Source organism: Somniosus microcephalus, chromosome 11 (assembly GCF_052327205.1).
Source record: "Somniosus microcephalus isolate GS21.2 chromosome 11, FLI_Smic_1.0, whole genome shotgun sequence".
Lineage (NCBI taxonomy): Eukaryota > Metazoa > Chordata > Chondrichthyes > Squaliformes > Somniosidae > Somniosus > Somniosus microcephalus.
In genome coordinates this window covers 57,276,860-57,348,948 of record NC_140997.1, presented here as the reverse complement: position 1 = coordinate 57,348,948, position 72,089 = coordinate 57,276,860, and the positions used below count along the sequence as shown (strand labels likewise).

General features: G+C 44.3%; 1 protein-coding gene across 1 annotated transcript; it reads left to right on the top strand.

The window, feature by feature from the left end:
- The first annotated feature begins 21,266 nt into the window (after nucleotides 1-21,266).
- On the top strand, nucleotides 21,267-57,246 carry ercc4 (excision repair cross-complementation group 4). The gene is made up of 11 exons (XM_086000759.1): nucleotides 21,267-21,530; nucleotides 31,220-31,400; nucleotides 32,331-32,526; nucleotides 34,880-35,087; nucleotides 37,021-37,201; nucleotides 41,462-41,593; nucleotides 43,945-44,055; nucleotides 45,585-46,191; nucleotides 52,253-52,345; nucleotides 53,144-53,256; nucleotides 54,942-57,246. The coding sequence occupies exons 1-11, from the start codon at nucleotides 21,357-21,359 to the stop codon at nucleotides 55,673-55,675; spliced, it is 2,730 nt and encodes a 909-aa protein (XP_085856885.1). The 5' UTR covers nucleotides 21,267-21,356; the 3' UTR covers nucleotides 55,676-57,246.
- Nucleotides 57,247-72,089: the final 14,843 nt, after the last annotated feature.

Sequence of the window (72,089 nt, the reverse complement as noted above, 5' to 3'; positions counted from 1 at the left end):
AGTCAAGGTGGTACACAAGGGCAAAGAACACCAAGGAATGGACATATATGTACTACCTGAGGGAGGTCCACCACTTCTGGGACGGGAGTGGATCAGGAAAATAAATATGGACTGGCACTCCCTAAATGCAATAACGGTAGATTCCGGAAAAAAAGATGTCAAACCTGAACGATTGTCCAGAATATTGGATGAAGCTAAAGAGGTGTTCCAACAGGGACTGGGAACACTGAGAGGAATTAAGGCAAAAATCAAGATTGCAGAACATGCAAACCCAAAATTTTTCAAAGCCAGACCAGTACCTTATGCGATACGACCTGCTGTGGAAGCTGAGCTGGAAGGGCTTGAACGTTCAGGAGTACTGTCTAAGGTGGACTGGAGTGAGTGGGCCACGCCCATTGTTCCCGTCATGAAGCGTTCATCGAGTAACAAGCCAGGGGAACCGGGGAAGGTCCGCATCTGTGGAGACTTCAAGATCACAGTTAATCTGGTGCTTCACACGGTGCAATATCCGCTTCCGCGGATTGAGGATATCTTTGCTTCATTGTCTGGCGGGAAACACTTCACCAAGATAGACCTGGCGCAAGCGTACTTACAGATGGAAGTTGAGGAAGAGTCGCGCCAGTATCTCACAATCAACACGCACAGAAGTCACAGAAATCACAGAAACCACACAGTGCAGATAGAGGCCATTTCGGCCCATCGAGCCTGCACCGACACATATCCCACCCGATCTCCGTAACCCCTACACCAACACATATCCCACCCTATCCCCGTAACCCCACGTATTTAATCCCCCTAACACTAAGGGTCAATTTATCATAGCCAATCAACCTAACCCGCACATCTTTGGACTGTGGGAGGAAACCGGAGCACCCGGAGTAAACCCACGCAAACACGGGGAGAATGTGCAAACTCCACACAGACATTCGCCCGAGGCTGGATTCGAACCCGGGTCCCTGGCGCTGTGAGGCAACAGTGCTAACCACTATGCCACCGTGCTGCCCAGAGGCTTGTATCGATATAATAGACTGGTTTTTGGAGTGGCTTCGGCTCCAGCAATTTGGCAGAGGGCCATGGAGCAGGTATTACAGGGAATTCCAAGCACTCAATGTTACTTGGACGATATCCTGATTACAGGAGATGACGATGAGGAACACCTTGCAAATTTGAAACTGGTGCTCACCAGGTTGAAGGAATATGGCCTTCGAGTTAATCACCAGAAATGTGAGTTCTTTCAGAAACGGATCTCGTACTGTGGTCATGTCATTGACCAGGAGGGGCTGCACAAGTCACCTGACAAGATCGAAGCTGTTGTGAAGGCTCCCGCTCCGGAAAATGTATCCCAGTTGAGGTCGTTCCTAGGGTTGATTAACTATTACCATAAGTTTCTGCCAAATCTATCCACGGTGCTGCGCCCGCTGAATGCTCTTTTGCAGAAAGAAGTACCATGGAAGTGGAGCGAGGACTGTAAGAAGGCCTTTCGCAAAAGCAAGGCATTGATCACCTCAGAGGAAGTGTTGGCTCACTTCAACCCAACGCTACCTATTCGTTTAGCTTGTGATGCTTCTCCTTATGGTATTGGAGCAGTACTCTCACACAAGTTGCCAAATGGCTCGGAAAGGCCAGTCGCATTTGCATCCAGATCATTGACCTCCGCTGAGCGCAACTATGCTCAGATAGATAGGGAGGCTCTCAGCCTGGTGTGGGGAGTAAAGAAGTTTAACCATTACCTGCAGGGCCAGAAGTTTACACTGCTGACAGACCACCAGCCGTTGGTATCCATATTCAACCCTAAAAAGGGCGTTTCCATTATGACAGCGCAAAGGCTACAGAGGTGGTCCCTTTTCCTAGGGGCACACCAATATGACATAGAATACAAAGGATCAAAACAGCATGGGAATGCTGACGGTTTATCGCGTCTACCGTTGCCAACGGTAGAAGAGGCGCCTACAGTGGACCCAGTGGAGATGTTCCACTCTACCATAGTGGAATGTCTACCAGTAACAAATTCTACCATCGAAAAGGAAACGAGAAATGACCCGACTCTCTCACGAGTCTACGATTTAACAGTGAAGGGATGGCCAGCACATGGCGAACCACTGTTGCCAGCATTCTCGCAAAGAAGAGAGCAGCTGTCAGTGTGCCGAGGAACTTTGATGTGTGGCTCCAGAGTGGTGATTCCACCCAAACTCCAGCATAAAGTGCTAAAGGAGCTTCACGAGGGGCATCTGGGTGGAGTAAAAATGAAGAACCTAGCCAGAGCGTTTGTGTGGTGGCCAGGTATCGATGGAGACATCGAAGAAATGACCAAGAGCTGTCTAGGATGCCAGAAGGTCCAAAACACCCCACCACAAGCCCCTCTACATCCATGGGAGTGGCCCTCATCTCCATGGCAAAGGGTACATATCGACTTTGCTGGTCCATTTATGGACTCAATGTTCTTAATCGCGGTGGATGCACACTCCAAGTGGCCGGAGGTAATAAAGATGTCCTCCACCACCACGGAAAAAACCATCACAGTATTAAGGACCATATTTGCCAGGAATGGGCTGCCGGAACAGATCTGTTCTGACAATGGACCGCAATTTGTGTCCGAAGAATTCAGGAAGTTCTTAAAAAGCAATGGGGTTAAGCACTACACGTCCGCCCCATACCATCCCGCCACCAATGGATTAGCTGAAAGGTTTGTCCAGACCTTCAAGAAGGCCATAAAGGCCATGGGTAATGAAGACATAAATCTACAACATAAGGTAGATAACTTCTTGTTGGCGTACAGGAATGCAACACATGCGGTTACAAACCAAACTCCCGCCATGATGTTTTTCAATAGAAGACTAAGATGCCGGCTGGATTTGATCAAGCCAAACATCAGAAGGGACGTAGAGAACCGGCAATTTCAAGGCATGAATGAAAGGCCAACTAGAACCTTCCAGATAGGTCAACAGGTTTTGGCCCGGGACTACCGTACCGAGAAATGGCAACCTGGAACTATTTGCACATGACTAGGACCGCTGATGTATACCGTGGACATTGGTGAAAGCATAATAAGGCGCCATGTTGACCAGATCATAGAGTCATTCGAAAAGGGACAACCTACTCCACAACTCTATACGCCTAATGATGAAGCAGAGATACCCATAGTATCTACCTCCGATCCGGTGATACTGGAATCAGATGAACCCGACACTGGCATTCAAGCCGAATCGACCTTGCCAAAAGAACCTACTACACCACCGAAAACTACTACACCACCGAGGCATTATCCGGACCGAGTCAGGAAGCCTCCAGAGAGACTGAATCTGTGAACTGTGGTACATGAAGTTGTGTATATATGTTATTATTTTATGTTAATGGGGAATATATACTGTTAAGCTAAAAAGGGAGGATTGTAGTGTATGTAACCGTTCCACCTTTAAGAGAGCTATTTTAAGAGTTGCACTACTTTATCTTGGCTGCTGTATACTGTAATACCGGTGGTGACCACACCGGTATATAAGTGCTGTGTAATGATTTATTGGGCAGTTCCGCCCTGACCTTCGACTAGTAAAAACCTGTTAAAATTTACTCTTGTGGTCTGTGTAGTAATTCTCAATATAACACACAGACTTAACACCACCCAGGAGTAAAAATTGGCTCCGTTGTGTTCTCTCCCACTAATGGAAAAGCTGCCCTACAACCAGCACCAGAGAAATACCACCAGGGGAGCACCATCACGATGGGACATCTAATTTGGGGTGGACAGCCCACTGGCTCTATTTAAACGAGGCACAGGCCAAGAAACGGCTCCAGACTCTTCGCTGTCAGAATGTGCGACTGGCCGACAAACTCCATCGGTCAGCCACCCAAAAGGTAAAATCTACCCCTCGAGTCCATGGGAGGAGGAAGCTCTCCAAATTCTGAGCAGATGCCCAGGAGAACCTCCAGGAGAGGGTAAGGTTGGACATTAACTGACAGTGGAATGTTGTTTCAGGCAGGGTAAAGCGCATCAGAACTCCACTCGGTTTCATGTGTTTTCTCAAAGATTGCTATGCCCTTACACGCAGCAACTAGTTCTTCAAGGGGCAATGTCTAAACAAGCTTCTTTATCTTTCACTTCATAGGGAGTGCCTTGTAGGAAGAGGCCAGACACAGCCATGACCACTCAGGCAGTTCCAAACCTGGATCAGCTATTCCTGTCACTTCTCACCAACATTATGACATCTTACTTAAGCAAGCACCAACACAGAGACACTTGTGAGGAATTACTTTCTGAGTCAGAAGGATTGTCACCAGCTGAAACACCAATAAGAATGCGGACCTGGGAGTGGAAGGAAGGAAGTGGGCCATTCTTCCACGGGTGTGGGGGGGGGGGGAGACAACTGCCATCAGCTGAGGAGCCAGGGGAAGCAGATCTCAGCAGCCCAGTCTTCAAAAGAGCAATGATTAGGGAGAAATATGGAAACAAGGAAAAAAAGAAAGGCTTGAATTTATATAGCGCCTTTCACGACCGCCGGACATCCCAAAGCGTTTTACAGCCAATGAAGTACTTTTGAAGTGTAGTCACTGTTGTAATGTAGGAAACACGGCAACCAATTTACGCACAGCAAACTCAACAACAACTTGTATTTATGTAGCACCTTTAATGTAGTAAAATGTCCCAAGGCGCTTCACAGCGGTATTATAAGACAAAAAAATAAATGACACCGAGCCACATAAGGAGAAATTTAGGGCAGGTGACCAAAAGCTTGTTCAAAGAGATAGGTTTTAAGGAGCATCTTAAAGGAGGAGGAGTGAGGGGTAGAGAGGCGGAGAGGTTTAGGCAGGGAATTCCAGAGCTTAGGGCTGAGGCAACAGAGGGCACGGCCACCAATGGTTGAGTGATTATAATCAGGGATGCTCAAGAGGGCAGAATTAGAGGAGCGCAGATATCTTGGGGGGTTGTGGGGCTGGAGGAAATTACAGAGATGGGAGGAGTGAGACCATGGAGGAAATTGAAAACGAGGATGAGAATTTTGAAATCAAAGCATTGCTTAACCGGGAGCCAATGTAGGTCAGCGGGCACAGGGGTAATGGATGACCGGGACTTGGTGCGAGTTAGGACACGGGCAGCCGAGTTTTGGATGACCAGAAGTTTACGTGGGGTAGAATGTGGGAGGCCAGCCAGGAGTGCATTGGAATAGTCAAGTTTAGAGGTAACAAAGGCATGGATGAGGGTTTCAGCAGCGGATGAGCTGAAGCAAGTGCGGAGACGGGCGGTGTTATGGAGGTGGAAATAAGCGGTCTTAGTTATGCCGTGGACATGTGGTTGGAAGCTCATTCCTGGGTCAAATATGACACCAAGGTTGCAAACAGTGTGGTCCAGCCTCAGACAGATGTTAGGGAGAGGGATGGAGTCAGTGGCTAGGGAACGGAGTTTGTGGCGGGGACCGAAACCAATGGCTTTGGTCTTCTCAATATTTAATTGGAGAGAATTTCTGCTCATCCAGACCTGGATCTCGGACAAGCAGTCTGACAATTTAGAGACTGTGGAGGGGTCGAGAGAAGCGGTGGTGAGGTAGAGCTGGGTGTCATCAGCGTACATGTGGAAACTGACACTGTGTTTTCGCATGATGTCGCCAAGGGGAAGCATGAAGATGAGAAATAGGAGGGGGCCAAGGATAGATCCTTGGGGGACACCAGAGGTAATGATGCAGGAGCAGGAAGAGAAGCCATTGCAGGTGATTCTCTGGCTATGATTAGATAGATGAGAATGGAACCAGGCGAGTGCAGTCCCATCCAGCTGGACGACAGTGGAGAGGCGTTGGAGAAGGATGGAGTGGTCAACCATGTGAAAGGCTGCGGACAAGTCAAGAAGGACGAGGAGAGATAGTTTACTCTCACAAACAGCAACGTGATAAAGACCAGATAATCTGTTTCAGTGATGTTGATTGAGGGATAAATATTGGCCAGGACACCGGGGATAACTCCCCAGCTCTTCTTCGAAATAGTACCATGAGACCTTTCACATTCACCTGAGAGAGTAGACAAGGCCTTGATTTAACATCTCGTCTGAAAGACGGCACCTCTGACAGTGCAGCACTCCGTCAGTACTTCACTGGAGTGTCAACCTAGATTTTTGTGTTCAAGTCTCTGGAGTGGGACTTGAACCCACAACCTTTTGTCTCAGAGGTGAAGCAATTGTGCCTTCTAAATTCAATACAGTACCACATCTGTTTGCTTTTAAAATGGTTATATTGGGGTAATTTGCACCTTCATCGTATTGGCGGTAATCTGGCGGAATGCGTTGCCCACCCATTATAGAACCTGTCCAACCTTCAAAGCATTGACATCAATGGGATGAAATCGGGTGAATTCTATAACGGGCGGATAGTCTGTTCTTTCCTGATTATTGCCCATGAAGAGAAAAATTTACCCCATCATGTTTAACTTTACCTGGTTGCAATGGAAAGGTATATTTCTAGATATGTTTTTATTTGGTGTACCACATTGTAATGATCAATAACATGTCATTCCATAGTGGACACTAAGTGGAGCCGTAGAGCTGTGTAGAGCTGTATATAGCTGTATGTATAAGACTACACTACCCAGCTGTATGTATATTAAGACTACATTACCCATGAGGCACTAGGCTACCCACAAGGCAACAGTCAAGATGGCAGCCTGCACACAGGAGCACACATGCTGCATCTCTACAGATACTGTACCTAGAGAATGTGTACTGAATAAATGACTAGCTAGAAGCTAGCTGTGTTCATAATAAGAATGTCTAGTTATTAATGAACATAAGATGGTACCAGGGTGGTGAAGATCTGCTGAAAATTGTGAAAAGCGACATGGAGAATTTGAAGCCACCAGAGCGTTTGAAACTCACAGAAAAAATTGACTACAATTGGCAGACTTTTAAACAGCAATTTGAACTCTACATTGCAGCCATCGGATTCGGTACGAAGCCAGACGCAAGGAAGATAGCGTTGCTGCTTACGGTTGCAGGCCCACAGGTGATAGAGGTATTTAATACATTTGTATTTAATCCAGAGGAGAACAGAGAAAAATGAGAAATTGTGCTAAAAAAATTTGATGCACATTGCTCTCCCAAAAAGAATGAGACGTATGAAAGATACATCTTCCGTTCTCGGACACAGCAACAAAATGAGACATTTGATAGCTTTATAACTGATCTGAAACTGAAAGCACAGACATGTAATTTCTCTGAGCTGAAATCATCCATGATTCGTGACCAGATTGTGTTTGGTATTCATGATAAAAAAGTCAGGGAACATCTGTTGAGAGAAACCGAATTAAATTTGGAAAATGCGGTGAAAATATGCCAAGCCAGCGAGTTAGCTCGAAAGCACGCAAAGACTTTCAGTGAAATCAATAATGATGCGATTGTAATGAGTGATAATGCTGCTGTCGGTGCTGTGTCCTACAAGGGGAAGAAACGTGGGCAGAACAGAAATGAAAAGCAATCAGAGGATTAAATTTTTAATTGTAAACGCTGTGGTTACAAACACCAGTTAAGACAATGCCCAGCGTTTGGAAAAATGTGCACAAAGTGTAATGGAAAGAATCACTTTGCCAAACAATGCTTTTCAAAAGTAAAAACTAAGAAAGGGCAACGAGTTAATGTAATTGAGGACACTGATTTAAGTGAGACATTTTTTGTACGAATGGTGTCATGTGACAATATCAAAAAGGATACAGAAAATGTGCAGCCCTCAGAAATGGACAATGCTGAACATAAAGTTAATGCAGTAAAAGAGGACAAATGGATGATCCCACTGCAGGTAAATGGAGCATTAGTTACCTTGAAACTAGACACTGGGGAAAAAGCAAACTTAATCAGTATGAGTGACATTAACAATATGAAAGAAAAGCCCAAAATACAGAAAAAGTCAGTACTACTGAAGGACTATAATGGACAGAAAATAGATAGCTTAGGTGTATGCAGACTTAAAGTGACAGTCAAAGACAAAGTGCATCATCTCATGTTTTCTGTTGTGGCTGAAAGACTTGATTCGATACTAGGTGACAAAGCTTGTGAGGACTTAGAACTGGTCAAGAGAGTCTACCGTATAAACTGTGCCATCAGCAGACCAGATGACTCAGGTGATGAAGCAGAGAGCCCATCAAGGATGAAAAGGCCAAAGGGTATCCATGTCTTCAAAAAGCCTAGTTTCTCCAAGAAGAAAGAAAAAGACTTTAAGGTCAAAGAGAAGCCAAAGGAAGAAAAGCACAAAGAGGAAAAACACAAGGAGAAAAAGTCCAAAGATATAACCACAGCAGATGTTGTTAAGCAGTGGAAAGAGAAAAAGAAAAAGAAGAAGCCTGCACCAGAGCAGGAAGCAGTTCCGGTGGATACTCCTTCTTCCCTCAGGCCAATCTTTGGTGTTCCATTAGCCGAGGCTGCTGAGAGGACTATGCTGTATGATGGGATCCAGCTGCCAGCAGTTTTTTGAGAGTGCATTGACTACATTGAGAGTTATGGTACGAAGAGTGAAGGAAACACTGAAACCCTCTCCAAGCAAAGATCGCAAGGAGACCTCGATCTATACAAGAGCAGATTGATGACAATGCCGCAACTGCATCTTGTCATTCACCGCCAGAACAATCTCATGAAGACACATCAGACTTACCCGTGTTGAGAAGATCCACACGTGAAGTAAAAAAGCCTGATAGACTTAATCTTTGAGTACAATGTAAAGCTTTGAAAATGTGTTGACTGTTTTGAAAATGTTTATGTTTATAGAGCACTAACAAAAGTGTTACTGATATTATCTTTATTGTTTTCTTGAAAGTTGATTGATATTGATTTTGTTAAACCTCAAAGAAAGGGGGATGTAATGATCAATAACATGTCATTCCATAGTGGACACTAGGTGGAGCCGTAGAGCTGTGTAGAGCTGTATATAGCTGTATGTATAAGACTACACTACCCAGCTGTATATATATTAAGACTACATTACCCATGAGGCACTAGGCTACCCACAAGGCAACAGTCAAGATGGCAGCCTGCACACAGGAGCACACATGCTGCATCTCAACAGATACTGTACCTAGAGAACGTGTATTGAATAAATGACTAGCTAGAAGCTAGCTGTGTTCATAATAAGAATGTCTAGTTATTAATGAACATAAGACACATGACATTCCTGGGCACACCATATGCAATACTGAGGTACTGTTTTCCTCTTCCCCTTAACCCTACTGGTTATATATGAAAGAGAAGCTCTTCTTTTCTCAATTGGCTTGCGAGTATAATTCTTGAAACTCACACCAGCCATTTCTCAAATTTCTTTTCATCCAATTCAGAAAATAATTATATTAAAATGCAACTATGCAGCAAATCAGATGCAAACAATAAGAATACTAGTCTTATATAGTACCGCAGTCCGTCAAAAATGCTAACATTTACTGGATGCAATAAAGGCTACAGAACTTGTTCCCAGTTGTTCCCTGTAGGAGTCTGAGGCATGTACTGTCCTGACTTTTGGCATTTTAGGTTCAATGTTTCAGAAGAATGCAAAAAAGAATGAACTACTGATCTTAGCAAATAAATGATGCTGGTAATTCCACTGTCTACTGCCTAATCATTTTGGAAGGAAAATGCTGACAATTACAATTAGTTGTGAATTACAGAATGTCATGCTAGGCTTCCTCTTAACAACTTACCTGATTTTCCACCTAATGAACATGAAATTTGTACATTAGAGCTTAGAGATGCTTCTTCTGATTAATTCATGCCAAGTTCAGAAGGTTTACACGATTGCTCTCTGTTTCGTTCAGCTGAGTGCTGTTGATACCTTGATTGTACTTACATGTTGGTTTGTTATAAACTCACTTGTTGTATGTGACACCATGGATTGGAGCCTATCACCCCCCATTAGCGGGTTAGCAAGCCATAGAGTGGAATAGCTGCTCGCCAATGTCAATTCGCTGCTAAACCTACTGTGATTTCCTCATTTGCTATGAGTGTGGGCTTGGAGCGATAATCCCGCTCCCGATAGGGTTACCACTTCTGGAAGGGCAGGAAATACAGCTCTGGTGCAACCTTTAAAAGGGTGCAGCCAGTTAAAGGAGAGTATCACTTTCTGAGCAGCAGGAAGTGGAACAGCAGCCATGTCTAAAACAGGAGCAGCAGCAGCAGCATCCTCCAGATTCTCAGATGCATCTCTGGAGCTGTTGCTGGCTGAAGTGAGGGCCATAAGAGGCAGAGAGCTGGGTACGGAAGGCAGGAAGCCCCAAAAGACGGTGGTGCAGGGTTGCTGCAGGGAGGTGGTGGAGGCAGGCAGTGCAGCCTCACACTGCCCTAAGACCTGCCACACAGTGCAGGAAGAGGTTCAATGACCCCATAAGGGTGGCCAAGATAAGTCAAGGCACTGGTGCCAATGCACATCCTCTACCACTCATGCAGCTTCACTCAGCTCCTTACCTCTCATACTCTTTTTCTTTCAGCATCTCGGTGTCGGGGGATTCACTGATACAAAGGGCAAACACTCAAGCACCCTCTATACTTAAAACCATTCTGGTAACTCACGTTGTCTGCCTCAATGCTACAGCTAGGCCATTGCTTGGGCATTACAGGGGTAACATAGATAGAAACATAGAAGATAGGAGCAGGAGTAGGCCATTCGGCCCCTTGAGCCTGCTCCACCATTCAATGAGATCATGGCTGATCATCCAAACTCAGTAGCCTGTCCCTGCGTTCTCCCCATATCCCTTGATCCCTTTAGCCTTAAGAAATATATCTAACTCCTTCTTGAATATATTTAATGAATTAGCCTCAACTGCCTTCTGTGGTAGAGAATTCCACAGGTTCACCACTCTCTGGGTGAAGAAATTCCTCCTCATCTCTGTCCTAAATGGCTTACCCCTTATCTTTAGACTGTGACCCCTGGTTCTGGACTCCCCCGCCATCGGGAACATCCTTCCTGCATCTAGTCTGTCTAGTCCTGTTAGAATTTTATAAGTTTCAATGAGATCCCCTCTCATTCTTCTAAACTCCAGCAAGTATAAGCCCAATCGACCCAATCTCTCCTCATACGTCATTCCTGCCATCCCAGGTATCAGTCTGGTGAATCTTCGCTGCATTCCCTCCATGGCAAGAACATCCTTCCTCAGATAAGGTGACCAAAACTGCACACAATACTCAAGGTGTGGTCTCACCAAGGCCCTGTACAACTGCAGCAAGACATCCTTGTTCCTGTACTTGAATCCTCTCGCTACGAAGACGTACCATTTGCCTTCTTAACCACCTGCTGCACATGCATGCTTACCTTCAGCGACTGGTGCACAAGGACACCCAGGTCTCGTTGCACTTCCCTTTTCCCCAATCTATTGCCATTCAGATAATAATCTGCCTTCCTGTTTTTGCCACCAAAGTGGATAACCTTGCATTTATCCACATTATACTGCATTTGCCATACATCTGCCCAATCACCCAACCTGTCCAAATCATACTGGAGTTTCTCAGCATCCTCCTCACAGCACACACGCCCACCTAGCTTTGTGTCGTCTGCAAACTTGGAGATATTACATCTAGTTCCCTCGTCTAGATCATTAATGTAGTGTCCGTGTGTTGATAAAGACACTGAAGACAAGTCTGGGGGGGGTTCTAACGGATATACACAATATACAGGCTTATATAGCCCGAGTGGCAATTACCGGCATTACAGCACACCTGGAACTCTTAAAGGCACATACACCACAATTCCTCCCCTTTTAGCTAACCGGTACATCATATTTTAAGTAATTATTAATTATATATGTTATAAGCAAAATAATATACATTGCTGTAGTTAATTAATTATAAGTTAGTCTCTCAGGAGGCTTCCTGACTCGGTCCGGATAACGCCTCGGGGGTGTAGTAGTTTCTGGTGGTGTAGTAGGTTCTTCTGGCAAGGCTGATTCGGCTTGAATGCCAGTGTCGGGTTCATCGGGTTCCAGTATCACCAGATCGGAGGTAGATATGGGTATCTCTACTTCATCGTTAGATGTATAGAGTTGTGGTGTAGGTTGTCCCTTTTCGGATGACTTTATGATTTGGTCAGCATGGTGCCTTATTATGCTTTCTCCGATGTCCACGGTATACATCAGTGCTCCTAGTCGTGTGCAGATAGTTCCAGGCTGCCATTTCTCGGTACGGTAGTCCTGGGCCAAAACCTGTTGACCTATCTGGAAGGCCCTAGTTGGCCTTTCATTCATGCCTTGAAACTGTCAGTTCTCCACGTCCCTTCTGATGTTGGGCTTGACCAAATCCAGCTGGCATCTTAGGTTTCTATTGAAGAACATCATGGCGGGGAGTTTGGTTGGTAACCATATGTGTTGCATTCCTGTATGCGAATAAGAAGTTATCCACCTTGTGCTGAAGTTTTATGTCTTCATTACCCATGGCCTTTATGGCCTTCTTGAAGGTCTGCACAAAGCTTTCAGCCAATCCATTGGTGGCGGGATGGTATGGGGCGGACGTGTATTGCTTAACCCCATTGTTTTTTAAGAACTTTCTGACTTCTTCGGACACAAATTGCGGTCTATTATCAGAACATATCTGTTCAGGCAGCCCATTCCTGGCAAATATGGTCCTTAATACTGTGATGGTTTTTTCCGTGGTGGTGGAGGACATCTTTATTACCTCCGGCCACTTGGAGTGTGCATAAACCGCAATTAAGAACATTGAGTCCATTAATGGACCAGCAAAGTCGATGTGCACCCTTTGCCAGGGAGATGAGGGCCACTCCCATGGATGTAGAGGGGCTTGTGGTGGAGCGTTTTGGACCTTCTGGCATCCTAGGCAGCTCTTGGTCATTTCTTCGATTTCGCTGCCTGTCTCAGCTGTAGAGCCAGCCGCTGGAGCCCCAGCCTGACGCCCAGGAAGGATTAGCGCAGTACCTGCCACCAGCTTGGCCAGCTGGTGAAACCACAGCTTCTCTTGAGTCTTCTGGACGCCCGAGGAATCGATGTCCTTGAGGTGCTGCCAAATTGCAGGTAAGTCCGTTTCCACTTCGTCGCCACTGTAGTGTCCGTGTGTTGATAAAGACACTGAAGACAGGAGTTGGTTCATAGGTATTTACTAAGCAAAGTCTGGGGGGGGTTCTAACGGATATACACAATATACAGGCTTATATAGCCCGAGTGGCAATTACCGGCATTACAGCACACCTGGGGCTCTTAAAGGCACATACACCACAATTAATATATATTGTGAATAGCTGGGGTCCTAGCACCGATCCCTGCGGTACCCCACTAGTCACTGCCTGCCTCTCGGAAAAAGAGCTGTTTATTCCAACTCTTTGCTTCCTGTCTGCCAGCCAGTTCTCTATCCAAGTCAGTACCTTGCCCCCAATCCCATGTGCTTTAACTTTACACGCTAATCTCTTATGCGGGACCTTATCGAAAGCCTTCTGAAAGTCCAAATACACCACATCCGCTGGTTCTCCCTTATCTATTCTACCAGTTACATCCTCAAAAAATTCCAGTAGATTAGTCAAGCACAATTTACCTTTTGTAAATCCTGTCACTGTTTTCCAAGTGCTCTGCTATTACATCTTTTATAATAGACTCCAGCATTTTCCCCACTACTGATGTCAGGCTTACCAGTCTATAATTCCCCGTTTTCTCTCTACCACCTTTTTTGAATAGTGGGGTAACATTAGCTACCCTCCAATCCATGAGAACTGTTCCAGAATCTATAGAATTTTGGAAGATGACCAGCAATGCACTACTATTTCTAGGGCCACTTCCTTAAGTACCCTAGGATGTAGATTATCAGGCCCTGGAGATTTATCAGCCTTCAATCCCATCAATTTCCTTAACACCATTTCCCTACAAATACTGATTTCATTCAGTTCCTCCCTCTCATTAGACCCTATGTTCCCCGACATCTCTGGGAGGTTATTTGTGCCCTCCTTTGTGAAGACAGAACCAAAGTATGTATTTAATTGGTCTGCCATTTCATTGTTCCCCATTATAAATTCCCCAGATTCTGACTGCAAGGGACCTATGCTTGACTTCACCAATCTTTTGCTCTTCACATATCTATAGAAGCTTTTACAATCAGTTTTTATGTTCCCTGAAAGCTTACTCTCATACTCTATTTCCCCCCTCTTAATTAATCCCTTTGTCCTCCTTTGCTGAATCCTAAACTGCTCCCAATCCTCAGGTTTGCTGCTTTTTCTGATCAATTTATATGTCCTCTCCTTGGATCTTATGCTATCCCTAATTTCCCTTGTTAGCCAAGGTTGAGTCACCTTTTTTGTTTTATTTTTATGCCAAATAGGGATGAACAAATTCTGTAGTTCATCCATGCGATCTTTAAATGTTTGCCATTGCCTATCCACCATTAACCCTTTAACTAACATTCCCCAATCCATCCTACCCAACTCGCGCCTCATACCATCGTAGTTTCCTTTATTTAAATTCAGGACCCTAGTCTCTGAGTCAAATACTTCACTCTCCATCTTAATGAAGAATTCTATCATATTATGATCGCTCCACCCCAAGGGGCCTTGCACAACAAGATTGCTAATTAATCCTTTCTCATTACATAATACCCAGTCTAAGATGGCCTGATCTCTAGTTGGTTCCTCGACATATTGGTCCAGGAAATCATCCCGTATACACTCCAGGAATTCCTCCTCCACAATATTGTTACTAATTTGGTTAGCCCAATCTATATGTAGATTAAAGTCACCCATGATAACTGCTGTGCCCTTATTGCACACGTCTCTAATTTCCGAATTGTTGCCAAATTGGGACCAAAATGGCATCTGAGCAGCGCGCACACACATCTGGTGAGGATGGCAACACTGATTTGATGCCAGCGCTGCCAATTTCATTGTCATCGCTGGAGCTAACGCCCTCTCTTAACCTCGCACAGCTGAACATGCATTTAGTAGCAGGAAGAATCCCCACCAGTGCTATTTAAAGGGATCATCATCAATTTTCAGGTAACTTGCTTTTTGATTTCAATTGCTCTGTGTGAGTTTGTGGAAGTGTTCGACGTTTTCTAGAGTTATTAAAAGTTGGTGAAGTGACAGGGAGTGGTGCTGCAAGTGGAGAAGGCCTTGCTTCTGATTTCAAGGGTTCTGGTCAGACCACTTGCTCCCATCATGAGTGCTCTAGTTGTCACCCCCCTTGGCCTGCAGCATGACAATGAGATGGAACAGAGGCAGCGAAGAAGAGGACAAGCTGCTCACAGAGGGAGGAGGGGGAGTGAGAGAAGGGTTCTCGGGGAGGAGGAATTTATTCACTCAGAGGGTTGTGAATCTTTGGAATTCTCTACCCTAAAGGGCTGTGGATGCTGAATCGTTGAGTATATTCAAGGATGAGATACAGTAGATAGATTTTGGACTCTAGGGGAATCAAGGGATATGGGGAACGGGTGGGAAAGTGGAGTTGAGGTTGAAGATCAGCCATGATCTTATTGAATGGCAAAGCAGGCTCGAAGGGTCGTATGGACCTTCTGAAAAACTCCCCCCGTTGTTTCCCAGGGGTTTAAAAAGCCATAACGGCAACTCTATGAATAAAAATAAGCATTTTATTCAGAATGTCTTACGAGTTTCTTAAGCTCCATATGTTATTTTTAACAGTAAATTTGCCACCGCGGGGCAAAGTTCATGATAGTGACTCAAACCAACCTCATAAGCGTTTTGGAGTGATTTGATTGAATGGTTCCTGCTACTTGTCCATTAGGCATTGGTATATCCTTCTGCTTGCTAATTGAGATTGGTCCCTTTCAAAGCAAAATTGAGTAATTTGATTGCTCACTATTCTTCTCCTTATTCTCAATCAGAGTTTAAAATAAATCAGAAAAAGGAGGTTTATGACAAATGTCAGGTACAGAACACAATCGGAAATACAGAGAGAGCAGAGGGAAATTGAAAAAGGATATAAGAAAGGCAAAGAGAGAGTATGATAAAAGATTAGCAGGTAACATAAAAGAGAACTCAAAATTCTTTTATAAACATATAAAAAGTAAAATATAGTTAAGGGAATGCTGAGGATGATTATGGACAAAAAAGGAAACCATCTTGAGGAGGCAGAGGGCATGACTGAGGTACTGAAGGCAGCGAATTCAGAGGAGAGAAGTCAGGGGGAGCTGACCTGGAGATTGATATCACTAAGAATGAGGAGTCACTCGGTGCAGAGGCTGAGTGAGGAAAGGAGGGAGGATATTTCAGTGACAAACTCGGGTTGGGCTTGGGAGGGGATACAAAATGAGGATTTAAGAAAAGCGAGCAGGGTGGAATCCTTGAAGAATGAGAAAGTACCAGAGGAGTAGGGGGAAGACCAAGGTGTGATTTGCTGATAATGGCCACACCTCTGCTACAGTGGATTGTGTGTAGCAGGTTGTGGAAAGTATAGTCAGGTCGGGGAGACATCAGTAAAGGGCAAGGTGTCACCAAACATGAGACAAGTTTCAGTCAAAGCCAGGACGTCAACATGATCATCCATAATAGGATTGTGGATGGCAAGGTTCGCGAGTGAACGGACATTTTGGAGGGAAATGCGGAGAGAGGCAGGGGGAATTAGTTCAATGGGGCAGCGGCAGGTGATGTGAACTGGATATGAAGGGATTTGTCAAGTTTAGCTCCCAGTGGGCTCGCTGGGTGAGAAGGTTGGTGGGAGAGGAGCATGGGGCATTTGGGTTGGTCCTCATATAGAAAGCAGTTCCTTATACGGTTGCTCCTGTGGACACTTTGGAGAATGCCAAGAGGGGCACATAGGGTAATTGTGGGCTTATGCAAGGAGGATTCAAGCCTGGGATGCTGGCAGGAGTGTAGGAAGGCAGATGAGTAGTGATGAGTTGGGGTAGGGATGGGGGATATAATGGGGAAGTAATGTAAGGTGACATGATTAGATCACAAGAAGGGGAGGAGACAATAGTGAAGACCTCAAAATGGGCCTAGAGAAAAAAAGAAACATAAGAACATAAGAACTAGGAGCAGGTGTAGACCATACGGCCCCTTGAGCCTGCTCCGCCATTCAATAAGATCATGGCTGATCATTGCCCCCAACTCCACTTTTCCGCCTGATCCGCATATCCCTTGGTTCCCCTAGAGTCCAAAAATCTATCAATCTCAGTCTTGAATACACTCAATGATTCAGCTTCCACAGCCCTTTGGGGTAGAGAATTCCAAAGATTCACAACCCTCTGAGTGAAGAAATTCCTCCTCATCTCAGTCTAAAAATGGCCGACCCCTTATCCTGAGACTATGCCCCCTAGTTCTAGACTCTCCAACTAGGGGAAACAACCTTTCAGCATCTACCCTGTCAATCCCCCTCAGAATCTTATATGTTTCAAGGGACATAGATAGAAGTAATAGGCTCAGGTTTGGAGTGGCAGCCAAAATGAGAAAGCAGATGGACACAGAGGTAATTCAGGTTACATAGGCATGGCAGAGATTAAGAGAGACATATCTTGGTCATTAACAGAGGACAAGGAGAAGAGTCCAAAGTTAAATATTGGGAAGACCAAAGTCATTGTTTTTGGTCCCCGCCACAAACTCCGTTCCCTAGCAACTGACTCCATCCCTTTCCCTAGCATCTGTCTGAGGCTGAACCACACTGTTCACAACCTTGGTGTCATATTTGACCCTCAAATTAGCTTACGACCACATATCCACACTATAACTAAGATCGCTTATTTCCACCTCCGTAACATCACCCTTCTCTGCCCCTGCCTCAGCTCATCTGCTGCTGAAACCTCATCCATGCCTTTGTTACCTCTAGACTTGACTATTCCAATGCACTCCTGACCGGCCTCCCACGTTCTACCCTACATAAACTTGAGGTCATCCAAAACTTGGCTGCCCGTATCCTAACTCGCACCAAGTCCTGTTCACCCATCACCCCTGTGCTCGCTGACCTACATTGGCTCTCGGATAAGCAGCGCCTCGATTTTAAAATTCTCATCTTTGTTTTCAAATCCCTCCATGGCCTCGCCCCCTCCCTATCTCTGTAATCTCCTCCAGCCCCACAACCCCCTGAGATATCTGCGCTCCTCTAATTCTGCGCTCTTGAGCATCCCTGATTATAATTGCTCAACCATTGGTGGCTGGGCCTTCTGTTGCCTAGGCCCTAAACTCTGGAATTCCATGCCTAAACCTCTCTACCTCTCTTTCCTCCTTTAAGATGCTCCTTAAAACCTACTTATCTGCCCTAATTTCTCCTTATGTGGCTCGGTGTCAAATTTTGTTTTATGACACTCCTGTGAAGTGCCTTGGAAAGTTTTACTACGTTAGAGACGATATATAAATATAAGTTGTTGTTGTTGTTAAAGTGAGGTCCTGTGATGGAATGAAGTTGACTTGTAGACATGGTGGAGTCAGCTTGGAGCGCCCAGGAGCCATTGTCCATGTTCAGAGGTTGTGGTGCCAGGAGCTGTTCGAAGGACAGAGTGTCATCAGGCGCATTGCTGGAGGTTGTCCAGTTGAAGCAGAGGGCCGAGGAGGAGTGGAAAGTCCAATATGAGCTGTCCAAGAGTAATCCAGGTGCCCAGCAGAGGTGTATAGTGGTCTCATGTGTTAGCCGTATGCAGCAACAGATACAAGCAGAGGATTGAGGAAAATTGGGATTGAAACTGCAGACCAAGATCAGTGAAGTCCAGGGAACCAGGGGAGGGCGAGAGGTAAATCCATTGGAATCAGTGCAGATGTGGGAGCTGGTCTGAGGAACAGCTGTAGGGAAGAAATGGGGAGCACACAAGATCGGGAACAGCAGCAGGAGCTTAAGAAGCCCAGTTCAGCGAAGGGTGATAGAAGAATTCTGAAGGATGAGTGGAGTCAGCAGTCATGGGAAGCAAATGGGTAGCAGCAAAGCAGAGTTGATTCAGCAGCATGGGAGCAGAATCCAGAGCAGGATTGGAACCATTGGAACGGATCAGAGCTAGCTCAACGTAGAGTGCAAAATGCCAGTGTAGGAGCAAAATAAATACTGAGCCTACAGAAGCAGATGAAGGACTGGAATAGAGGCAGCCCAGCAGAGAATATAGTCGCAGTAGAAAGTGGTGGTGCAGATGGCGGTCATAGTAAAGCCCAGAAGGCACCAGAGAAATGGAATTCAGCCCAAGGAAAAGCAGATTTCTGTCCAAGACCCAATACATCAGCAGAGTAAAGCTGAGAAGCCAGCACTGCAGTAAAGTACAGTCCTGAAACTCAAGTGAATAAAAATTGGCTTCAGAGTTGCCACCCATCCAGTTTTGGATCAGACAATTTTGAATGGGATGTCCCAACATTTCTAAAAGAACCTCTAAAAGTCTTTTATTTTAATGCAGATTGATTTTTTTCTACTCATTTCTGCAATGTTGAAACATTAGGTACTGAGGTTATTAAGGTTTTCAGTGAATTTCTATTATCAGCAAAGTAAACCCCTGAGACCTACGATCCTGCCCCTTCCCTACTCACTGCCAGGTTTGGACTGGAAAATTAAATTGGTTGCAAATTCATGGCTATTGGAGCTTGGAAGTGTGACCAAGTGAAGACCTCATTACCTGCCAGGCTAGCAACAATTCTAGTGAGCTACAAACCTTTGCATTAGATGCAATGTCCTAAAAATTGTAAATGGTTTCTGTGCCCTTCCCTTTGCATATCGCTTTGTTACATAGATTTGTGCTCATTAAACCTCACCCCTTGTACTGCAGATATGCAACTTCAATATCAATAAATTCTGGGATCCACAATCCAAATGAGCACTTTCTTGTCAATGTGAAGTGGTTTGGGATCTGCACCCATCCAAAAATGGTAGTACAGTATAACTCAGGAAACTTCTGAGCACTCTAACGCTCGTAGGGTTAAATGTAAGAAGTCACACAACACCAGGTTATAGTCCAACAGTTTTATTTGAAATCACAAGCTTTCGGAGCGCTGCTCCTTCGTCAGGTGAAGTGGAGAGATGCATAAAGACACAACTTATATAGTCAGAGAATAATGCCAGATGATTACAGGTAATCTTTCTAACTGCCATTTATCACACCTCGGCAGAGAGATAATCACAGCAATCAAAGGTGTGAATGGTGTCCAAACAGGTTAGTCAGGAAAACATTACATCAAAGAACAATGAGGTGGGGTCACAAGGGGTCAAATGTTGCAGATGCTGGGGTCTGTATGAAAAACAAAAAACAGACAAAAAATTTTTTTGTTGTTGCTGGAAATCACAGCAGGTCCGGCCACATCTGTTTATTAAAAAAATGTTTTTTTCTCCCCCTGTTTTCTTTCAACATTTTTATTTATTAATTATAAAAATATCATATATGGGGGAAAAAAGGCTGACTGACAGTCGCAAATCATGTAAGGAAGATGTTTGCTTTCTAATCAGCATCCGAAGGCGGTGTGTTGCAAGGATGGACGTGTCGGGCGAACGATGGCGGGAGTGTGCAGGCAGGACGTTTGTATGTGGGAGGTCATATGATGCGGCCGGACCTGCTGTGATTTCCAGCAAAAAAAAATGTTTTTTTGTCTGTTTTTTGTTTCTCATACAGACCCCAGCATCTGCAACATTTGACCCCTTGTGACCCCACCTCATTGTTCTTTGATGTAATGTTTTCCTGACTAACCTGTTTGGACACCATTCACACCTTTGATCGCTGTGATTATCTCTCTGCCGAGGTGTGATAAATGGCAATTAGAAAGATTACCTGTAATCATCTGGCATTATTCTCTGACTATATAAGCTGTGTCTTTATGCATCTCTCCACTTCACCTGACGAAGGAGCAGCGCTCCGAAAGCTTGTGATTTCAAATAAAACTGTTGGACTATAACCTGGTGTTGTGTGACTTCTTACATTTGTCCACCCCAGTCCAACTCCGGCATCTTCACACCATGGCTCGTAGGGTTGCCAGCTCTGATTGGACATATTTCTGGAGGATTCATCACATGACCTCCCACATACAAACGCCCTGCCTGCACACTCCCGCCATCGTTCGCCTGACACGTCCATCCTTGCAACACACCGCCTTCGGATGCTGATTAGAAAGCAAACATCTTCCTTACATGATTCGCGACTGTCAGTCAGCCTTTTTTCCCCATATATGATATTTTTATAATTAATAAATAAAAATGTTGAAAGAAAACGGGGGGAGAAAAAAACATTTTTTAAATACCCCTATGATTTTTCTCCCTGATTGCTCACAGAGGATTAATCTTCAATTCCTGGAGACTCCAAGACAATCCAGGAGGGTTGGCAACCCTAGTCTGACGGGGATTTGCAGCGGTACCTGAACACAAGGAGACGTGTGTATACATCGTTCGGGCTGCAGTTGGCGCTGCGGCCGGAGGCCAGTTGCTGAAGCGCACAGCGAGGAGAGGAGTTGGGGGAGGGTTCCCTGTGCGGGCGGATTCCGCTCCTCGACCTCCCGAAAGCCGGGAGCGCTGCCGCTGTCATGACCCCGCTGCTAGAGCACGAGAGCCAGATCTTTCTGGATTTATTCCATGAAGATGGGCTCGTCATCGCGGCGAAGGGGATGGGGATAGACCGGATTCTGCTGAACTTCCTCAAGTTGTACTGCGACCCCGGCAACCTGGTCCTTGTGCTCAACACTAATGTGGCGGAGGAGGTAAGTGGAGCAGCGCGGGCGCTCGGTGTGAGCTTTGCTCGCCGCCTGTCACATCCCCCACCGCCTGCTGCTCTCCGATCTTGTCAGACTGGGGGACGAGCGTGTGGGCGAGAACATCGCAGACACCTGCAAGAGTCGACAGGGCTGTAATGTCATCTCACTGACGCGTTTCACCATTGGAAAGGGGAGGAGCATTAAGCATTTGGCCCAGTTTTAAATCAGGGTGCTATTATTGGATGGGGGGGGCAATCCCTCGGCCCTGGCCACGTTTTGCAGTTCTGTAGTTGGGAGGTAGATACTGTCTTCACAAGATAAATATGGACGAGAAAGGGCATTCGACTCATCTTGCCTCGCCCTTCCAGAAAAACCCTATAGTCCTTTCCATTCGCTAGTCTTGCATTTGTTTGTTTTTTTAAACTCTTGTTTAGTTTGATATAACTATCTGAATCCAGCCTATTCCATGCTGTTTCCTATCTTATCCTTTGTAAGGTCACCTCAGACCCCTCCTTTCAAAGCCCAAGTAGGCACAGCCCCTCCTCATAACGTAGTCCATTGATGCCAGAGATCAACTGCATAGCTCATTAAACTGTCTCAAGATCCTGAATATCTCGCTTGTGTCTTGGTGACTGGAACTGGCTAAGTAGTCGGGGCCAAAAATTGCGGTCAGCGCGTACCTCCGAGCCTACCTGATGGCGGCCCTCCTGCGAAAACTTGTGGTCTGGCATTGTGTAATGGTCCAGGGACGCAGCCTGTGCGTAATTTAATTCCTAATTAGCTTCATTCCACCAACTTCACAAATTTAATTTTGCTGATAATTTTATTGACATAATTAAAACTCAAATCTTTGCATAAATAAGAAAAACTCATTTGATACAGTTAAACTATATGATTTTCGAGATGAAAATGTTTAAATCATGCCTGCGGTATCGCCTTACGCTAATGCAAACGGGCCCTGCGTCTGTTTGCATCAACCGTAACATTTCTGTACACAATTGCTGGGCAGTTGGTGGGCAAGTAGCCCAACTCTGCGCCAGCAATAGCTTTTTCCTGGGCCATGCGGATGGTCTGTCAACGCATACATTGACAGACCGCAAGTTCAGGATTTAGCACATGCCCATATGGTGGATTTCAAAGGAATACTCGGAGTACTCTGCCATATCCACCGCAAAGTCCGGGCCAAGGTGTAGTCTGACCAGAGTACAATTTGGTATGACTTACTCTTAAGTACTCAAGGTGTACTCTTTTGGATATGAACAAATAAACTGTAAATTAACAAAAATACATTAAAGGAAACTTAATAAATTTAAATTAAAATTCCATTACCGGTGGTGATAATGCACTGCAGTCCCTGCGGTGCCCACCGGTTGCGGAAGGCCTCGAGCATGCCGGCGGACGCCCAGGCGTGAACGTGGCCGCGGAAGAGAGGCAGACAGTCGGGCCGAACGACCCCCTCCACTGCCTGCTGCCTGGACCAGTTGATGGTCACTTTAGCCAGGCCCAGGAGCAGTCCTATGAGGAGTTCCCCGATCTGCCCACTCCCCTCCACACCGGGTGACCAAGGATCAGGAGCGTGGGACTGAAGTGCAGCCAAAAATCGAGGAGCAGCCCCTTCAAATAATGGAATAGGGGCTGCAACCTCTCACATTTGATATATACATGGAACACGGACTCATCCAGGCCACAGAAAAAGCAGGCAGCCTGGGAGTCCGTGAACCTACTTAAAATTTTATTGCACGGGACTGCTCTGCAACACCCTCCAGGCCAAGTCCTCAATAGAAAAAGGGAGGACTCCTGCATAGAGAGCCCTCCATTGGGGCCTCCGCCAAACGGCAAGATGGTGTGCCAAGGCGTCTGGACAGCAGATGAGGATGGCAAAATGGAGGGTGTGCAAGAGCAGCCCGTACAGGAAACCCCTCCGCGCAGAATGAAAAGGCGCATAGGGGATTTCCCGGAGACGGTTCAAGTTGTGAGGGGTTGTACTCAAGGTGTAGTCTGACCAGAGTACTATTTGAGACTGACTTCCTCTGACTTGTACTAAATAGCTCAGCTGTCTATTTGCGTCGTTGATTGCTGCTCCACAGTGATTGGACGGGCTGATCCCCTCGCTCTCTTTCAGCTTCACTCCTAGAAGTCTAGCAGCATTCGTTGTGTGTCATCCAGTTTTCTTCCTATGACAGTAATTTAGACTTGTCCATATTAAGTTTTGTCCGTCGTTGTTCTATTCGCTTACATATTGGCCTGGATTTTGCAGTTAGCGGCGAACAAACGGCGCTCGCGTTCATTTCACTTGCTCACAGTCGCATTTACACTACGACTGGTGGTAATTAGAAATCCAAGACAGCACAGCACCTTCTCCAGGGGATCTGGGACCTGTGTGAACAGAGCAAGTAATGGTGTGTCTCCTTAACCAATCAGATAGAAGAATCCTCACTGAGACACACAGGGCGGAATCTTACCTGGAAGGCCAAAATCAAGGCGGGACTGCTGGTTTTCGGGTTCCAGTCCCACCCCCAGCGTTGTCTGACGAGCTGACACTATTTTCCCCTGATTGGCTTTGTTAAGCCCGCCAATTAAGGGAAAGCTGGTGTCAGATGACGTCAGTTGATGATTCATCTGCCAGTTTTCTTAAAGGCATATGCATCACACTTGTTTGACAGATAATTTGACAGCATTGAGGTGCTGTCAAACACTGACAATCACTGTCCAAAGGTGAGGCCTTGCACCCAGGCTCTCCAATTACTCTCTCCTTAGGATAAAACAGATGGCAGCTGCAGCTGAGATTGCAGAAGCCATCTGTCACTTCTCCCGATCAGATGAGCCTACACAAACACTTCATAGCTTGTCACCTGCAGAAACATCTAAACACATTAAAAATTACTTTCATAACTTTTCCTTACTTCTGATACTCACCAGTGTCCTCTTGAATCCTTTAAACCACTTCTGCAGCTGTCATATATACACAAAAATTATAGTAGACCCACATTACGCCTCACTTATCCTGGCGGGGTTCCCCGACATCGGGAAGCCCACAGCAGCAGTCGATAAATGAGAAAAAGCCTGTTAACAGGCAGTTAAGTGGCTGTAATCCTCTTCCCGCCTCTAGGAGTCAGGACTCTGCCCAAATCGGGGACCCGACTCCTGGGAAGATTGGTTGGAGCGGGTTTGGGACCCGCTCCCATTTTTTGGGATTTTCCCAGCTGACCCGCCTCCTCAGGGCTGGTAAAATCCAGCCCGCAGAGTCTAAACCAGGAAGTGTAAGTTAGTGTATTTAATTCAATACCAAATCATGTACAGAAAGCGAAATATAGAGAGGGAAAGAAAGATAGGATTAAGAGAGAGAGATAAAAGAGACAGAAAGAAAAAGTTAAAAAAATTATTTACATTTTTTAAAATCTCCAACAATACAGTAATTAAAATCTGAAGGAATGAGACTCCACATTTTTAAAAGTAAATTTTCAGTGCCAGAGAGGATGTTTGGCAATAATTAAGACTTACCACGCTGTGAAAAATTCACTTGCACTTGAATGGACAAGTCCTCACTTTTCTGGCCTGTTTAGTGGGTGAGTACAGCAGCTTCTCGCCCTTCATCTGTTTCAGTGCCGAGTCTCTCGGTGAGATACTGTTACATCGAGGCTTCTGGAGGAGCATGGCAACTCGGGCGGCAACTTCCTGATCTCCACGTTTAACTGCGCATGAGCGGACCCTGGACGTTGCTGTGATTTACGCCATAATAGCAGTGACGCTGATAGCCTCGCCGTTATTCTTATCGCAAAATCAGGGCCAACGGTTTTGGCAGTTTTTTGTTCCTGAGCTGTGCCTTCAGATTTAACTGCTCCTCCTGCTTTCTGTCTGATGAAAACCATGCATCAGTCTTTGTGAAAAAGTGTTCGAAAACATGTTTTTTTTTAAATATAAAACAAAGTTACATAAATTGCACCAAGCATATATTTTTTGTGACATGATGAAAATAACACATTGATTTTCTGCAGACAAAAAGAGTTGCTGATTTTTTTGAATATTCTGGCCTTTTAAGTGTTTGGTAGTTCCTGCTTGTATCTGTCCCTCAGCTACCACTTAAAAGTGTTCATTCAGGAGAGGAAGAGCTCAGTGTTATTTTTGCAGTGTGACATAGTAATATTATGTGCAAGTAGCATGACATCTTTATTATGCAATTTCATTGTGTTTAGAGATGAAAAAAATCTCTAGGCAATTACGATTCTCCAAAGTAAAATATTTTGGACTGCAGTGAATTGTCCTCTCATTTATGTAGCAGTTAGTAAGTGGCAATGAGCTAAGTCAGATGAACTAGACAAGAGAATGGGGAATTGATGTCTGTATGTCAGTAATTATTTTTGAATAACACACTTGCAAGTGCTTTAGCATGGAGGGGTAACTCTGACGATGTCCCATAGAAGTTAGTGCTGAGGGAGCGCTACCTCCTGTTCACAGTTCAATACTTGCTGCACACGAACCTAAATTTACACTCTTAAAAAATTCTTCCAGGTTCTTTAGTTCAGTGTTGTCCAATAGAAATTGCTGACGATCCCAGGTGTGGCTACAGCGATACTGTTTTAACCACATGCACTAATTTTAGCAGAAAATGCCTTACACGCAAGTTACAAGTAAATGTACTTCACATGTATATTTACTTAGCAAATGTCTACCATCATTCAGTAACCAAGGAAGTAATGCACTCACAATGATCAAGAAAGACTTGCACATTCTGCTTTTATCAGCAAGCGTACAAAAAGGTTAAAGTTCACATGTATGCGTCGTGCGAATGAGTATTGAGATCACATGCCCAATGGAGGTATCTCTTACTCATTTTTGAATTATTAATTAGAAATGCAATTTGCCACCGCCTGCATTTCTAATTAGCGACAAGTGGCTAATGTATTGGTCAACATGCTTTAATTAACCATCCAAGCACTGACTACTTGAACCAATGTGTAAATAACTTGGAATACCTAACAAGCTCACCCAACTTATACCCAACATAGATGGTCTGACCTTTCTACTGTCCCACCAGTACAGGGGTTTTGAGCCTGCAACCAGACAGAGACTTCATTGCAGACTTTCTCTGACTAGCAGATTAAATTGTTTTTAAAAACTGCACCTATGTTTGCTTCCCCCATTAAGAAGTCATCATTCCCTTCTCATGAGGTACTACCTGTTCGTTTCAAATATATGGGCCATAAAGACCTTTTCAAAGATTGAACTATAAATGTATTGTTCAGATTAGCGGGTAACAAAAGGGAATCCAAAAGTCATTTATAAACATATAAATAGTAAAAGGGTAGTCAAAGGAAGGGTGGGGCCAATTAGGGACCAAAAAGGAGATCTTTTTGTAGAGGCATGGCTGAGGTACTGAATTAATATTTTGTGTCTATCTTCACTAAAGAAGAGGGTGCTGCCAATGTCACAGTAAAGGAGGAGGTAGTAGAGAATTGGAAAGGATACAAATAGATGAAGAGGTATTTAACAGGTTGTCAGCGCTCAAAGTAGACAAGTCACCCGGTCTGGATGGGATGCATCCTAGGTTGCTGAAGGAAGTAAGGATGGAGATAGCGAAGGCTCTGGCCACAATCTTCCAATCCTCTTTAAATATGGGGGTAGTGCCAAAGGACGGGAGGATTGCAAATGTTACACCCCTGTTCAAGAAATGGGAGGATAAACCTGTTAACTACAGAACAGTCAGCCAAACATCGGTGGTGGGGAAACTTTTAGAAACAATATTCCCAGACAAAATTAATTGTCACTTGGAAACATATGGGTTAATAAATGACGGCCAGCACGGATTTGTTAAAGGAAAATCGTGTTTGATTAACTTGATTGAGTTCTTTAATGAAGTAACAGAGAGGGTTCATGTTGTGTATATGAAGTTCGATAAAATACCACATATTATACTTGTTAGCAAAATTGAAGCCTATGGGATTGAAGGGGCAGTGGAAGCATGGATATGAAATTGGCTAAGAGACAGAAAGCAGAGAGTAGTGGTGAACGGTTGTTTTTCAGATTGGAGAGAAGTATACAGTGGTGCTCTTTTTGATATGTATTAATGACCTGGACTTGGATATATACAGGGCATAATTTCAAAGTTTGCAGAAGACACGAAACTCGGAAATATAGTAAATAGTGAGGAGGATTGTAACAGACACATGGCGGATGTAATTTAATGCAGAAATATGTGAAGTGATGCATTTTGGTAGGAAGAATGAGGAGAGGCAATATAAACTAAATGGTACAATTTTAATGGGGGTGCAGGAAGAGAGACCTGGGGGCATACGTACACAAATCTTTGAAAGTGGTAGGACAAGTTGAAAGGCTGTTTTAAAACAAAAGGCATACGGTTCCTTGGCTTTATAAATAGAGGCATAGAGTACAAAAGCAAAGAAATTATGCTAAACCTTTATAAATCACTAGTTAGGCCCCAGCTGGAGTATTGTGTCTAATTCTGGGTACCACATTTTAGGAAGGATGTCAAGGCTTTAGAGAGGGTACAGAGGAGATTTACTAGAATGGTACCAGGGTACTTTGGAGAGACTAGGGAAGCTAGGGTTGTTCTCCTTAGAGCAGAGAAGGTTAATGGGAGATTTAATCGAGGTGTTCAAAATCAAAGTAAATAAGGATAAACTGTTTCCAGTGGCAGAAGGATGTTCCTGATGGTCGGGGAGTCCAGAACCAGGGGTCACAGTCTAAGGATAAGGGGTAAGCCATTTAGGACTGAGATGAGGAGGAATTTCTTCACCCAGAGAGTGGTGAACCTGTGGAATTCTCTACCACAGAAGGCAATAGAGGCCAATTCATTAAATATATTCAAGAAGGAGTTGGATATATTTCTTAAGGCTAAAGGGTCAAGGGATATGGGGGGAAAGCAGGGACAGGGTACTGAATTTGGATGATCAGCCATGATCTCATTGAATGGCGGAGCAGGCTCGAGGGGCCGAATGGCCTACTCCTGCTCCTATCTTCTATGTTTCTATGTTAGAAGGGTTGGTAACCAGAAGACACAGATTTAAGGTAATTGGCAAAGGAACCAGAGGCGAGATGAGAGTTTTTTTTTATACAGCTAGTTGTTATGATCTGGAATGCGCTGCCTGAAAGGGTGGTAGAAGCAGATTTAATAGTAACTTTCAAAATGGAATTAGATAAATACTTGAAGGGCAAAATTTGCAGGGCTATGGGGAAAGGGCAGGGGACTGGGACTAATTGGATAGCTCTTTCAAAGAGCCGGCACAGGCACGATGGGCTGAATAGCCTGCTTCTGTGCTGTATTGTTCTATGATCTGTCATGTTGATATTTCAATGAATACAGAAAATGCTCAACATATGGTAAGAAAAATGATCTTGAATTCAACTTGGAGGCTGGTGAGCGGAGATGTTTGGGCCTCAGCCTGCATTCTCTTGTCATGTAATGGATTATAATGGAGTCGTAACTGAGAGTTTTGCACAGGTCTCACTCACTATTCTTTAGAATAGCTGATGGATTGCCCATGCCTGTGTACTGGATGAAGTGTAGCAGCTTTTGGTGTTCTGAATCACCTGAAGAATCATGGAGCAACTCAATCTCAAATATCACCCTTTGGGACTTCATTACAACCTCAATTCCCTCCAGATTAATGTCTACTGCGCATAAGAGCATTTTGACAGCATCAAAGCCATGGCAGCAGCCTCTAAGACATAAGAAAAAATACACTTGCAATGTACCTTGGATATATTGGCCTGAAGATTTTACGTGCGGCGATATGCCCAAAATCAGACAAACTAGCGCAAAAGATCGAGGAATTTCTGTAATCTTTTGCACTAGTTTAATAAAATCACGCCAGAAGTTGTCCCCGCCCTCAAAACTGGCCACGGCCCGATCAAGTTAATCACCATGGCGAGTTTCCGCTAATTGCGCCCGTTTGCGGGCCTTCGAGGAGCCTCTTAAAATGAATTTTTTAGGCACAAGGACACTAACGGGCACATTTTAAAAGCTTTTAAATATTTTTAATTTGCTAAGAAACTGACTATACACCAATGTAACTAGTAAATGGTTCTGTATAGTTTTTTAAAGTTATTTTCAGTTATTTAAAATTGAGTTACTCACAGGTGGTGGACTAGACACTCTGACTAAAAATGCTTCTTTTTTGTGATAAACCCATTTTCAGCTATAGTAATAAAACTGCACCAGGTTACCACTCTTAAAAATATCGAGGAATATTTATTAATGCAGACCTTTTTAAATTACGTTCTAAAACGCTGCCCAATTGCGCTGGTTCATGGAAGATTTTACGTGCGGCGATATGCAAATGAGTTTGTGCAGAAACTTGAGCAAAAAAAACCCCACTTCTTAAAACTAGCGCAATTTGCCCCCGGATCGCTGATTACGCCCAAAGTGGAAACTCTGGGCCAACGTGTTTCATCTAGGAATTGATACTGATAGCCTCATGGTTTGGGGCAGTAGTAAACTCCAGATATGTGTTGTATATCTATTTCTGGAGACATTGTTGAAAGGTCTGGGAAGGAGGAGAAGGGAGCCTCTGTTGTACAAATTCACTTAAGGATTTACCCTGCTCTGCTCATAGAATTTGTCTGCCCAGGGTTTGTGTGATGCTGTATAGAATCATAAATTACAACACAGAAGGAGGCCATTCTGCCCATTGCACCTATGCCAGTGCTAGATCTTCAACTGGAGTTATCTGCTGTAATCCCATTTCAACTGCCCTACCCCCATATCATTTGTTCACTATTTTAAACCTCAAAAGGAATCCTGATCTGTCAAAAACCCAGACAATAGGGCCTAAAAATTCGGTTGCTTTGCGCCTCCCATTAGCGCCCTAAGAGGATGCTAACGGGGCGCGACGCCGCCAACGCCTCCCACGAAATTCAGCGGGAGGTTAGTGGCGGCGGTAACAGTTAGTGCAGCGCTGACGTCATCGCTGTGTGCAGCGCCCCGGCCGCGATCTTCGGTAGCGCCCCCTGACTTACCGCCGGACGCTATGTCCGACAAGATCAGGGGAGTCTACCTGCGGCCGGGGCGGCGCTAATTAAAGGGAAGGTGCCGGGCAGCCATTTTTGTTGCTGGCCGCCTGACAGCACCTGCCCCCGTTGCCATCCCCGGCCTCCTGACCAGCCCCCCTCTCTTCCTCCCCACCACCACCCCCCCTGCAGAGTGCCGGCTGCACTCCGTGAGCCCAGCACTTCTCTTGAGTGCCGGGCTCTTTTGCCGGCACTCCCAATCCCTGGTGGCCCAGCTGGGCCCCGGGTCACGCTGCACAAGGCTCCTCCCCTTTAATAAGGGGAAGAATAATGGCACTGCGGCACGTAGCGCCGCGATATTTACTCGCAGCGCCCCAAGAGGGAGGTGGGGCGCTTCCAGTAGCGCCCCGCCTCCCTCTCTGGCACTACCGATGAATTTCGGCCACGGGGGCGCTAAAAGTAGTGCCGGTAAAGTTAGCACCCCAAAGGGGGCGCGACCCAATTTTTCCCCCATGGTTTTTAAAACTAGTTTCATTTTTGGTTGCCAGTTTTCAGACATCATTGGTCACCACGTTGAGGGTTGCTTTTGCTACCATGGGAACTCCATGCAACAGCACCCCTGCCATTAGCTGAAGTAGAGAGACATTTGCAGTGTTCACTACATATTGGCAGCTATGTGACACTGAAAAAAGAGTGAAATGTTAAACGATTGCTTTTCTCTGTTTCAGCAATATTTTACTGAGCAGTTACGGTCTGAAGGAGTGTCTCATCTTCCTCGTATTATTACCAACGAAATTCCAAGTAGTGAGCGTTATACGGTGTACACTGAAGGTGGGGTCTTATTTGTGACCAGCCGGATTCTAGTTGTCGACCTCTTAACAGATCGTATTCCTGCAAATCTTATTACAGGTAAGTGGTCCATTGGTTGTTTTAAAAGAAAATCCTTTAAACACGGTTTACTCTTAACTTGCCCTGATGGAGGAGCTCGAGCAAGATGAGAGAAAGTACCAATCCTTGTCACTGAGAAAGATGAATGGTGTTGATCACAGAGTCCCATCGGTCAGACCCAGTGCTTGTGTTTCAGTTACTTTATTTGCTTTCCTCCTTGTGGAATCCCAGGAGGATAAAAATAAAATACAACTTTCCCCTGGAGTCCTGAGAGACGATCATTATTGGAAATGTTTCAGCTTGTGTGTAGTTTGCTTTGAAATGAAATGCATTCACTAGAAAATGTTAGGTATTGCACCCTCTTCTTCCTGCAGTAAAGTTACCCCATAAGTTTAATTTCACATCACCTTCGTGAGCATTTGAGAAATATTGTCTGTTGCCTCTCTCTGCCTTATCAAAGTGCTTTTTATGGGGTTTTTTTAAACAAACTTTATAATCTATAAAGCATTCGAAGTCTAGACTTGCCCTCTTTTATATTCAGACTCTCTGTTCGAACTGGTCAGTAAAATGGAGGTATTGGTGCTGTGGGTGGCTGCCAGCCTGCCCTGTGGTGAGTACATGGAGGGATGGATACAGTCTATGGCTGTCGGCCACTCATAGAAAGGATTAATCATCCTGCATGAGCATTCACCAGAAAGAGAACTAATACTCTGATCCCCTCCTCCAAAGGTGTTGATGGTGTCAGCTTTCATAACTGAGAATATAAATCTGTGTGATCCCAGATACAGCATTTATTACATTTTTGATAACTGTACTGTATGATGTATAGAGCCGGGTCTCTGTTTTAGAAAAATTCATAATAGTTACACTCCCAGATTGCCTGGACCTGACCTAGTTGCATTAATGGCTTCTGTGACACAGTGAGTGCTGAAATACTTTTTATCTTTGCAGGTATTTTGGTATACAAAGCTCACAGAATCATTGAATCGTGTCAGGAAGCATTTATTCTTCGGCTTTATCGGCAAAAGAACAAACAGGGTTTTATCAAAGCTTTCACAGACAATGCAGTGGCCTTTAGTATTGGATTCTGTCGGGTGGAGCGAGTAATGCGAAACTTATTTGTTCGAAAGCTGTACCTCTGGCCCAGGTAAGCACAGTATGGAGAAACATCTTAACATGCATTGCCAGTTGATATGAATGGAGTTCATCTCTCAAAGGCAGTGTTCTAATATTGGAGGCAAATGGTGGCTCCGCCTGGAGCTGAAGCAATACCCAGAAGTCCAAAGCACTGCCAGGACATGTATCAGAACCGTCCTATACTGATTAAACAGCATGGGTCTGCCTCCTCGAAGAGTAGGTAGTACAGCACTGGGTAAGTATATATGGACCAGATACATAGGTTTCTTCCAAGCCCATTATTGCTAGTACACACAGATAGTACACACCACGTGTTCTTAGTTTCAAAGGAAGCTCAAGAGTTCTGTGAAGTCATTATAAACTGGCTGATTTATCTGAAGTTCTATTCTTTAACCTACTTCACTTTGGCTGGGTGCTTTTATAACATAAAATGCACAAGGATCCTATGTCAAGGCAAGATTCTTTAGTTAATTGAGACCAGGTTTTCAGTGTGATTAAACAGAAGAAGTGTGTTTTGCAGATTTAACTTCCAGCTTGCACTCCAGGAACGGACGAAAACAAAACACAGAATTTAATATTTCAGCCGCCAGAAGGACATTTTGATCTTTTACTGTTTTGATCTGCTGACAAAATGCTCCTTCTACAGCTGGTCTCAGTTAGCCAAAATAAAAATACACCTTGAAATTTGTACAGCTGAAATGATGAAGATGAATTGCTGCTTGGTATTGAAGGTGTGTCCTGTGTACTAAATAGGATCTTTGGAGTCTGTAGTTTGTCCTTGAAACTGTTTACTTGTCTTATAAATGTGCTGCTCCATTATTTAGAGAGCAGTCTGTACATATAACATGTACATTCTTTTTAAGGCCCTTGAGAGTCATGCATTTTGTGCAGTAAGTGCTTGCTACAATGACTGTCACATTAATGCAGTCTAAAAGTAGGCTTCTATCCAAGAGAGTGTTGGGCCTTCTCACAAGAGCAGGTGTACTAGAGCGCATTGCCACATAAAATGTTAGTTTAAATGATCTGCACTTTGGTTTTGGCCCTAAGTTTTCCCAAAAAAATCTAATCTTACCACCATCCTGATCCAAACTCTTTAAACAATCCCTTCAATCTCAAATTTAGTGTAGATGAGCAGAGAGACCTTGGTGTCCATATACACAAATCCTTAAAGGTGGCAGGGCAAATTGAAAAGGTGGTTAAAAAAGCATATGGGTTACTTGGATTTATAAATAGAGGAATAGAATATGAAAGCAAAGAGATCATGCTCGAACTTTATAAATCACAGGTTCGGCCTCAGCTGGAGTATCGTGGAGAATTCTGGGCACCACACTCAGGAAAGATGTAAAGGCATTAGAAAGGCTACAGAGAAGGTTTACCAGGATTTACCAGGGATGAGGGACTTCAGTTATGAGGAAAGGTTGGAAAAGTTAGGACTGTTCTCCTTGGAACAGAGAAGGATAAATAGTGACCTAATAGAGGTTTTCAGATAATGAGAAGTTTTGATAGAGTAATATATAACAAATATTCCCTCTGGCGAGTGGGTCAATAACTAGAGGTCATAGATTCAAAATCATTGGAAAAACATCTAGAGGGGAGATGAGGAAAAATGTTTTCACCTGAGTTGTCGGGATTTGGAATGCTCTACCTGAAAAGATGGTGGAAGCTGATTCCAGAAATCATTTTAAAAGGGAGTTGGACAGTTACTTGAGGATGAGGAATTTACATGGTTACGGACAAAAAGCGGGAATGTGGGACTAAGCATGACTGCTCTTTCAAAGAGTCAGCACAGGCACGATGGGCTGAATGGCCTCCTGTGCTGTAAGTTTCTATGATCCTATGAAATTCAATTTCTAACAGTTGGCAATAGCAGATGTCCAGATCATTTACTCTTAATAGGAGGTGAAGTAATGTTTCAAGTATGTTTATTATTTTAAAATGTCCATAATAATGCTATAGTAACATTAAGTGCTGGTACCAAAACCAATGCTGACTTTCAGTGCCTGAAATGTGGAACTGTTTTTAAACAATATGATTGAAATTTCAGGCACGCAATTCAGTCACCAAGCTAAGAATTTTAACTGGCATCGTGGCCAGTTTTGAATGTGCTTTACTTGGAGCTGTAATTGGCTACATTTTCCAACCAAAATATCCGTTTAGGGATTGCCAACACAGGAGATAAGCAGCTTGTTGAAATGAGTTTAATGCTGGTTAGATAGCAAATGAAAGTTATAAACTTGGAATTGAGTAGTTTTGGCATGTAGGAATAGAAGTATTTTCTGATCGAACAACTTCTCGAGGACCGATTGTCTATGCTCTACATCGCCCTTGCTGTCTTTCACTGGTACGTGTATCTCTCCTGTTAGATTCCATATAGCGGTCAGCTCCTTCCTAGAAAGGCACAAACCTGAAGTAATAGAGCTGCACGTATCTCTGACGCCTGCCATGCTGGCTGTCCAGACTGCTATAATGGACATAATGAATGCCTGCTTGAAAGAACTTAAACGCTACAACCCATCTTTGGATGTTGAGGATCTGTCTCTTGAGAATGCTGTTGGGATGTCATTTGAAAAGGTTTGTGATTCGGAATTTTTTAAAGAAGTAAAATGGGTTTTGGTCTCAGAATCCTGTTCCTTGACTAAAAGGAATGTTGCTAGGACTCAGCAAGTGCTCCTGAACTCACTGCTGGTGGGTGACCTGGAGCTGCTTGGGGTGATATGCCCTCCATTTTCCATTTTTCCCCATTCTTTTAGTTAATTCCTTGTTCCCTCTGGGGAGGATCTTGCTTCTACCTGGTGCATTACCAGGACAGCGCAGTTGAGAGCTGGAACTTGCCATGTGGAGAATCACTTTCCGTTATTTTTCAACCTGTAGATGCTGCTGAGCCTGAGTAATTGGTAGGCACTTTTGGAATAATACAAACAGGCTTGTAAATCTGCTTGTATTGGGTAAAAGACCTGCTAAAATTGGCCTCTCAGCTTACAAAAAAATGTACATGCAGTTTATCTACTAGAAGCCGTGAGTTTTTTCTACAGCTTAAAACAGCCTCTAGTGATTGAAGCTGAGTAATAAGACCTGCTCATTGTGCCTCATCACTTTTTGACACTTGGGTCCTGCATCTGCCCCTCAACCAAACTGTTCTGAGTTTGGTAGAGATTTGCATACTGTGCAAACCAGGTTCTGACCTGAATATACCACCTCTTCTATTTAGAGAGTATATAAAGGTAGATTTTCATAATTTGCACATCCTGGGAATTTATGAAATTTTCCACCCAATAAAACTAATTGGCAGAAAATCCCTGCAGGATATGTTGACCTTCGCACCCAAATTCTCACAGTGCACTTCCAAACTGGTTTAATTTACAATTGTTAAGTGAACATAGTAACATTTGTAGTAAATTTTGCGTTGCTTCACATTAATTTAAAGACTCCTCATAGAAAAAAAAAATCACAGTACAGTATATCGAACCCATCAGTGGACTAAATGTCACTTGCTGGTCCATCATTCCTCTGATCCTGACTGGCTCTGAACTTAAGATGAGTGAATTTTCTCTCATGAAGTACATCTCCTTTCTGGAATCTTACTGAACCGACTGTAGACCATGGGGGAAAAATTCAGTTGGTTGCGCCACCCGTTAGCGCCTTAAGAGGGCGCTAAATGGGGCGCAAACCAACTAGCGCCCGGGCGCGGCACTGCCCACGCCTCCCGCCAAATTCAGCGGGAGGTTAGTGGTGGCGCTAACCGTTAGCGCTGCGCCGCTGGCAATGACTTCATCGGTGTGCGCAGCGCCCCGCTCACGCCCCGGCCGCGATCTTCGGGAGCGCCCCCTGATTTATCAGCGGACGCTATGTCCGACAGGGTCAGGGTGGCGTACCTGCGGCCGGGGAGGCGCAAATTAAAGGCAAGGTGCGGGGCGGCCATTTTTGTTGTTGGCCGCCTGCCAGCACCTGCCTGCACTCTCGTCCCCGGCCTCCGGAACCCCCCCCCCCCCCCCCCCCCCCGCGGAGTGCCAGCTGTGCTCCAAGAGCCCAGCACTTCTCTTGGGTGCCGGGCTCTTTTGCCTGCACTCCCGATCCCTGGGGGCCCAGCTGGGCCCCAGATCGCGCTGCACAAGGCCCCTCCCCTTTAAGAAGGGGAGTAAGGCCTGCAATACTGCAGCGCAGCGTGTGGTGCTGCGTCAGGTGAAGAGGAGCAGCGCTCCGAAAGCTTGTGATTTCAAATAAAGCTGTTGGACTATAACCTGGTGTTGTGTGACTTCTTATATTTGTCCACCCCAGTCCAACACCGGCATCTCCACATCATAGTTAAAGTAGGAAAGATCTTGCAGATATACCCCAATACTTGTATTTATGTCAACTAACTGACAAAGCACACAACAAACTATATACAGGAAGGCTCAGAGACCGATGATCATTAGTTTCTTAATCTCCGCTTCCATAGCCTTTGTGTTACATCACTGATGAATACTTTTACTTGTTTAATGACCCCTATTTTCTTATTTTACAGGCATTGTGTTACTATTTGGACCCAGTCTGGCACCAACTTGGTGCAAAAACCAAGTCTCTGGTGCAGGATTTGAAGATTCTTCGCACCCTGTTACAGTATCTGACCCAGTATGACTGTGTTACCTTCCTCAATCTACTAGAGTCCCTTCGGGCCACTGAGAAAGCTTTTGGACAGAATTCAGGTAATTGTGAAATTAAGTCTTGAAAATTCTGCTGGTACAGTGTCCATTATCCAGAAAGGATATCATGAGCAACCAGAGAATTGACCATCTACTCTTCAACAAATAGCTGGCACTCTGGCCATTTCTCACACAAATGTTTGTTGCAGATTTTGGGAAAATGTTCAGCTTATGAAGCCTCCACATGGTGAATCCTGCCTTGTACTGCTTTAGCACTGCTTAGCACCTGGTATATTAGAAGGCAATGGTGCTAAAACATATGGGGCAGGAGAAGGATTACAATTACCAGGGTCATTCTTCCAATCTAATGTTAGTTGCTTAACAACAAATAAGATCAATCAAATAGTCTTGAATGCATGATCATGAAAGAAATGTTCTTTCCTTCTGTTATCTTTGAAAGATAAACAGGCAGCCAATGAACAAAGGCTGCATCCTAGTACAATCAATATTGATAGAGGAAGGAAAAAAGAAAAGAAAGGCTTGCATTTATACAACGTCTTTCACAGCCTCAGGACGTCCCAAAGCACTATACAGCCATTGAAGTACTTTTCAAGTATGTTTTGAAAGAGATAGGAAGATGCTCATGTTCATGTCTGACAAATGAAGAGCTGTACATTCAGATCAACTCGTTGGGCACAGGTACTCTAAGGATGCTAGTCGGATATAATGAGCAAGTCTGATCATGAGCAGTCCAAGAATTCTGAGTGGTGAACACTATTATGAAGTATATTTGCCTTCAGTGCGGTGAATGGACCTCTGCAAGACAGCTTGCAATGTGCCAGCTAGCTTGATGTTCTGTATGTTGTTTCATATTTCCTTCTGCAGCATAGGATGGGTATAGGTGGGCTGCCAGCCTCTACAAGATTATAACTGGGTCAGCGCCATTAGAGATGTTCGCATTTATGTCAGCCCTCCATGTTTATGCCGGAAGCATAATTGCTGTGGCTACACCTCAGCTTTCTGTATCATAGAATCATAGGGGAAAAAATTGAGTCGCGCCCCCTTTGGGGCGCTAACTCCGCTGGGGCGTTACTTTTAGCGCCCCGAAAAAATTAGCACCTCTGCAGCCAAAATTAATTGGTAGTGCCCCAAGAGGGAAGCGGGGCGCTACTGGAAGCGCCCTGTCTCCCTCTTGGAGGGCTGGGAGGGACTATCGCGGTGCTATGTGCCGCCACGTTGCGCCGCGGTACTGCAGGCCTTGATCCCCTTCTTAAAGGAGAGGGGCCTTGTGCAGCGCGACCCGGGGCCCAGCTAGGCCACCAGGGATCGGAGTGCCGGCAAAAGAGCCCGGCGAGAAGTGCCGGGCTCACGGAGAGCAGCCGACAGCCCGCGGGGAGGCTGAAGAGGAGGCCGGCAATGGTGGCAGGTGCTGGCGGGCAGTAGGCAACAAAAATGGCTGCCCGGCATCTCGTCTTTAATTAGCGCCGCCCTGGCCGCAGGTAGGCCCCCCTGACCCCATCGGACACAGCGTCTGGCGGTAAGTCAGGGGGCGCTACCGAAGATCGCGAGCGGGGCGCAGCGCCACGGGACGCTAGCGGTTATCACCACCGCCGCTAACCTCTTAGGGCACTAACGGGAGGCGCAAAGCAACAAATTTTTCCCCCATAGAATTTTAAAGGACCAAAGAACACCATTGGCCCATCTCACTTATGCCAGCTTTCTGAAGGAGCTATCCACATGGTTCTATTACCTTGCCCTTTCTCCATACTATATAACATTTTTCTTATTCACATTCGTAACCACTTCTGAAAGCTGTTAGGGATTCTGCTCCCACCACTGTTTCTTGTAGGGCAATCCACATCCTAACAAACCTCTAAATTTTCTTAACTTCTCTCTGTTGAATGATTTTGAGCCAAGTCTCGGGTGAGTGACCTAAGTTCATCATTCTCCCACACCTCCCTGTAAACAAAGTCTTCCTGCTACCCGGTATTTGGGTAGTGTACAAATAACTCGTATCATGCCGTTAGCAGCACGGGATGCTCTGGTGCAACTACAGGGGATTGACGCATGCGTATAAGTGATTGATTGTATCATGATGTCACCACGGGATTTTGCCATTGCTATTGGAACAGCCTGTTTCTAGTCCATTGATTTCAAAACCAGCACATTTGGCTTATGGTTGCCATTGACAGCACAAGAATACTATAAAAGCAACGTCAGTAAACTGGACTATTGTATTACATTTTTCTACAAATTTCATTTAAATTTCAACAGGCAAGCCCAGCAGATAATGTTTTAGCCGTTGGTACCCAATGATTGTAATCACTGGCTGCACTATTAGGATGCAAGTGTGGGAGAATGGCTATAGTTTTAGAGCAAAAGCAAAATGCTGCGGATGCTGGAAATCTGAAATAAAAACAGAAAATGATGGAAATACTCAGCAGGTCAAGCCGCATCTGTGGAGAGAGAAACAGAGTTAATATTTAAAAAGAAAAATTACAATATAGTGCCTTCCACCGGACGTCTCAAAGCGCTTTACAGCCAATGAAGTGTAGTCACTGTTGTAATATGGGGAACGCGGTAGCCTGTTTGTGCACAGCAAGCTCCCACAGACAGCAATGTGATAATGACCAGATAATCTGTTTTTTTTGTTATGTTGATTGAGGGATAAATATTGGCCAGAACACTGGGGATAACTCCCCTGCTCTTCTTCAAAATAGTGCCATGGGATCTTTTAAGTCCACCTGAGAGAGCAGATGGGGCCTCGGTTTAACGTCTCATCCGAAAGACGGCACTTCCGACAGTGCAGCACTCCCTCAGTACTGCACTGGAGTGGCAGCCTAGATTTATGTGCTCAAGTCCTTGGCGTGGGACTTGAACCCTATAACCTTCTGACTCGGAGGCGAGAGTGCTACCAACTGAGCCACAGCTGACAGTTTCCGGTTGATGAAAGTGTTACAGCTTTAGTTTCACAGTTGACTGTTCTGTTTGTACGCTTCCTTGACTTAGTGATCTCTACAGTCGACTGGGATTCTAGTCAGCTATGAGATTCAGTCATCCAAACATACCATTTTGCCAAGAATTGAATCTCACAGCAGGGCAAAATCTTGATAGACTGAGGAGATCAATTACCTGAAGTGGGACAATTGGTTAATCAGGACAAATCTGTTCTCTTTGCAATTTCATCAGGGTTTTGATGTTTCAGTTAATTCTGTCAGTGTGCCAGTGGGCTGAGGAGATTACTGTAATGTTTTCGGGGTTTTTAAACATTTTTATTGTACCTTGGGATGTTTTTCTACATTAAAGACATTCCAAGTTGCTGTTTTAAGCCATTTTTTTTAGGGTAGGGTGGTGGGGGTTTAGCGTCATTGACTGCTTCTGTAGGTAAGCCTTGGCCCTATATGTACCAAACAGTGCTTTCACTTGGCCAGATATCGAGCATTCCCAGGATCGAACAGGAAACCTTCGCTTTGTTTCAACTTACTAGCTTTATCATGTGCCCTCATGCAATTTTCTTTGACTTTGAAAGGCAGCAGAATAATACTTGGCTAATACTTTGGCTCAGGTACAGTGGTGTAGTAGTTATGTTACTGGACCAGTAATCCAGAATGTGAGTTCAAATCCTACCATGGCAGTTTGAGAATTTGAATTCAGTTTAAATAAAACACTGTTGTCGGCAAAAGTGGTCATGTGGTTTTGTTGTAAAAATCCAGCTGGTTCACTAATGCATTTTGGACAAGTTAGTTTGTGGAGGATGGATGATGGGAGACATCTGAAAAATCTGATCAGAAATAAATCTTCATACACTCCTCCCCCTCCCAGCTGCCGCAGTTGTGATGGGAATTAGCAGCAGTAAGAACGGATATTACCATGGTGCTGGCAGACTGATCATCTCGCTTTTTGTTAAGTGGCATTTTAGAGTCTTGTCAAATGTTTTGTAGACATCAGCATTTTTTAATTTATTTAATAAAAGCATCGAGTACTGTGAAAAAGAGATCAAAAAGCTGATCTCGGCAAAATAAAATGTTCCCTCAAGAAACACATGGCTTAATCTGGATTAACACTCCAAAGCTATGATGGGATATACCCTGGCTGCTGTTGTAGAAGTCCCCAGTTCCAACTTGGAAGGAGCCAGTGGCATAAAATTTGAGAGCTGTATTGACTGTGACAGCCACTGCAGATCATTGTACAGAAGGTAACATCGTTCATCCAGTGCTTCCTTAATATTGTGTCCTTGACTGGTTAATGAAACATTGACTCGTTTGATGCCATAAAGCTCTGGTAATTAGTGAATATTTACTTTCTATTGTTTTGTGCTGACAGGATGGTTATTCCTGGATGCCAGTAATACGATGTTTGTGAATGCTCGAGCCAGAGTTTACAAGCGTCCTGAGGCGAAGCTTAAAAACGCAAGAAATGTGGTAAAGACTGAACCAAATGAAACGGACAAGACAGGTGTGTGTGTATATAATTGACGTCACTGCTGCCTCGAAGGCTTCAAATGAGTTGGTGTTCTTGTGGCTGCTTGCTGTGGAAAACTTTTGTATGTTTCCAGGATTACTTTTTGGTTACAGGAAAAAGTAAAACTTTAACTTGCAGAGAGTGAGAAATCCTGATTCCCAGTTGTTTCTTCATTTTGTGTTCTGTGGACACTCTTCGGCATGCTGTGGTCAGGAGAATGGTGGCAATGCACTAACACATTTTATGGTCGGTCATGCCGCCCACCATTCTGCTCGTGAGGAGCTTCTTGTGCCTGCAATCTATCTAGCAAAGGCTCAAACCTATGCTTCGTGATTGACTAGTGCCTATCCTCAAGGTCTCTTTGGGGTCAAGGTGGCTTCAAGACGACACACCTAGCAATGAAAGTTTGCCAGACTCGGTAATTTGATACCCGAGCTAGGCAGGTGTGCAGCACCTTTGATGATTGACCAGCCAGCCTGGCTCACTTACAGAATCTGGAGTCAGGGGCTGCTCTTTCAAAACTGAGATGAGGAGAAACTTCTTCACTCAGAGGGTGGTAGGTTTGTGGAATTTGCTGCCCCAGAAAGCTGTGGAAGCTACATCATTAAATAAATTTAAAACAGAAATAGATAGTTTCCTAGAAGTAAAGGGAATTAAGGGTTACGGGGAGCGGGCAGGAAATTGGACATGAGTCTAGGTTCGGAATGGTCATGGCCCTGTAGGTAGTGGAGTGGGCCCAGGGGCCGTGTAGCCTGGTTCTGCTCCTACTGTGTTCTAATTCTGTGTTAGATTTCAGGAGATAGTTTTATTCCTGTTCCTGGCTGGGGTGGAGATCGCCTTTACAGAAGGTAAGTACTGTAGAAAATATAGGGACAGAGTGATCTCCTGGAAGAATTTCGATCGCCTAGATGGGTCGGAGAGGAATTTCCCAGATTTTTTTCTCCCAAATTGGCCATTGGGTCTTTATCTGGTTTTTTGCCTCTCCCGGGAGATCACATGGGTTCGGGTGGATGCACAGTGATAGAAGATTTGAGGTTAGGATCAGATCAGCCATGATCTTATTGAATGGTGGAGCAGGCTCGAGGGGCCGATTGGCCTACTCCTGCTCCTATTTCTTATGTTCTTATGAGAGACTGATTACTTGGGTTTGGAATTCTTTCCCACTCTGCTCCAGTTAACGTTGCCCACCCAAGCCATTAGGTGCACATGACTGGACAGGCAGTGGGAAGCTGACCACTACTGTGTTGGTAGACTGTACACTTTTAGCTGTCAAAAGTTCAGTACCCCATGCTCTGCCAAGTTGCACCTACGCTCTCTGGTCTTTAGGTAGGTGGGATGCCTTTCCGTGGAGAGAGTATGCATTCTCTACGGAACAAACAAGGTAAGTGGGGGCCAGACTGGAAGGAGTGCAGGCCGCTACAAGGCCCTCTTCCTCCATAGGGAGGCCTCTGGGCCAGTACGGCTGCTTCTGGGGCCGACATCATTTTCCTGTGGGGATGTAGTGGTGACATGAGCAAACAGGAGGGAAAGTGGCTGGAGACCCGGCCCCCACAATTTGCAGGCAGTGGGCAGGGAAGGAGCTGGCAGAGGTCGGATGGTGAGGCACAACAGTATGCCTCACCGTCCAACTTTCCATCATCCTGTACCACTATCTGCCTGATTTTGGGCAGACAGCAGAAGAAAATCCAGCCCTAAATCACGTCTGAAGAGAGTCCTAGTGATTTTCTCCAGTAGACATTGCTCTGCATTTGTTATTCGTTCAAAGTTTCAGGAAGACCATAGCAAAAAAACAAGTAATTCTTTTTCACTTTCAAAGAAGTGATTTAAAAATGCCTGACTGGATTCATTTTTACAAGGAGAATTCAAGGGCACAAGTCTTGTAGGATTTGATCCTGGATTATTCCATCGGCAGTTTTGAAATAATAAATGGCAGAAGGCACTGCAGTGTGCGATGTGCTGGAAGTGCCAGCATGTTAGTTAGAGCACAGGGTTACAGGTTGAATTTTCCTAACATCCAGTGCTGCAATGAGGTGATGCCAAGTGAAGGCCAGATACCTCCATACAGAGGGGGAGGGAAACTTAGAACATGAGCCACCAAAAGGACACCGTTACATGACTCCTAGCGGTCAGATAAAGAGCAACATTGTCAAAAACAGAAGCGGGTCACCCACCTGTTGCCTTGGCTGCTGTAGGTGTATAGCTCAGCAGACAGAGAAAAGGGGGAATTACATATCTTCCAAAAACAATCAATACCTTCAGGGAGTTAAAGACAGAATGACTGGAACACTGGTTGAAGCTGTTGCTGCCTTGAGTGAACCATTATATTCATGTTTTACTTTGTTTAGAGGGAAAGAAGGAGCTCGTCCTGGAGACGAACCCAAAGTGGAAAGCATTGAGTGAAGTGCTAACAGAGATCAAAAGAGAAAATGAGCCCAATGAAGCACTGACAGACTCAGGTAAGCTGCCAGAACAGCTGGAAGAATTGAACACCTCCCTTTCATTTGCCTAACTCCAGAATGCATGTATTGACAGTAATTGTAGGAACCCTGTGAGAATGACAACTCCAGATGGTGCAGACTTCTACATCAAATGTTTTAAGGCTTTTGAAAGGTTTTATGGGACAGCTGGGACTGGGATGTGCAGAGAAATTGTACTTGAAATGTGGACGAAAATTGGATTTGTTCAAAAGAATTAAATGATTAATGAGTCGGGTACATGTTTATATAAAACACATTTCATTTTATTGCACATGAGATTCATGCATTTTTTTTTAGCACCTGCTGCTGGAATATAAATTATACCAATGACATTTGCTGCATAAACGTGCACGCTCCATGCTCCCACAATGAGGTGGGCCTAATTGGATCAAATTAGGTAGCTGACTGGTAAAGCCATTATATTATGAACCTGGACAATCCATGTTAGTAGGAGTTGTATAGCTTAGTGTAAAAACAGGTACAGTATTATTTCCATTTACAAATCTCTCAATGTAGCAAAGCAATTAAAAAGCTGATAAAATGTAATCATCTGTAGGCTAAGAAGCAGAGTATAAGTTGACAGAAGTTCTGCTAAAGCTTCACTGCTCAGGTCACACTTGGAGTACTGTGTTCAATTTGGTGCCCACGCCACAAAACAATATACAGTATTTGCTTTAGAAACGGTAGAGAAGTGCAACAGGATTGATCATCAATTTAAACGGGATGAGGAAAGATAAGATCAGAGATAGATACAGGTGAGGGTGGCCATTGGTTCATCTGCTTCATTCTTCCATTAAATGTACAATCCCCTCCACTATAGTGTCTTTTAACTGCTTGGAGAAGCTTAAACTTTACTGTTTAGAATGAAGGCAGTTAAGGGAATATGTCATCGTCTAGAGTATGTAAAATATTAAGTAGCCTAGATAATGTAAACTCAGATATAGTTCAAAAAGAACAGTAAAACAGTAGAACTGGGCACAAATGGAAATTAATGGAATGTGAAATTAGAACAGATATCAAGAAAACTTGTAATGGTAAATATTTGGAATTATCTAGAAAGCAAGGTAAGAGGCAAGGCAAAAACATTGAGGTTATTTAAAATTCGATTAGATTCCTCGATGAGAGAGTTAATGCACTAAAGGACAAGCTTTGATGGACCAAATAGCAGTTTCTCATCCATTACTTTTTTTTATGTTCTTCATATGTAACAACTAAAGTTATAGGCATTATTTGCATCACTGAGCTGGAACATGGGAAGTTTTGATCTGGTAATTGAGTTTTATTGTTTTAACAGTGTCAGTAATCTCACTGATAGTTTGCACAATGTTGGTGAATAGCTTTGGAATAGGAATTTCTGCCCACAGAACCATGCACTACAAACCATCTCCAAACACTTCCCTCTGAAATAGACACATATACACACACATAATTGGCATGATATTGTTTGTAAGTATTTCACAATGGATGAGATGAGTGATTGCAGAAGCTACTTCTCTTGCTGCCTGTAGGTCATGTGCTGATCTGTGCCAGTGACGATCGAACCTGTGCTCAGCTGAAGGAGTACATCACTGTTGGAGCGGAAGACTTGTTAATGAGGCTGTATGATAAAACCTTTGAGAAGAATGAGAAGGCAGAGGATGTGAGGACAACCTGCATAAAAGACAGGAAGCCTGGCAAATCTAAGGCGAGACTGAAATCTGACAATGGGCCCAAACTGAAGAAAGCAAAAGCAGAGACTGTTAAAAATGGTAAAAACAGGAAGAAACCAGAACTGACATTGACTCAAATGGTAGGAAGAGAAAATGATGAAGGTTCTAAGAAGATAAAGGAAGACAAGGAGGAAGAGGACTATGAAGAAAGTGTTAGCCTGGAAGCCAGCACTGAGGAAACTGAATCTGAGGGTGTGATACTGAATCTGCCAACAGATGCCTGCTATGGAATCCTAAAGGAGCCACTCATTATCATCCATCCATTACAGGGCTGCAGTGATCCATATAGTCTGTCACGTGTACTACATGAAATCGAGCCCCGTTATGTTGTACTGTACGATGCAGAACTGACGTTCGTTCGCCAGCTTGAGATTTACAGGGCAAGCAGGCCTGGCAAGCCTCTTAGGTAATTCAGGTCTAATTTTCAGGCATTTTAAGCATGATGTTTATCTTTTTTATTTGTTCTCAGAATGTGGGTGACACTGGCAAGGTTTATTGCCCATCCCTAATTGCCACCTCCTTTTCAAAGCAATTTCTTTTACAGCTGAGTCGCTTGCTAGGCCACTTCATAGAGCATTAAAAGTCAACCACATTTTGTGGACTAAAGACACATCTAAACCATGCCAGGTAAGGGTAGTGGGTTCTTGAATTCAGTTTCACAACTTTCCATGATGTGATTTGAGCACATACCTGTGGGTTGCTAGTCCAGTACCATAGCCGTTAGACTATTGTACCATATCTTGAAATCCACTGGAGTCCTAAAGTAATTTTGAATCTTCTTTTGTTCAGTTTTCTCATTTTTGTTGCCTAGTCATGTGCAAATCATGCCAGGTCGGGGTAGTAGATTCCCTTTCCTGAAGGGTAGGTGTCAGCTATGGCTCAGTGGTAGCACTTTCACCTCTGAGTCAGATGCTTGTGGGTTCAAGTCACACTCCAGAGACTTCAGCACGTTATCCAGGCTGACACTTCAGTGCTGCACTGTTGGGAGTCCTTCGGATGAGACGTTAATCCGAGGCCCCGTCTGCCCCCTCAGGTGGATGTACAAGATCCCACGGCACGATTCAAAGTGGAGCATGGGAGTTCTCCTGGTGTCCTGGCCAATATTTATCCCTTAACCCAACACCCCTAAAACAGCTTGTCTGATCATTTATCTCATTTCTGATTGCGGGACCTTGATGTGCGCAGGTTGACTGCAGCCTTCCCTACATTACAACAGTGACTACACTTCTAGAGTGCTATGTTGTCTGTAAAGTGCTTTGGGACATCCTGAGGTCATGAAAGGCGCTATATAAATGGGAGTTCTTTCTTTTTATTAGTGAATCAATTGGGTTTTTACAACAAGCCAGCAGTTTTCATTGTCATTTTCTTTCTGGTGCTAGAAAATTACCCTGTTTCATTGAATTCTGTTTCACAATTTGCAGTGATATGATTTGATATCGCAACCTGTGGGTTGCTAGTCCAATACTATGGCTCGGATTTTCCGACCCCCACGGGTGGGTACGAGCTGTGTACACACCGTAGGGACCTCGCAAGTGTAGGTTCCAGGCATGCGAAGCGCATGCGCTGAAAACCGACACTTCCGATCTGTCAAGAATTCTCTTGACAGATCCTCCCCGCCTGCGGAGAAGGGCCTCTGCGGGGGGGAGAGTTCCGCTTTCTGCACAACCTCCGCCCACTGAAAACCTTAAAAAATCTTAAGCCTGGTAAAAGCAGACGTAAGGCCTGCTTTTACCAGCATAAAAGTTTTTTTAAAGTTTTTAAAAAAATTTCACTCATTTATAATTTTAAAATACTTTTTTTTTAAAAGGTAACTTTATTTTTAGCCCTGTAAAAAACTTTAATTATTTTTCTCAAAATTAAAATTTTGTTAAAAATATTTAATTTAATGTAATTTTAACTAATTTTAAATACGTGATTTAAAAAAATGTATTTAATGTTTAACTATTTAATGTGATCCCCATTCATACTTTTGACAGATTTATGTGTAGAGACCTGTCAAAAGTGTGAAGGGAGATTCCCTTCTTTGGTTCCCCATGGCCCACGTGATCCCAGGGACACTTGCGAACCACCTGCGCCCCTGGGATACCAGGGCCTCTGCGCACGCACACCAGGAGAGGCCCAGGATCGGAAGTGTCGGGACCTACGGAGCCAGCAGGTAAGTTCGTAGATTTTTCCCGATCGGAGGCATCCACACGCAGGAAGCCTCCAATCAGAAAATCCGGCCCTACGTCTTTAAATCCACTGGAGTCCTCAGTAAGTTAGAATTTTTAAAATTCAGTTTCCTCATTAGTTCCATATCTGCTTTCCGCTGACTTGTTATTTGTCTCATTAGAATAAATGGGTGCCTGAAATGGGCAGTGAAAAATGTACGGTTTTCGTTTGGTATGAAAAGAAAACACTACTTTCTCACACCATTCTTAATTTGAAGATGGCAAGATATTTTATATATTGCACAAACTATGCATTGTTTTAAGTTAAATGATCTTGAAGTTGCCAGATGTGATCCATACATCTGTTTGCTGTCTGAGAAAGCAGGCCAGAGCCTGCTCCCATTTGTATGGTAATGGGTGATGAGTTTTAGAAGAGTGACTCCAAACACCTTCCCATTCTATTTTTATCATTATTTTTTCCTCACACACCCTCCTCCCCTGCCAAACCACTACCATGTGTATGTACTTCACTTGCATCAGCATTATGTTTGGACATCAGAACACTGTGCCACTAAGACTGCCTTTTTGTAGCCAACTTTAGCAACCATCAGTAACCGTCTACCATCACTAGGATGAATTTTCATCTGGGACTCCAGAAATGAGTAGGAGCATCTTGCACCTCTTATCATCATTACCGCCCAACTCTGCAACGTGTTTGTTATCTTGCAGGAAAATAAATATAGGAGTCCTATTGCCTGGAAGCTGTGTTACAGTGAATAAGGAATCTTCAGATTGACTCGGGCATTATTTCTTCCGCAGCAGTACCATGTTCATTTGTAGCTGTCAGCAAACACAGAATCTGAGATGTGAGGTTTTTATCGCTAAATTGTGCTCATGGTAGTTCAGCCCAGCAATAAATAATCGGTACAGTACTACTGTAGCAGCTCACTGCATTAATTCAATATACATGGAAAACTTAAAGCTTTAATAAGGAACATAAATTACTTGGTGCCACAGGACTAGTTCCATAGATTCTGCATGTCATTTGTAACTGCAAATCAAAATTCTTTCCAACCATTCTGTATTTAATTCAGTGCTCCAATCTTAATGGATACCACTGATCCAGCTTGATTTATTAATTTCTATAGTTCTGGCTCTTCTCATTGGTTTATGACTCATGCTGAAATGGTCCAGCATTGGGGGGGGGGGGAAAGTGAAGTAGGGTTAAAATAAAAGTCTAACTTGGGAACTATTTAGCATCTACCCCCCACCAGCACTTTACCCTTGACCTGCTGTTTTGTGGACAGTTTTCATTGTTCTGTACTTTCTGTACCGTCTTCTGTTCCTAATGCTGAACATTTCTTTACCCAGAGACTGAATAGAACGTGGAACTTGCTACCACAGGGAGTAGTTGAGGCAAATAGCATAGATGCCTTTAATGGGAAGCTAGATAAGTACACGAGGGAGAAAGGAATAGAAGGCTTTTTGAGCCAACATGTAGAAAGTCCTACAAGAGAGGGGGCGGTACTGGACCTAATTCTGGGGAATGTAGCCGGGCAAGTGGTGGAAGTGTCAGTAGGAGAGCATTTTGGCGACAGTGACCACAATTCGGTGAGATTTAAGGTGGTCATGGAAAAAGACAAAGACGGCCCGGAAATAAGGGTTCTAAATTGGGGGAAGGCCGATTTTAATATGATAAGGCAGGATCTGGCCAAATTGGACTGGGAGCAGCTACTTATAGGAAAATCCGCATCAAAACAGTGGGAGACTTTCAGAAGGGAAATAGAGAGAGTACAACGCCAACATGTTCCTGTAAAGGTCAAGGGTGGGACCAACAAGCAAAGGGAACCTTGGATGACAAGGGATATACAAAAATGCATTAGAAATAAAAGGGGGGCTTTTGGCAGTTACAAAAGACTAAAGACGGAAGAAGCCCTAGAGGAGTATAAAAAATGCAGGGGCATACTTAAAAAAGAAATTAGGAGGGCGAGGAGGGGCCATGAAATAACACTGGCGAGCAAAATAAAGGAAAATCCTAAGATGTTTTATAAGTATATTAAGGGCAAGAGGATAACCAGGGAAAGGGTAGGGCCCATTAGGGACCAAAGTGGCAATCTGTGTGTAGAGCCAGATGATGTAGGCGGGGTTTTAAATGAATTTTTTGCATCTGTGTTCACTATGGAGAAAGACGATGCAGACATAGAAATCGGGCAAGGGGGCTGTGACATACTTGAACATATTAGCATCGAGAGGGAGGAGGTGCTAGCGGTTTTAGCAGGCCAAAAAGTGGATAAATCCCCAGGCCCAGACGAGATGTATCCCAGGCTGCTGTGGGAGGCAAAGGAGGAGATTGCAGGGGCTCTGACACAAATTTTCAGAACCTCTCTGGCCACAGGGGATGTACCAGAGGACTGGAGAACAGCTAACGTAGTACCATTATTCAAGAAGGGTAGCAGGGATAAACCAGGGAATTACAGGCCAGTGAGCCTAACATCTGTGGTAGGGAAATTATTGGAAAAAATTCTGAGGGACAAAATTAGTCTCCACTTGGAGAGGCAAGGATTAATCGGGGATAGTCAGCATGGCTTTGTCAAGGGTAAATCATGTCTGACAAATCTGATTGAATTTTTCGAGGGGGTGACTAGGGGGGTGGATGAGGGAAATGCTGTGGATGTGGTTTACATGGACTTCAGTAAAGCTTTTGACAAAGTCCCGCATAGGAGACTGGTCAAGAAGGTAAGAGCCCATGGGATCCAGGGTGCCTTGGCGCGTTGGATCCTAAACTGGCTGAGTGGTAGGAGGCAGAGGGTGATGGTCGAAGGTTGCTTTTGTGACTGGAAGCCTGTGTCCAGTGGGGTACCTCAGGGATCGGTGCTGGGTCCCTTGTTGTTTGTGATCTACATAAATGATTTGGATGAGAATGTAAAAGGTATGATCAGTAAGTTCGCAGATGACACGAAAATTGGTGGGGTGGTAAATTGTGAGGAGGAAAGCCTCAGGCTACAGGACGATATAAACGGGTTGGTCAGATGGGCGGAAAAGTGGCAAATGGAATTTAACCCTGAAAAGTGCGAGGTGATGCATTTTGGACGGACAAATAAGGCAAGGGAATACACAATGAGTGGTAGGACCCTAGGAAGTACAGAGGGTCAGAGGGACCTTGGTGTACATGTACATAGATCCCTGAAGGCAGCGGAACAGGTAGATAAGGTGGTTAAAAAGGCATATGGGATACTTGCCTTCATTAGCCGAGGCATAGAATATAAGAGCAGGGAGGTTATGATGGAACTGTACAAAACGCTGGTGAGGCCACAGCTGGAGTACTGTGTGCAGTTCTGGTCGCCTCACTATAGGAAGGATGTGATTGCTTTGGAGAGGGTGCAGAGAAGATTCACCAGGATGTTACCTGGGATGGAGCGCCTCAGCTATGAAGAGAGGCTGGACAGGCTGGGGTTGTTTTCCTTGGAGCAAAGAAGGCTGAGGGGGGACCTGATTGAGGTGTACAAAATGATGAGGGGCATAGATAGGGTAGACAAAGAGGAACTTTTCCCCTTAGTAGGGGGGTCACTAACAAGGGGGCATAGATTCAGGGTAAGGGGCAGGAGATTTAGAGGGGATTTGAGGAGGAACTTTTTCACCCAGAGGGTGGTTGGAATGTGGAACTCAATGCCTGAAAGGGTGGTAGAGGCAGGAACCCTCACAACATTCAAGAAGCATTTGGATGAGCACTTGAAATGCCATTGCATACAAGGCTATGGACCAAATGCTGGAAAATGGGATTAGACTGGACAGGGATGGATGGGCGGCGCAGACACGATGGGCCGAAGGGCCTCTTTCTGTGCTGTAAAACTCTATGACTCTATGATATGCAGATAGGGTTAAATGAGGTAAGGTGGGAGGAGGCTCGTGTGGTGCATAAACACCGGCATAGACCAGTTGGGCCGAACAGCCTGTTTCCGTGCTGTAAATTCTTTGAAATTGTGTAGCCTTTTAGAATATCTGTTTCTGTGTGCGCCTTCCTCCTCTCCCACTCATTCATGTGAATAAATTGGAAAATGTTTTTCTTTCCAGCAGCCTGGCGATCAATTTTATTTCCATCAGTATCATCACTTCAGTTTTGCACCAAGTTAATGAGGCAATCCGAACACTTAAAGTGGGAGTAGCACAGCTGAGTGAAAGGGAGTGACGAGCCAATTTAACTTCAATATTCCGCCTTTTTCGTAACCTAAGCAGCAGTTGTGTACATGTTTCAACATGAATCATTAAGCATATGTGGTGCCTGAAAGGCTGATGCTCCATTTAATATCTTTTTTTCAGGGTTTATTTCCTAATATATGGAGGCTCTGCAGAAGAACAGCGATACCTGACCAATCTGAGAAAGGAGAAGTCGGCCTTTGAGCATTTGATTAGGTAAATTAACGGAAATGCAGCCTCAATAGAGTCGATGGTGTGAACAAAACACTTTGTAAAATTAAATTGAATAAAAGGGTGGTGATGACTGATTTGCCCTTGATTTTTGTGAGAATGACTCCGATGTAGCTTTCGTTAAACTATTTAGCCCATTTCATTTAATTGCCAAAAAATAAATAAATAAATAAAAGATTGACAGAGAAAACCACTGTTAATTTGGTAAAAATAACAGCATCCCTCACAAGCAGCTCCAGGTAACAGTGAATACTGGGAAAGCTGCATCAGCTTGAATGGTCTTCTAATAAAAATCTGAAAGCTATTTCCATTTCCTACAACTTCACTCCCTACAACAAGTAGTAAGGCTGGATCTTGTCTGCTCTCTCAGCTTTCTGGGTATTCCTGTAGATTTCACAGCCTATATATATATATATAATAATTTTATATATATATAGCAGGCGAACGCTTCAATGCATTTTCTTGCAGGCTTTCGATGAGCCTTTATTGGAAACTATAAATGAGTCATTCTGTGAAGTTCCTTTTATCATAATTATTTTTCTCGATGTATACTGTATCTAAAATTTTTGCTGATTTTTTTTTTAAAAGCCCCTCAATGGAACCTTAGATTCTTTACTGTTCTGCTGTTAACTTCAGGTACATGCGATTTGTTGAATCTGCCAGGTCTTAACTGACTAATGCAATTGATTTTTTTTTAATGTCCTTACAGTAATGAGTAACATTTTCTTTACTTGATGAGAATTATTCTTAATTGTTACAAATTTCTACCCTGAAATTTATTAGGGAGAAGGCAATAATGGTTATCCCTGAAGAGAGAGAGGGAAGAGATGACTCGAACCTAGATCTTGCACGAGATATTGCCCCACCGACTGCTACTACAGATACGCGGAAAGCAGGTTTGTGTAAACTCGGCGATTTCTTTATTTCCTTTTTTGAGGATCTGAATCAGAAAGGTTAGTAATCAGGATAATTCCCTCCATCATAAGGTCAGAAGTGGGGCTGTTCACTGTTAATTTCACAGTGTTCAGTGCCATTTGCAATTCCTCAGATAATGAAGCAGTCCGTGCCCACATGCAGCAAGACCCGGACAACATCCAAGCTCGGGCTGTTAAGTGGCAAGTAACATTTGTGCCACACAAGTGGCAAGCAATGAACATCTCCGACAACAGAGAGCGTAACCACCAGTGGCATTACCATCGCTGAATCCCCCACCATCAACATCTTGGGTGGTCACCATAGACCAGAAACTTAACTAGACCAGTCATATAAATGCCGTGGCTACTAAAACAGGTCAGAGGCTGGGTATTCTACAGCGAATGGTTTACCTCCTGACTCCCCAAAGCCTTTCCACCATCTACAAGGCAGAAGTCAGGAGTGTGATGGAATACTCTCCACTTGCCTGGATGAGTGCAGCTTCAACAACACTCGAAGCTCGACACCATCCAGGACAAAGCAGCCTGCTTAATCAGGACCCCATCCACCACCTTAAACATCCATTCCCTTCACCACTGGCGTACTGTGGTTACAGTGTGTATTATCTACAAGATGCACTACAGCAACTCGCCAAGGTTTCTTCGGTAGCACCTCCCAAACCCATGATCGTCGCCAACCAGAAGGACAAGGGCAGCAGGTAACTGGGAACACCACTAACTCCAAGTCGCACACCATCCTGACTTAGACATATATTGCCATTCCTTCATTGTTGTTGGGCCAAAATCCTGGAACTCCCTTCCTAACAACATTGCGTGAATACCATCACTACTCCGATTACGGCAGTTCAAGAAGAATGCCCACCACCACTTTCTCAAGGGCAACTAGAGATAAGCAATAAATGCCAGCCTTGCCAGTGACGCCCATATCCTGAGAATGAATAATTTAAAAATCTATACATTCTTTTATAATTGGTAGTGAAATGTACTTCTCACCCACCCCTGACAATTTTTCTAATGTCACAGTCTGGTGACAGTTTAGTGCCTTGCCGGATAACATGAGCAGTTATTCGAACACTGCTTAGAACCCACTGTTAAAAGAAAACAAATCTAATTCTTTCATAAGTAGGACTCTGCCCCTCTTATTGGCTTTTTGTAGCCCATGTAGCACTGTGTTCCATGTGGGATTGTACGACTGCACTAGGATGCCCCAGTGGCACAGAACACTCGTACCCCAGTGAGTTATGCCATACAGTTATCCGGGGGCAGGTTTGTTGTCAGATGGCAAATTCCTAATCTTGATAATGCTACTGGGGGAGATGCCACAGGCTTCTATACAAAGTGGGAGAGAAAAATGGAGGGCTATGCCACTTTTATGTACCACCTTATCAGCTAGACAAGAACTATATTAGCAGAAACCTGGGTGCACATTGCCTAGTCTCTTCCTGCTACCCTGCCCAGCCAAGGAAATGGTGTGTGTTGTAAGAGGGAGAAATTGTTTTTTAAAAATTTAATTAAATTTGACGAAACTACACAAGCAAATTTAGGCATAGGTACAGTGACAATTAAAGATTTTTTTTTTTAAGTCATGGAAGTCAAAATTGATAGATTCTCTCCTCTTCTGTCTTTTTGCTTGGATTGTCTTTATGTAGGTGGCCAGGGTCAGAAGAAAGAGCAGCATCGCATTATAGTGGATATACGGGAATTTCGCAGTGAACTTCCTTCCCTGATACATCAGCGTGGCATCGACATTGATCCAGTCACCTTGGAGGTTGGCGACTACATTCTGACTCCTGACATCTGTGTTGAACGCAAGAGTGTAAGTGATCTGATCGGCTCTTTGAACAATGGTCGCCTGTACACTCAGAGCATCACCATGTCGCGGTACTATAAGCGGCCAGTTCTTTTGATTGAATTTGACCCCAACAAGCCTTTTTCCCTGAATTCCAGAGGATCTGTATACCAAGAGATTTCCATTAATGACATTACATCCAAACTCGCCCTGTTGACTCTTCACTTTCCCAAACTGCGTATTCTCTGGTGCCCCTCCCCACATGTCTCTGCTGAATTGTTTGAGGAGCTGAAACAAAACCGTCCCGAACCTGATGCAGCCACCGCCATGGCTGTCACAGCCGATTCTGAAATTGTCTCTGAGTCGGATAGATACAATCCAGGTCCACAGGACTTCTTGCTGAAAATGCCTGGAGTGAATGCTAAAAACTGCCGGGCACTGATGAGCCACGTGAGAAGCATTGCTGAACTCGTGACAATCTCCCAGGAACAATTAGCGGAAATCGTAGGGAATGCCAACAATGCCAAACAGCTCTGGGAGTTCATTCACTCTTCATATATGGATAATGCAGCACAGGGGAAAACTAGACGGTGACATTCAGAGTGGATTTTAATGGTATCTTTTGTGCCTTCAGTTACCAGCAGCTGGTAAATGCAGAAATCTTGAGCACAATGCAGACATTGTTTTAAAGAGGAGCTGTCAACATATTTAATTACATTAAAGCTTGTACAATTGTAAAAATAGCAGAACTATATTTAAAAAAATCTAATTCTTTTGGTAATATCAGCAGGAACGCTTTGTGTATTTACAATAATCCCGGAGGGGCTCCAGCTTCAGCAGCATGAGTTGCTTTGCTGGTCTTTACTAGTTTGCTGTAATGAAGTTTGATTGCAACTAGTGCCTAAACTTTTAAAATGTTTCTGATTCATTAAAGAAAGATGAAAAAATGTTAAACAAAGGAGACTGTCCAGGACAGTGGAACTCAAATATTGCTATAGAGGTTGATCTTTTCACCTTGCAATTTTCATCAGGAAGACAGCCTTTTAAAGGCTATGTTTATGAGTGCAGATAAAGTTTATAAACCAAACCAATATATGTCGGTAGCTGATTATGATCAGCCAAGGTATTTTTTTATGGGCCTGCGTGTGTTAATAAGCTGTAAGTTTACCTGTGCTTTGCCTGTGACTGGATAGACTTTGTTTATTTACATTCTACCCCAAGGAGGCTTGGCTTCAGAATGGTGTTTTATCAATTGGATTCATCCCTCTACCTATGGTTTTTGTGCTGTTATTGGAGCCATTAGCAACTTTTACAAAAGACAACCTAAGGTAATGGGAATCTTCCTGCGGTTTAACTCCATGAAATATCCCTTTGGTATTTCTTTTTAATCACAAAATACCTGCAGATGCTCTATTTAGCTTGCTAGACCACTCCAGTGCCACTGTCAGGTCACTGTATGGGGTGGGAGTCCTGGGTAACTGGAGTAACCGCCCTGCTCAATGCCTGCTTGATGGTATGAAATTTGGATCAGAAGTTGATTCTGCTATGGCGTTAAGCAATGAGATTTAATATAATTGACTTTACCGGCAAGATTGAGGACTTGTTTCTGTAGCCTCTTATGATCTGGGTGAGGCTTAAAATGAATATCTTGGACTTGTTTCCTCTTGCACTCTGAAAGCTGTTTCAAATGGATAGATAGGATTTTTATAATATGGGGTACAGAAAAGCTAAACATAAAATGGAGCAGACTGATTGTTTATATAGATTCTGGGGGCTTTGATCTTCTGGACTTCAGGAAATGTTATTTGGTTCATCAGTTGAAACACCACCTCACCTGATTGTACCCTCATGGACAAACATTCCCTGGGTGGTCAATTTTGAAATGTTAAAACAATTTAGATTTTGTTAAACTGATTTTGGGGTTAAATATTTTGGGGCAGAAAATGATAACATATTGAACCTCCTCAGGAAAGCTTTTGAAAAATATAACTAAAGACAAAGTGAATGGGGAATGTCATATACCTTTAGCACAGGGTCAGTTAAAGGAGGGGGAGGTGCTAGAATATTGGATCAATACCTGTTGTACTTATGTATTTTGATATCCTGTGTATGTATTTGTTTTGTAAACTTTTTGGTTGATGATAAATATTTTTGAAGAAGTCAAATCAGTGTCTCACTAGAAAAAAGTCAGTACTTTGAACAAAAATATTTGGTCTGTTTTCCTTTTTTGTTGATCTGAATCAGACCTTTTACAGTTTGCATCAGTTTATAAGAATGTGTGTACAAGCAATTGGGACCCCTTACAGGAGCTGTGCAGTGGAATCCCCATTCCCCAGCCTGCAGTAGTACAGCACTGAAGGAGTGGACTGTTGTAGGGTGTCTGGAGCACAGCACATAAGGCAGGGGCTCCCAATTATATTCAAACAAGATCTACAGGAAACTTTTTTTTATCTGGCACGGACGGGACCGACGTGGTGCCGGTTCATCAAAAATTCCGGATAACTGAAAGCTATAGTAAAAGATACGGAGCTGAGAGCTCCGTATAAAGCAACAAACCCTGTTGCTTAGCAACAGGTTCAGAACAATGGCCACAAGTTGCAAGCGTCTCTGTAGCTTAGCAACAGCTGCAGCCACACCCTTGCACAGCAACAGATGGAGGAAGGCAAGTAATAAAAGTTACCTGAACCTACTCCTGAATTTTGCCGGTTAACCGAGATTTCCGTTTATTTAGGTGCCGGTAAATCGAAAGTTTCCTGTACTTGTCTCTATCAATCTCAGAGGCCTGGACAGACACTACCTGAATCCTAGTTTTTATGTGGTCAATAGAAGTATCTCTATTACTCTTCCTGTATTTTTTCTTGTCTCTCCCCCTCATCAATTACTTTCTCCCTGTGTTTGTTGCTTTCCCCTCTGCTACTCTCTGACTCTGGTGCTTTTACTGTTGCTACCAGTGATCTCTCAATTCTCCCAACTGTGCCTTTTTCTTCCAGTGATCTCTCCTAATGGCACAACCCCATCCGTGTGTGCCTTTACTTTCTCGGCCCCTAAGCAGCTGATCAGTATGCTGTATAAGACATTCTTCCACTCCCCAGGCCCATGTGCAGCTTATCGGTGCTGCATGTTAGTTGTGTTCATCCACTTGCTAAATAGCTGATCTGCGTGCATTTTGCAACTAAGGAGGACTTGTACAGCTGCAAGATACACAGGTGCCTAGAGCAGGCCCTGGAAGCCTCCACAAGGCTGCTATGACTACAGAAAGACTAGTAAGTGGTGCAAACTCTGCTTCAGCATTAATGCTGCTATACTTTAGATGCGAAAAATGTAGTCAACCCTACCAACAAAGCACTCAAATACCCTGCCACTTCCATAGAATTGAAAGTGACCTGCCTGCTTACAGATCCTGTTCATGAAGCAGTAACTCTAACCAAGACTGGAATGCAGTCATATTTCCATTACAAACCAGTAACTGAGCAAATAAGGCACTTGATTTTTTTTCTACCATCTGCTGGGTGTCTAATACACGTAGAATCCCATTTCCAAGTTTAAATCTACAAACTGAGTTACTAAGAAATCCACACAGGTAGTTTTTGATTGTTTGGTAATAGAGTATCAATTCTCTCCCTGTATAGATACACTCCAGGTCTAGAGACTTTAGGCACAGGTTTGGCAGAAACTTCTGAAGGCTTAAAGGTGTCTACATTGGCACAGGGCTACTGCTGGAGCTTAACCACTGAAAGCCACACAGCCTAATCACCAGAAAGCACTGGTAATCTTGCTGCTTGTCTAGTCAGGACCACCCTATCCACTAGGCTTGAAGGGTAATCTGAAGCAAAGTGGAAGAATCTCAGATCCTAGTGATAGGTCTCCAGGTTCTATTATTAAGCCAGGCTGGCTGATCAATCATCACAAGTGCCCTTGATTACCAGACAAAGGGTTTCGACCTGAAACATTGACTCTATTTCTCTCTCCGCGGATGTTGCCTGGCCTGCTGAGTTTTTCCAGCATTTTCTGTTGCCCTTGATTACCAATTCTACCAAGGGTTCACTCGGTTCCATACATCTATCAGCAGGCACTATTTTGGAGCCACAACTCAACCTCAAAAAGACGTTTGCTTACCTCCTTTGTACCCCAGCAGGTTAACCATTGGTTGATCATTAGACAACTGATGAGCATGGGTTTAAGCCCCTTGCCTTGAGATCAGCAGGTACCAGAGGCTCCTCACCATGGTGAGAAATGCAACCCACCATAAAATGTGTGAATGAATGCACTGCCACTAATGCCCTGACCACAGCATGGACACACCGTAACCCATTGTGTTTTGGGTCTGCACTAGTCACTTGGATTCAGTGACAGAGGTCTCTCCTGTAAGGGGACCCCACACCCCTTACAATAAGCAGTTTACCTTTGCTCCCTAATCGTTCTGGGGGGTTGTAATTGTAAAGTCTGTGGGTTGTGCAGTTAATAAATACACAGACTTCAGAAATAACAACAAACAGGTCTTTACTATTCGAAGGTCCGGGCGAATCTGCCCCAGTTATCCTGTCACAACACTTATATACTGGTGTGGTCACTGTCGGTATTACAGTATACAGAAGCCAAACAAGTAGTGCCACACTTAAAGTAGTTCCCTTAAAGGTGAACGGTTACATACAATAATTTCCTTAAGGGTAGACGGGTACATACACTACAGTAATGATGAAGCCTCTCGTGCATACCGGATACTATGACTTTGCATGCGCCCAACATACGTTTCTCCTATCATCAGGAAAGTGGACTTAAATCAGTACTCTAGTTCATTGAGGTAAGTTGTAAACCAACAAGCTGGTTTATTATACATATGTATATTAAAGAACAGAATACAGTTTTCAGTGAAAATCTATCTAATCTCTATTGCTCCTCATAACATGAAAAATAACAAATTATTCAAACTGATAGATGGATTCATGGATTTATGATTTAAACCAGAGACAGACTCGTTTGCTTTACTTGTACTGCCATCTAGTGGTGGCACTTGCACAGTGACGCCTATAAAATACATTATACTAACATTTGGGATTGTCCATATTCATAATGACAGATAAGCTCTTCAATAACACAACCTGTTCCCTTAATTAACAAACATTATTATGTATTTAGTAGGTATAATAGTTTCTGTTTTGTTTCTTCAAAAGCCATGTGTAATAATTTTGACCTGTTTGTTCCTGTTGTGAATTTGGAGCCAGTAACTATTCTTGCAGGAGGGTTGGGCAGCTGCACCAAACGCCTTCGCCAGCACTTTCTGCAGGTGAAGGGCAAGAAGTTAACTTCGGAACACAACACGTTGGCGTTAAAGAGCATGTTCTTTCTTGAACAAGATGACTGCAGGTGTGTTGGTAATGAATTCTGACCTCTGTTGATTGATTCCCAGAAAGTTAGCACTATACACCCACACAGCCTTCTCCCATCTTAGGCAGCATCATGGGCTGGATAAACTGCACTGTTTACAGTTAGAATTGTGTAATCTCACAGTGACCAGCCAACTGGAGCATTTACCAGCTGTAGGTAGTGCATTGCCAAAACAACTGGGGAGAAAAAGTGTATAAAAAAGCTACCTAAAACATTCTATTACATTAATAAGAATATCACCCTACTTATACTAATAAGACCTGACTTAGATATACAGATATTGGTTTGATTAGGAAATAAGCATTCACAATAATTGAAACCATTGGTGTGACTATTTTTGCATGGTAGACTATATTTCTCTGCGCCTCGTCATCCTCCTCGACCTCTCTGCCACTTAGTCCATTGTCCACCATGCCCATCTTTATTTTCTGGTCCATCTCCCTGGCACTGCTCTCTAATGGTTCCACTCCTATCTGTCCCAATGATCAGCGACTGATGCGTTCATTGGCTAGCAGGACTACCATCCCTAAGGGTTGGTACACATTAAGAATACAGAAACCACGCTCAGTCTTATGGCTGTCAACATGAGATGTTGGGAGGGGGGGGGAGGGACTGGGTTAAGCATCACGAGGCTATGCTTATGCATTTACCTGAATGTCCATCTAAACTTTGCGAGGTTAGAAAGGAGGTATTTAAGCTTCCTTACGTTACCTGTTGTGCTGAGCAATTGGCCAGTGTGCAGGACTGCGGGGAAATTAACAACCGTTCATTCTTTATAACACCTCTTGCTTTTCTGATCAATATCTCTGACACATTTAACATGACAATCGGCCAATTGCAGGCATCACAGGTAAATGTCGACAGTTTTTAAATGGGTTTCCCTTTGAGAAACCCGACAGGAGTTTTCAATTTATTTTGAGGTGGAATGTTTTGTGACGGAATATAATAGACTTATAGTTAAATAGCAAAATGTACAGCTATTTGGGAAGCAAAGAAGTGGAGGTTGGTTGGAATATATGAATTTCTCTGAAGTACAGGCTGAGGAGCTGGGAGATGCAAAACTTGGTGTTATAGTGCCACCAAAGGCAGGAGGCAGCACGACAACTTTATATAGGCTGCTTCCATTCTAAAAGTGGAACACAGCAATTTAGAAAGTTGACACAAAAGTGTAACAAAATGTGACAATAGAAGGTAAGGTTTCGTAGACAGGAAGTGCACTATAGATAGATGCATTGGCCTTGAAATTCCGCACGGGTTCTCCTTGTCTCCCGCCATAACTTCGGTGGTAGGCCGACAGAAACACGGAAACAGCATAAACTCTTTCAGGGATCCCTGGGGGTTTTGTCAGCCCACCAGTGAAGTCACAGTGGGGGACCAGGAGAACCCCCATGGAATTTCAGGGCCATAAAGTCTACTCCAAAATGTTGAAAAATGCACCAAACAAAGTATCAACCATCAACATTTCCTGGGGAGGTTGCTTATACAATATAGAAACATAGAAGATAGGAGCAGGAGTAGGCCATTCGGCCCCTCGAGCCTGCTCCGCCATTCAATGAGATCATGGCTGATCATCCAAATTCAGTACCCTGTTCCTGCCTTCTCTCCATATCCCTTGATCCCCCTAGCCTTAAGAAATATATCCAACTCCCTCTTGAATATATTTAATGAATTGGCCTCTACTGCCTTCTGTGGTAGAGAATTCCACAGGTTCACCACTCTCTGGGTGAAGAAATTCCTCCTCATCTCAGTCCTAAATGGCTTACCCCTTATCCTTAGACTGTGACCCCTGAATCTGGACTCCCCGACCATCGGGAACATCCTTCCAGCATCTAGTCTGTCTAGTCCTGTTAGAATTTTATAAGTTTCAATGAGATCCCCTCTCATTCTTCTAAACTCCAGCGAGTACAAGCCCAATCGACCCAATCTCTCCTCATACGTCATTCCTGCCATCCCAGGTATCAGTCTGGTGAATCTTCGCTGCACTCCTTCCATGGCAAGGACATCCTTCCTCAGATATACCCACTTCTAAAATTGCCACTTCACCACTGATTGTGTGGCTGTTACTTATTTTTAGTAAAATCTAAGATAAGGAAATTGCTTTGTACAAATTTGCATTGTAGCAGATTATCTTCATCACAAACCTGTTGCAGCCAGTAATCTAGTGGAGCAACACCTGAGTTGATGACTCCAGACTGTTTTACGAGTTGAGTCTACTCAAAAGTGTGATAATAGTCTTTTAAAAGTGCAGCCATGTTACTCAGTCATGTGAATGGGCAAACAACCTACTGCCAGCTATCTGTCAGTACTGTATATTGGGAAATATTAGCCCATAGAATATATAATGCAATCTGAGACTTCCAGCTCATTTGCACAAAATTATCTTTTTGTGTCTTCAAGCCCAGTATGGATGTGGCACCTAATCTAGGCTGACACTTCAGTGCAGTACTGAGGGAGTGCTGCATTGTTGGAGGTGTTGTCTTTTGGATAAGTTGTTAAACCAAGGCCATGCCTGCCAGTTTAGGTGGGTGCAAAAGATCCTATGGCACTATTTTAAGAAGAGTAGTTCTCCCAGTGTCATGGCAAACATTTATCCCTCAGCCAGCACCACTAAAAACAGACTAAGTGGTGCTTCGTTCATTTAACAACAGAAAATGCTGGAAAAACTCAGCAGGCCAGGCAACATCTGTGGAGAGAAATTAGAGTTGACGTTTCGGGTCGAAACCCTTATTCAAAACTGGAAAGGAAATAAAATAGATCGAAGGCAGGGCTGCAATAGAACAAAAGAAGTAAAAGAGACATTAAGAGGTACTCAAAACCAGACGAGATGCTAATAGGACACGTGGAGACAAAAGACGGCTCAGATTAGGTGTGAAGTGTACTGGCAGGATGAGAGACAGCTGCCATGTGGGAGAGAGAACAAAAAGGAAAGGGGGGGGGAGGGAAGACCCAAAACAAAGGGGTGGAAAAAAATATAAGCATTCATTTGTTGTTTGTGGGACTTTGCTATGTGCAAATTGGCTGCCAGGTTTGCCTAAATAATAACAGTGACTGCATTTCAGTGGTAAAACATTAGTACGATAGCAAAATGCTGCAGATGTTGGAAATCCAAAATAACAACAGAAAATGCTGGAAAAACTCAGCAGGTCAGGCAACATCCGTGGAGAGAAATTTGAGTTGACGTTTCGGGTCGAACCCTTCTTCAAAACTGGAAAGGAAAGAAATTAGATCGAAGGCAGGGCTGCGATCGGACAAAAGAAGTGAAAGAAACAAAAAAGCTAGACGAGATGGTAATAGGCTGAGATTAGGTGTAAAGTGTACTGGCAGGGCAAGAGATAGCTGCCAGGTGTGAGAGAGAAACAAAAGGAAAGGGCGGGGGGGGGAAAGGAGTGGAAAAATTACAAGGAAAAATGTGTAATAGGGGCTGAGGTTATGATCTGAAATTGTTGAACTCGATATTGAGTCCGGAAGGCTGCAGAGTGCCTAATCGGAAGATGAGGGGTGCTGTTCCTCGAGTTTACGTTGAGCTTCCGTGGAACAATACAAGAGGCCAAGGACGTTTCGGGTCGAAACCCTTTTTCTAAACTGTTACCTATTACCATCTCGTCTGGTTTTGAATACCTCTTAATGTCTCTTTTACTTCTTTTGTTCTATCGCAGCCCTGCCTTCGATCGATTTTATTTCCTTTCCAGTTTTGAAAAAGGGTTTCGACCTGAAACGTCAACTCCCACTCGGACCTCACCGTCCTTGGCCTCTTGTATTGTTCCACGGAAGCTCAACGTAAACTCGAGGAACAGCACCTCATCTTCCGATTAGGCACTCTGCAGCCTTCCGGACTCAATATCGAGTTCAACAATTTCAGATCATAACCTCGGCCCCTATTACACATTTTTTTCTTGTAATTTTTCCACTCCTTTCCCCCCCCCCCACTTTCCTTTTGTTTCTCTCTCACACCTGGCAGCTATCTCTTGCCCTGCCAGTACACTTTACACCTAATCTCAGCCTATTACCATCTCGTCTAGCTCTTTTGTTTCTTTCACTTCTTTTGTCCGATCGCAGCCCTGCCTTCGATCTAATTTCTTTTCTTTCCAGTTTTGAAGAAGGGTTCGACCCGAAACGTCAACTCAAATTTCTCTCCACGGATGTTGCCTGACCTGCTGAGTTTTTCCAGCATTTTCTGTTGTTATTTCAGTGGTAAAACATGTTGGGACATTCTGAGGATGTGATAAAGTGCCATATAACTGCAAGTTCTTTTTTTCTGAAAAATATTTGCAATAAATTTTAATGTGCAAATATAGCAAAATGTATTTGACGATGTAAATGTCTGGATTTACAGTATTTGGCAATGGGTCTGTCTTTGTCTGTGATTGACTGTAATGGCCTCCCCAGCTAAGCTAATGTTGGGAACTCTGGGTACAAACCCACATTTTGAAACTTAGCTTGTTGACCACCAGATCATATTGTTGTAATATTTAAGGTCTCCAATGCAAATGTGGTGTTGATTTCTACTTGAAACTGTTAAATGATTGTGGCTCTGAGCACAGTACACATTCTTAATGGACCAACATGAAATATTTGACTTACTGAATGTTTTGGGATCTCATGCTATCCTTTGCTGTGGCTACACTAGCTTTTCTGCCAATGTTCCTGCTGTTCATAACTCTCTTCTCCTCAGAAGTGGTTTCTTGTTGCTGATAAGTGCAGAAAAGGTCACTTCCTCAAAAAGTACTACATTTTTGCCATAAAGAAACAATTAAGGTCAGTAAAATCTAAAGAGACCAAGCTATTGTTCAGGTCATTATTAATGATAATAGAATGCTGTGGAACTCAATGTTAACCAGATACATGCTATCAAAAAGGATAGTGTTCATTCTGTAATAAAAATAGATCATTTAGAAAATGAGAGAGAAAGCTAGGTTAATGCTTCAGGTGTGACTGGAGTTCTGATGTAGCATTACACCTAGAACATTAACCTAGCTTTTCCTTTTTGGATATTTGCCTCCTATACACTTTTTTCTTAATTATTTCAGATTTTTTCTATTAACAACTTGCATTTATATAGTGCTTTTAATGCAGAAAAAAAATCCCATGGTATTTTGCAAAGGTGTAAGGAAAAAATGGATGCTGAATCAAAGGAGCTATTTAGTAAAGGTGACCAAAAGCTTGGTATAAGAGGTGGGTTTTAAGGAGGGTCTTAAAGGAGGAGAAGGAGGTGGAGAGTAGGAAGTGTTTAGGTAGGGAACTCCAGAGCGAAGGACCTAGGTGGTTGAAGACACAGCTGCCAATGGTGAGGCAGAGAGAAATGGGAAAGCCTAAGAGGCCAGAGTCAGAGAACCAGAGAGCGTGGAGTTATAGGGCTGGAGAAAGTTACAGATGTAGGGTGGGACAAAGTAATGAAGGGATTTAAACACAAGTATGAGAATTTTAAATTGGAGGCATTAGGGGACCCTAACCCTAACCCAATCTAGGTCAGCAAGGATAGGGGTGATGGGTGAATGGGACTTGGTGTGGGAAAGGATATGGGCAGCAGAGTTTTTGATGAGCTGGATAATGGGAAACCAGCCAGGAAAGCATTGGAAGAGTGGAGTTTGATGGTGACATAAGCATGGATGAGGATGGCAAATGGGCTGAGGCAAGGGCAAAAGCAAGTGGTGTTCCAGAGGTGGAAGTAGGCAGTCTTTGTGATGGAGAGGATAAGAGGTTGGAAGCTCAACTCGGAGTCAAATAGGACATCCAAGCTGCAAATAGTCTGGTTGAGCCTAGGATAGTGGCTGAAGAGCAGGATGGAATCGGTGCCAAGGTTGTGGAGTTAGTGGTGGGGCCAAAGACAATGGCTTTAGTCTTATCAATGTTTAACTGGAGGATATTGCTGCTTATCCAAGACTGAACGTTGGACAAGCAGTCTGGCAACACAGAAGCAGTGGAAGGGCCGAGGAAAGTGGTGGAGAGATAGTACTGGGTGTTGTAAGCATACAAGTGGAAGTTCACCACATGTCTTCGGATGATATCGCCAAGGGGCAACATGTAGATGAGGAAGAGGAGGGGGCCATGGATAGATCCTTGGTGGACTCCAGAAGCAACGGTGTGGAGGTGGGAAGAGAAACCATTGCTGGAGATGCTCTGGCTACAGTTGTATAGAGTGGAAACTAGCAAAGTCCCACTGAGCGGCACTACAAGGAGGTGTTGGCAGAGGATGGTATGGCTGACACGCAAAGGCAGCAGAGAAGACGGTGGGGAAAATGATGCACCACAGTCCTAAATAACTTTGATTAGGGCCACTTCGGTGCTGTGGCAAGGGCAGAAATTTGATTGAAGAGATTCAAACGGAGTTGTGGAAAAGGCAGGCACAGATTTGGGATTTAATCAGTGGACTTTTATCTTTTGTTTCTTTTGCATTTTGTTCTTACATTTTCTAGCTCTAGAGGGCACTGTTCAATTCTGAATTGCAGAATGGTACTGCCTCTGGCTGTTTAGATAGTTTTGTAAAGTATATAAAGTAACTTTACAAAACTATCTAAACAGCCAGAGGTAGTACATAAAGTAACTTAGCAAAATACTGCAGATGTTGGAAATCCGAAATAACAACAGAAAATGCTGGAAAAACTCAGCAAGTCAGGCAACATCCGTGGAGAGAAATTTGAGTTGACGTTTCGGGTTTGACCCTTCTTCAAAACTGGAGAGAAAAGGAACTAGATCGAAGGCAGGGCTGCGATCGGACAAAAGAATAAAAGAACCAAAAGAAGTAAAAGAGATTAGAAGCTAGACGAGATGGTAATAGGCTGTGATTAGGTGTAAAGTGTACTGGCAGGGTAAAAGATAGCTGCCAGGTGTGAGAGAGAAACAAAAGGAAAGGGGGGGGGGGGGGAAGGAAAGGAGTGGAAAAATATAAGTGAAAATGAAATAGGGGCCGAGGTTATGATCTGAAATTGTTGAACTCAATATTGAGACCGGAAGGCTGCAGAGTGCCTAATCGGAAGATGAGGTGCTGTTCCTCGAGTTTACGTTGAGCTTCCGTGGAACAGTACAAGAGGCCAAGGACGGTGAGGTCCGAGTGGGAATGGAGCGGTGAATTGAAATGACAGGCGACCGGAAGCTCGGGGTCACCCTTACGGACTGAACGGAGGTGTTCCGCAAAGCGGTCACCCAATCTGCGTTTGGTCTCCCCAATGTAGAGGAGACCGCATCGTGAGCAGCGAATACAGTATACTAGATTGCGAGAAGTACAAGTAAATCGCTGTTTCACCTGGAAGGGGTGTTTGGGGCCCTGGACAGTGGGGAGGGGGGAGGTATAGGGGCAGGTGTTACATCTCCTCCGCTTGCACGGGAAGGTGCCAGGCGAAGGGGAAGGGCTGTTTGGGGTGATAGAGGAGTGGACTAGGGTGTCTCGGAGAGAGCGGTCCCTGCGGAATGCTGAAAGGGGAGGGGAGGGGAAGATACGTTTGGTGGTGGGATCACTTTGGAGGTAGCGGAAATGCCGGAGGATGATCCGTTGAATGTGGAGGCTGGTGGGGTGAAAGGTGAGGACAAGGGGAACATAAAGTAACTTACGGTTTCTGCTGTAACAAGACACTAGGGGGGAGAAATTGGGCGAGTAGCGCCACCTGTTAGCGCCTAAAGAGGCAGCCAGTGGCTGTAGCGCCACTGGCTGCGCCTCCCGCGATATTCAGCTGGGGCGCTAATGGTGGCATTAGCCTGTTGCGCTGCGCCGCCACCGATGATGTCATCGGTGTGCGCAGCACCCCATTCGCGCCCCGATCGCGATATTTGGTAGCGAACGCCGCTGTTGTGCCGTTCGCTACCCGCGCCCGGTTCATGGAGCCTTACTGCGCCGGCAGAGGTGCAAGTTAAGGTGGAGGTGCGGCCGCCTGCCAGCACCTCTGTCCCCGGCCTCCAGATTCCCCCCCCCCCCCCCCCCCGCGGCATTGCCGGCTGTTTCCCGAGAGCCCGGCACTTCTCCACAGTGCCGGGCTCTTTTGCCGGCACTCGCGATCAGGGTTCGCGCTGCTGCAGGCCCCTCCCCCTTAACAATGAGAGGAAGGCCTGCAGCGTGCGCTGCGGCACGTTGCGCTGCAAAATTCACTTTCAGCGCCCTAAGAGGGACGCGGAGCGCCTTGAGCCGCGCCCCGTCTCCCTCTAGGGGCACTGAGGCTGAATATCTGACGATCGCTACTGCTCCGAACACTGCCCAAAAATCTGCGCCCAGGCAAACTTGGCACCAGTTTGGCGCCTCACCCCAATTTCTAGACACTATATGTTAAAAGGCGCATAGTACAATTCAAACAAAGCAAATGGATCAAATATGTATTGGCTTCTTTACAACTTGACAACCTGAACCTTTAATTTTTTTTTTCTGAAGTGTGCTACAGGTACTATGTATTTAATTTATTTTTTTATTTAGTAATGTTGTAGCATGATTCAGTATTTGAAATTGTTACACTTAAGAATGGTGTGCTGGTGCTACAACAGGGTTTTCCACACAGTGAGCTCCTGGTCTCAGTAATGCTGTACATGAAGAAAAAGCTTTATGTTGGAAATTCCAAAGTAGAGGCACTCCAAGTTATACTTTGACACCTTGACCGACAGGTTACAGAGCAACACTGGCTAAAAAACAAAACCACCCTGGATGTTTGAGACCAATTCTGGATTTCACGCACGAAAACCTCAAAATTTTCTAAATTTACTAAATCGCTAATCCACTGAATTCTCATCCTTGTTTTCAAATCCCTCCATGGCCTCGCCCCTCCCTATCTCTGTAATCTCCTTCAGCCCCACAACCTCCCGAGATATCTGCGCTCCTCTAATTCTGCCCTCTTGAGCATCCCTGATTATATAATCACTCAACCATTGGCGGCCGTGCCTTCTGTTGCCAAGGCCCTAAGCTCTGGAATTCCCTGCCTAAACCTCTCCGCCTCTCTTTCCTCCTTTTAAGACGCTCCTTAAAACCTACCTTTTGGACACCTGCCCTAATTTCTCCTTATGTGGCTCGGTGTCAAATTTTGTGTCTTATAATACACCTGTGAAGAAGAAGCGCCTTGGGATGTTTTACTACGTTAAAGGTGCTATATAAATGCAAGTTGTTGTTGTTGTAAAACCTGCCAACACTAGTTTTGTGCATGTAACTTACAGCAACACATTGCCCAGATTTTGTGATAGGAATAGTGGTGAGGCTATCGGCGCTCACCATTACTATGGAGTAAATCAGAAAGCAACTTCCGGCCTCCTTACATGCGCAATTAAATGTGGAAATCAGGAAGTTGCTGTCTGAGTTGTCCAGCTCCTCCACAAGCTTCGCTACACCAGTACCTCACCGAGAGACTCGGCATTAAAACATATGAAGGGCGTAAAGTTGTGGTACTTACCCACCAGTTACCCACTGAACACGCCAGAAAATGTTAGGGCTGGTGCATTCAGGTGTAAGTGAACTTTTAATGGCGTGATAAGTCTTAATTACTGCCAAACAACCTTTCTGGCACTAAAAATTTAATTTTACAAGTGTGGAGTCTCATTCCTTCAGAATTTAATTATTGGAGCTTTCCCTCTATTTAGTTTTCTGTACATGATTTTACATTGAATTCAATATCCTAATTTATACTGAAATAACAACAGAAAATGCTGGAAACACTCAGCAGGTCAGGCAGTGTCTGTAGAGAGAGAAACGACGTTTCAGGTCTGTGACCCTTCATCAGAACTGGAAAAAGTGAGAGATGTAACAGATTTTAAGCAGGTGCAGGGGGAGGGAAAGGGGGGAAAGAAAGACTTACATTTATATAGCGCCTTTCACGATCACCGGACATTTCAAAGTGCTTTACAGCCAATGAAGTACTTTTGGAGTGTAGTCACTGTTGTAATGTGGGAGGGGAGGAAAGAACAAAAGAGACAGTCTGTGATAGGGTGGAAGGCAGGAGTGATTAAATGTTGCAAATGGGGATGGCAGAATCATCAACAGCTGCCGCCTGAAAAAATGTATACTTTATTCTAATTTATACTTCCTGGTTTAGACTCTGCGACTGCAATTTCACCTACTGAGGCGGGTCCGAGGCAGCCGGGGTCGGTAGCGCAGTCCCAGCCCACTGCCTGCTCCATCCCGCTCTGTTGAAGTGATTTTACGTTGATGGGGCTTGTTAAGCTCGCCCAGCGAGGTTCTCAGCCAATTAAAGGGAAGTGGGTCTGATGACATCATTTGGTGACGCGTCATCAGCCGGTTTCCTTAAAGGGACCATGTCCAAACTGATTTTGACAGTTCTGCTGTCAGTGTTCTACAGCATTGAGGTGCTACAAACACTGACAAGCACGGCACATGGTTGCACCCAGGCTCTTCCATGACTCCCTCCATATGCTTATGGAGGGAGTCACAGCACGCAGGAAGGTTATCTTCCCTTCCCATGGGCGGAAGAGACCTCTCCAGGAGACCAACACAGCCTGGTTGCACATTGCACAAGAGGGCACAAGCAGGGATATCATCCGGAAGACCAGGCTGCAGTGACGCAAACCTTTCAATGATCTCAGTAGATCACGAAATGTTACTGCAAAGCCACACTCAACCCCATCACATCCCCATCACTCTGCCTTCCCTACCCTACTCCTGCACATCTTCACTCACACCAACTTACCTTGCACCTCCACCAATCTCTCTCTATCTACATTATCACTTCCCCATCTCACTAGCCACCCCTCACATTCACCCCCATCCTACTGCAAGCATACCAACTAACAACACACAAGGATAAGCATTTAAGTGTTTTAGCCAATGTTCATGTGAAGTTTCTGTTAATGTGCTGTCAAACATTGAAATCTTTATTTTCAACACTGCGTTCTTGGACAGATTTGTGTGCACCTTTGGAAGTGGCTTAGTGAGTTGCAGTGACTGGTGAGACATAATGGTACCCCCCGCAATGGTGATGAGTGTGAAAGGAATGGCTTGGACATTGTAGGGATGCTTTATGGTGTTGGTGTGGGGTGGTGCCAACCTGGCGCATCATGTGTGATGTGTCTTCAATAACCACAAAACTAGAAGTTATAGACTTTAACAAGTTGGCTTTTAATCACTAAGATCAGAGCTAACATCTCAACACCCCGACTGGCTCACAGGAATGAGTCATACAGATCCTGGGATCTTTAAGTAAGAGAAGTCAGGGGCGGAGCCAGGAGCCAAGAGCCAAGACCTGGAACCTTCCAGGTTAGTCAGGAAAGAGGAAGTGAAACTATACACCGTGTGGGGGAGGGTAATATACATGAGTGCAAAACGAATACAGGCAAGACAAACAGATTTCATTACATTCACCTCTTCTTTAGATTTAGTCCATCGGGGTGATGTTTCTTAAAAGTTGGTATAAGTGAGTCTGTCAGGAGGTTTTGCGGTTCTCGATGATCGGCGCAAAGCCGGTTGGGGTGCCTCTAGGGGAGTGGATTCTGGTTCCTCCGCTGTCCGGGCCTCCGCAGTGTCTTCCAGGTTATCTGCAGTGTCCTCCAGGTTAAAGTTGGGTATTGATACCTCTGGGCGTCCTGTCTCCTTTTGGTGTAGGTCTTCCTCAGGTAGTCTCTCATCGTTCTCTCCGCTCCCCGAGGGAGCGAGGTCTTTTATGGAAACAGTGTCCTCTCACCCGTCAGAGTATTCGATATAGGCGTA

What these genes read in the sequence shown, in the direction of transcription:
- ercc4 (XM_086000759.1), top strand. Translation starts at nt 21,357, where the DNA reads ATGACCCCGCTGCTAGAGCACGAGAGCCAGATCTTTCTGGATTTATTC. An exon ending in AAATGAAACGGACAAGACAG is followed by an intron (nt 41,594 to 43,944) that starts GTGTGTGTGTAT and finishes TACTTTGTTTAG; the next exon opens with AGGGAAAGAAGGAGCTCGTC. An exon ending in GCCTTTGAGCATTTGATTAG is followed by an intron (nt 52,346 to 53,143) that starts GTAAATTAACGG and finishes GAAATTTATTAG; the next exon opens with GGAGAAGGCAATAATGGTTA.